The sequence below is a fragment of the Choloepus didactylus genome, chromosome 8 (genome assembly GCF_015220235.1).
Source record: "Choloepus didactylus isolate mChoDid1 chromosome 8, mChoDid1.pri, whole genome shotgun sequence".
Classification (NCBI taxonomy): Eukaryota; Metazoa; Chordata; class Mammalia; order Pilosa; family Megalonychidae; genus Choloepus; species Choloepus didactylus.
Window position 1 is genome coordinate 10,452,993 of NC_051314.1, and position 58,683 is coordinate 10,511,675.

A 58,683-nucleotide genomic window follows, 5' to 3' on the forward strand; every position below is an offset into this window, starting at 1 on the left:
AATCAGAATAAGTAAATTCATAGAGTCAGAAACTAAAATACAGGTTACCAGAGGATGGGGTGGGGGTAGAGAATGGGGGGTCAACGCTTAATTGGCACAGAGTTTCTATTTGGGTTGATGGAAAAGTTTTGATGATGGATGGTTTTGGTAATGATGTGGTAACACAACATTGTGAACATAATTAACATCACTGAATTGTATATTTGAATGTGGTTAAAAGGAGGGAAATTTTAGGTTGTATATAAGTTACTAGAAGAAAAATCAAAAAACAAAGACGAAAAACATACACCTGTACAACACAAACAGTGAACCCTGTTGTAAATGATGGTCTATAGTTAATAGCACAATTATAAAAATGTTCTTTCATGAGTTCTAACAAGTGTCCCACACTAATGCAAGGTGTTACTAACAGGGTGGGTATGGAACTCTGTATTTCATGCATGATTTTTCTGTAAGCCTACAATTTCTCCTAAAAAAGAATTAAAAAAAGACATCGTCTTGAGTGAAATAAGCCAGACAGAAGAGGACAAATATGGTATGAGCTCACTTATATGAAATAATAATTAGAGTATGTAAATTCACAGAGTCAGAAATTAGACTATAGTTTACCAGGGGCAGGAGTACCTGTGGGGAAAGGGGAGTTCATGTTTCATGGGTACAGTTTCTGTTTGGGGTGATGGAAAAGTTTTGGTAATGGACAGTGGTGATGGTGATGCAAACTTCTATGTATATCTCCTTGGCCAAAATGCATTACCCAGCCACCCCTAGATGTCAGGAAAGCTGGGAAAGTTGTAGTTGTCATTTTGAAGGGGGCATATTATCATCCTGAACAAATTATGGCTCTATTAGTAAGAATGGATAATGGGGATGCATTGGCAGCTAAAGGGGTTTGCACTTTATCTGAACACTAAAGGATGTTTAGGAGAGGAAGGGCATTGTGAGCTGAGGAAACAGCCCAACCAAAGACACGGAGGCAGAATGGTATGTTATGAGCATGTAACAGCTCATAGTAAGTTCTGTGCAAACGTCAGCCCATCACTAATACTATACTTAAGCAGAGAAAGCTGTAGAAAGGACTCATATTTAACTTAAACTGTAAATACATATTGCATTACAGAATATGGCGTGAAAGACCTCCTCATAAATGTGAGCTATTGTTATCTTAAAATCTCTGCTCGAGCTGTGTTGCCTTCCTCTTATTCATATCTAACAGGCCTGGTGCCTTCTTCTTTCTACTCTCAGCCACTCTTGCCAGCGTTTTGCCTGGTTTATTGGTCTTTTCAAAGATCCAGCTGTGCTTTTGTTGAACTTAGTTTTTTCTTTTATCAATTTCTGTTCTCATCTTTATTATTTCCTCCCTTACATTTGTCTCTTTTGGCTTTGGCTGTTTTATCCTGCCCTTGTTCTAACTTTTTGAGTTGGACCCTTAGTTCATTAATTCAGAATCTTTTACCTTTTCTAGTGTGTGCATTTAAAGCTATAAGTTCCCCCCTTGTATCCTCCTCTAACGGTGTCCTAGTTTTACCACACAGTGACTTAATTCTCTTTGGGTGCCAAATATTTTCTAATTTCCCTTATGATATCTTCTTCGAACTTTATGTTAGGTGATCCATGAATTAAAATGTCAAAACACATGAGTTGGCCTGCCGGGACCAAGTTTCAGGAAGCCGCTCGGGAACCAGGCCCTAGGCTCGGGAAGGCGGCGAGCCCTAGGTAACGTCGGCCGAGGGAGGAAGGACAAAGCCAGAGACTCGGGACTCTGCGCCCTGCGCGGACGAACGCCACCAGGTTCATTGAATACATTTTGAGTCCCAGGACTGTGGGAATTAGCCAGTGGATTGCAGGCATGTTTTGGTTATTGCTGGAAACTGAGGAAACTCAAGTCAAACAAGAATTGTTATAGAAAAAGAATGGCAGACAATACAACTAGTGCAGGGCTGAGTGATGGGGAAAGTGGCACAAGAGGAGATTAAGTTGATCATCTGAAAAACAATGAACTTGTGGATCACATTATGCTGACTTCAAGAAAATAGCATCACTGAATTTTGTTCACGGTTATGTCCTTGGCAAACAGCCTTATGCAGCCTATTACTACATTTACTCTCCAACACTGCTGAAGACATTATCCACTACATCATTTGATGGCTCTTATATGAAGCTCCACCTGAGACTTTCTTTACAGGAAGTTTACAGCTAAAATCCCAGCCTGACGAGATACTTCTTTTTTTTTTTTTAACAAAGTGAAGGTTTGTGGAAACCCTGCATTAAGCAAGGCTATTGGTGCCATTTTTCCAGTAGCATGGGCTCACTTCCTGTCTCTGCATTACATTTCAATTAAGAGAATGCAGGCGACACCACATACATGAAAGTGATGTTCTGTCTTCCAAATAGTTCATAAAAGGAGGAACTACAGTTATGAAAGTCTAGGCAAGCTGAATATGAAGTTCATATGAAAAAATAAACAAGCAAAAGCAGCTAGGAAAACTCTGAAAAAGAAAACAATGAGGGGAAACTAGTCCTACCAGATATTAAACCTGCTATGAAGCGTCAATAATCAAAGCAGTTTGTATTAATAGACAACAGACCAATGGAATATGATGGACAAGCCAGAACAAGACCCAAAATACATGTGGGAACTTTGTGTATGATAAAGGTGGCATCTCAAGTTGGTGGGATAAAAATGTTCTGTTTTTTTGTGTGTTTGTTTAAATTAAATAAACAGTATTGCAACAACTAGGTAGTCATTTGGAAAAAAAAAAAAGTAGGATCTTTTCTTCACAAAAGTGCTAGAGGAAACATGGACGAAAATTTCTATAACCTTGGGGTTGAGAAGGTCTAACCATGACTCAAAATTCAAGGGCCATGAAAAATAAATTGATAAATTTGACTATATAAAAACTTAAAACTTCTTCAAGTAAAAGAAACCATAATCAAGGACAAATGGTAAACTTGTATTACAAACAGAAGGAATTAATCACTCTACTAATCAATTTACTACATAAAGAGCTTCTAGAAATTAAGATGAAATGAAACAATAGCACAATAGAAAATATGGGCAAAGTATAAGAACAAAGAGTTCTGAAAGAAAGAGAAAAAGGGAAAAAGACAAATGCCTCAAACATGAGATGTTCACTTTCACACCTCATTCATAGGAGAAATGCAAACAGACACTATTATGAGACTCTCTTTCTCCCCTATCAGATTGGCAAAGGTTAACACCACCTTCTCTTGGAGAGGTTTGTGGAAATATATACTCTCTTGTACTGTGCCAATGGAATGCCGACCGGTAAGCTCTTCCAGAGGGCAATTTGCCAGTGTCTAACACAATTTCAAACACCTTTGACCCAGCAGTCCCACTTCTGGGAGTTTATCCTAAACAGCCACTTGCCAATGGATGAAATGATAAATGCAAAGAGTTATTACCTGCAGCTTTATTTCAGTAGGGAAATGATTAAACAGACATGGTACAACCCCACATTAGAATACTGTGTAGCTATCAAAAAGGAATATGCAAACTCTAGAACTCATTTGGAAAGATCTCAAGATATATTGTTGGGTTTTTTGTTACATTTTGTTTTGTTAGATTTAATGTTGAGTTTTGCCTTTATTGAAGTTAGTCAGCTATACAGAATTTAAACTTTCTTGGCTATTCTAAGGAAGTGCACCAGATTTGCTACTGAAAAGTGAAATAAAGGGAAGAAGAAAAATTTGGAAGATTACAGTTAAGGCAACAAACAAGACAAGCAACTAGCCATATATCATAAAGCTCTAACAAGCTGATCAAGAGGAGCCATCTGAAGTAAAGAAGGAATTATTCGTTCTTTAATTAGTAACATTTGTGTTCTACTTTGCTTTGGTACTAGTAATCTTGTTTCCAAAAAAAAAAAAGTGTCATCTATTTAATCTTAATCTCTGCTCACTTTCAAGGGAAGATTTATGTTTGATGAGCTATTTTAGTGTATATGTGTGAACATATACATAAAGGAGTGGTCACAGTTCTGTGATACATCATTTCAGGAGTTACTGTGTTCTGTATTCTTTCTGGAAGTTCTGAGTACTCCATAGGTGTTTAGTTTAAAGAACTGGAAACCTGGAACTCTGGATCTTTTCAGAATTACGATGCAAAGTTCTCCTTAGTGCTTTTCATTTGTGAGGTAAAATAGGGATTTTACTCTTACTGGTAAACAAGCTTTTCACTATTTTGTGAGAAACATCTTAATTGAGTGCTTTGAAAATACCACATCATCAAAATGTTTTTTTTCTCCTCTGATTTAAAAATAATTTCCATATGTCTTTATAGGGTTGTAAGAATTAAATGGAGATGATGTACACAAGCACATTCCTGTCACACTGTAAGCACTCAAATACTCCATTAAAAAATTGAATTCATGAAAAAAAGCAAGATACAGAAGGGTGAATATAATATGGTAGCTTTTGTAAAATAAAGGAGTTGAAAATAAAAAAAAAAAAAAAAAAAAAAACACGAGTTAAAAAAAATAGTTTTGAAATTTATTTCTCATATGATCTAATTGCAGCCAAATATTAACTCTTTGCATGAGTTGAGAATGTCTTTGTGACTTACCACATGGGAATCTGAATCTTTCATTTGGGCCTTTAATCCTTATAAACGATTCCTATTTTATATCCTCTTTCAGTCTGCTGTTAATTCAGTCTTGGGCCTCTCCTCTTCGTTTTTGTGTCTGCTGAGGAGCTCAAGACAGCCTCTTCCTTCTCGTATACCGGAATTTGATATTGTGAGCTCATCTTCAGAGGAGCTTGTCTTCTCCATGGGAATTTCCTGCTTCTGAGCTGTAAGAGTGCCCTCCAGAGCATTTTGCATCTGCTCCACCAGGTGGTCTCTTGGCATAAGAATTCTGGATGATGCATGCTGTATAAGTTTGGACCTCAAACCCACTCGAGGCACAGATTTTTCAGGGGATCCTTCTTTAGCCCTTCACTGCTTTATGCTCTACTGCAATAGACAAGCTTCCTTGTCATTTCCCTGTGCCAAGGGAAAGGTTTATTCCCTTTCATTGAGAGATCAGCCTTTAGAGGAGTCTGGGTTTGCAGAGGCTCACAGTTTCAACCTCCATCTCCCGTCAGCTGAAGTCTCCACGTGGATGCCAAAACCAAGGCTGCAGGTTACTGACTCTGATTATGCCCCCAACCTCCTCTCACCAGCTGTGGGGCCAAATCGTGTGATTCCCTCTCTGTCTTTTTCCCTTTTTGTTTCTAGCCCCCGGAGATGTCCCTTTCTTGCTTACTAACTCAGACATGCACTTACAATCATTTTGCAGGGGGAGCTCTACTTTATCATGCATCTCATGATTTTGTAGGGAAAGTTTTTTCACACTATCCTAGTCAGAGATTTTCTTGGAACTGAGTCCCCTTGATTGTGGAAGGCAGCTTAATTTGTTTTTATTTTGGTTCACTACTTGCAATTTTTAAAAATATCTGATACAATTACCATAGCATCATGCTCAAATCATACCCCCTGCCCCTCCCCACTAAGTCATTTCCAAGGTGGCCTCTATCTCTGATCCTTGCCTTGAGAAGGACTTTGGATTTGAAAGGGCTGCCTGCAACATGCAGAGGCCTGCCTGCTCATGAGCAGGATTCACCAGTGACCCTGCACCCAATCTGAATGCAATCCCCTTCCAGAGCCTTTGAGGACAGAACCTGCACCCTTTGTTTGGTATAGATCAGCTGTGGTTTTTGCCACATTAAACATGTTGGACAGTGTTCTATGCTGTTCCCATTTTGCAAAACCAGAATTCCAGGTTTTGCTACCCATTGATATGGTCTCCCTGTCAATGTTTTCTTTTTCAATAGGAAATCGTCATCTAGAATACTGATTTGTATTACTGCTATACAATAACCAGCCAGCAAAACTGTGGGGTCATAACTCTGGCCTTTTTTGGGCAAAGGAAGAGAGTGTAAGTGACCAAGTAAATTTCCCTCTCCACTGCAATAAATTGTTAGCCCTTGTGCACAGTTGCTGCTGGGCTTATTGCTCAGGATTATCAGTCAGGGATGCCAGGCCTGTCCCCTCCAAGGCCCTCTCCACTCTGCTGCCAAACCGATGTGAGGTGCCATTTGGCCAGGCCACGCCCCCATCAAACACCCGGCTCCAAAGGTTTCTTTGGGAGATGATGAAAATGTTTCAAAATTAGATTACGGTGATGGGTGCACAAATCTGTTAAATATACCAAAAACCAGTGAATTTTAAACTTTAAAATTAAAAAACCACTGAACTTTAAACTGGTAAACTTTATGGTATATAAATTATGTCTCAATAGAACTGGTTTCCTTAAGTACGTGTGAACCCTACGGGGAAAAAAATCTGCTTGGACACACGAGACCTGAGGCCACCGGGTCCCCTGCGTGAGCTTAACCTTTGACCACCCCTAACTTCTCACTGCTCCTCCCTTGCATCAAGCTGTGTCACGGCTGTGACTTTGCAGAAGCTGCCTCCCAGCTGACTCCTACGTAGCCTAAAAGGCTGAGCTCAAGCTTCGCCTTCTCCAAGAAGATTCCCGGACCCTCTGTGAGTCCCACAGTATCCTGGCTTAACTGCTCTTGAAACATGCAACTGCCAGTTCCTTTTTTTACATTTGTCTCCCTGGACTGTCTTATTCATCTCTGCATCTCTAGTACCTGACTCAGGGCCCGGCACCTCGAAGATGCCCAGTTGGTGTTTGTTAAACCCACCCCGGCTGCTTTTCTGGGCTCCTTCTTAAATATTAAGTATTTAGTTTCCATAGCCAATCAGCATGAAGTCAGTGCCAGCACATGTAGAAATGCGCGGTCAAAATCCCCTCCTTGCACTTCTCTTTAACTTTCGCTTAACCTCTCATTTAGCAATTAGTAATTTAGCCAGAACCACCTTCCTTGTCTTTCTGGAATGCTTCTCTACCAAGGCAAATTTCCCTTGCTGGGAAAAAATAGGGGACTGTGCGCACTAACTGCATGAAAGAAGGGGGAAAGGCCAATTAACATTCAGCTAAGAGAGAAAATGATTTCTCCTATCAGCAATAAAAACTGACAGCTCTATCAGAAAATGAGCCGGGGGAGCTGCAGAGCAGGGAACGACGGGGTGGGGGCGGGGAGGGGGTTGTGCGAGGCCTAATCACCCGAGATAAAGATGGCTGGGGGCAGAGACCAGAGCCAGTCATCCTTGCCTCCAAAGGGATGCCTCGGGGAGGTGGGACCCTGTTCCTCCACCTCGCCCCTCCGGTCTCATCCAGCTCCCCCCCCAGGCAAAAGACTAGTGCTGCTCTGGCTTTATACCCGAAACTTGGAGCTCTGACTCTCCTAACTGCCTCTCCCTGCGCACTCGTTTCCTCTGACCTTATCATAAAAGGAAGCCACGTGACGCCTCTTTATGGTTGCCGTGTGGTCTGGAGAGAAGAGGCTCACCGCACATGAATTCCAAGGGCTGCTGAAACTGCGGGGCCTTCTCGATCTCTCCATGTCAGGGATGTATAAACGCGCTGGGGGCAGGGCAGGGAAATCAAACTCCAACGTTATCCAACATACAAGTTTCTTCTGGGTGGCTACATAGCAAGGCGTCCTATAAATTAAAACTTATAAACCAGAGAGGATTTTATAGATCTCAAATCCTACAGCTTTTAATATCAGAGGAACTGCAGAGAAGAGGGACGGGGTGAAACACCCTCATTTTGCCTGGTAGGGAAGATATTTAGCTTTTAGAAAATATAGCTGTTAATCTTCTTTTTTAAATATAAGTAGATTTTGCTGTCAGAGGGGAGGCCAATGAGGCTCATACAGTAAGTGATGAGAAAGAGAACTCTGATGCCTAGGGAAAGAGAACTCTGGTTTGTGCCTAGTGGAAACCCAGAGAGGCAGTTTGGGGGTGTGTTTATATACAGTTCTGCACCACAGAACCCTCTCTAATATATGATAATGAAACATAAAGACATGAGCTCAGAGTCAGGGCCTGAGAACATTACCTCCTCCTGGAGGGATCTATGTGCTTGTCATGGGGTCACAGGAAACAGAAATCGTCTCACTGAGATGGTACAGGGGTTCTCATTTCTCCAGGCGGTTGTCCTCAGTGACATTAACGGGTGGGCGGTAGGGGGCCGGCAGCGGGGAGTAGAGAGAGGTCCAGACCCCGCATTGTTAGAGATGGCAGCTCTGGAGCTGTGGTTTTCCGGATCACTCCCAAATGCTTCTGAACTGGGATTTTTGATCAGGTTTCATGTCCAAAATGATCTCTCTCTCTCTCTTTCTCTGTCTCTCTTTTGAGTTCTCAGTTCAGTAGGTATCCCAAAAAACAAACTTAAGGCCTTTAAGCCCAAGAAGTGATTTGGGATAAAATCACAAATAAGTTTATGGTCGTTCATAGGTGCCATGTTCTTAATGGGTTATTAGAAGGTGCCTTTTAAGATACATAGCTAATTTTTTGAGTTGACACCAAAGAGGTGCTAGCTGCCATTACAAATAAGTCCCAAAATATCAATGGCTTAACCCAATAGACATGTGTTTCTCACCCCCATAACAGACCAGTGTGAGGGTTTTGAGTTGGTGGAAGGCTTTTCTCCACACAGGGATTCAGGGACCCACGTACCCTTCCATCTGCTGGCTCCATTATCCTCTTCATTGTCATTGCCTGCCTTAGTCAGTGGAAAGAGAGAGGGTGGAGAAAGATAACTACTTCTTAACTGCATTCACTTGGAAATGATGTACAGAACTACTACTCACATTCCACAGCAAGAACTAGTCACATTGCCTCAGCAGAGGCAATGACAACCCGGAAATGGAGTTCCTGGCTAGACACCTACTTCCTGGCCACACATCTATGAAGCTGAGGGAGGGGCATTCATTTTGATGGACAGCTGTCTTCATCTCCTCCAAATATCTCTTGGGGTCACTTTCAAATATGGCTCTCTACATAGAACTGAGAATGAAAATGTAATGTATCAAAATGTGTGGGATGCAGCTAAAGTAGAGCTAAAAGGCAAATATCTACTATTAAATGCTGACATTTGAAAAGAGGCAAGTCTCAATCAATAATGTAAGTTCCTAACTCAAGAAACTAGAAAAAGATGAAAAAAAAATAGACCCAAAGCAAGTGGAAGAAAGGAAATGATGAAATAAGAGATTGTGATCAATGGAATTAAAAACAGGAAAACAGTAGAGAAAATCAAAGAAACAAAAAAAGTTTCTTTGAAAAAAAATCAATAAAATGGATTAATCTCTAAAAATACTGACTAGGTGAAAAAAAAGGCACAAATCACCAATATCAGGACTCCTACTACAGATCCTGCTGCTATTAAAAGGATAATAAGGGAATTCTATGAATGAGTTTACACTCAGAAAGACAACATCTTAGAAGAAATGGACAAATTCCTCAAAAATCACAAACTACCAAAATTCAACCAAGGTGAAATAGGTGATTGGTATAGTCATATAACCATTAAGGAAACTGAATTCCTAATTAAAACTCCCCCATGAAAGAACTCTCCATGTCCAGATGGTTTGAATGGAGAATTCAACCAAACATTTCATGAAGAATGAAGACCAATTTTATGCAATCTCTTCCAGAAAACAGAAGAGAACTCATTTTATGAGGCCAGTATTACCAATACCAAGCCAAAGACAGTAGAAAGCAAGAAAATTGTAGATCAATATCTCATACAAATTTAGATGCAAAAATCCTCAACAAAATGTTAACAAATCCAATCCAGCAATGTCCAAAATCAATTATACACCACTATCAAATGGAATTTATTTAACCTATGAAAGACTGGTTCATATTCAAAAATCAATTAATGTGAGGTGGAGCAAGATGGCAGCATAGGGAGGTGTGGAATTTAGTTAGTCCTCTAGAGCAACTGGTAAATAGCCAGAAGCAACTAGTAAATAGTCTGGAACAACAGTTATGGGACATCCGTGACTGCTCACACATCATACACTAGCCTGGAATGGGAGAAACAGCTGAGACTGCAGCACAGAACAGTAAGTAAATCTCCCCAAAGTGCAGCGCTGGTGCCCCTCCCCCACCAGCATGGCAGGCTGAGTTGGAACACTCCCCTGTGGAAAAAAGAAGCAGTCTAGTAGGAGCAAGGAAAAGTAACTCAGCCAAACTCCAATTGCAGTTTCAATTAACAAATGTGGACTTCTGAATAAAAGCTGTGAGCACAGATAAACTTGTAGCAAGCAGGAAAGGAAACTTAAGTCTTTCCTGGCTGAGAGGAGGTGGGACTGATGGAATAAATAAATAAATAAACAAATAAATAAATAATAAATAACAAAAACAGAGGCTTTTGGAGATGGCTGAGCTCAGAATACTGGAAAATGTCCCAAGAATGGGGGCACATAAAACTGGGTACCAACTCTGGTCAACCAGTGAAACTGGGAGGCTGGGAACTGGCTCTGAAAAGGGAATTTCTTTCTTTTTTTCCTCTCAGTCTAAGTAGCTCATTAGAGAAAGCCTTAGGCATTTTCAATTGTCAGCCGTGACCCAGGCAAGGGTAGAGTTAAGAGAGTTAGAAAGACAAAGGAAGAAGTCAAGTATAGGAGATAATGCTCTAAGCTTGATGAGACTATGTGCAGATTTCTCAGTAGAAACCATGAAGGTGAGAAGGCAGTGTTATGATATATTTAAGGTACTGAAAGAGAAAAACAGCCAATCAAGAATTCTATATCTGACAAAACTGTCCTTCAAAAATGAGGGACAGTTTAAAACATTTGCAGACAAAGGGACACTGAGAGGGTTTGTGAACAAGGTACCTGCTCTACAAGAAATACTAAAAGGAGCACTGCAGGCAGACAGGAAAAGACAGGAAAGAGAGATTTGGAGAAGAGTATAGAAATGAAGACTATCAGGAAGGGGGGGGCAGGGGGAGAGAGAGAATAAAAATAAAATAAGATATGACATATAAAATCCAAAAGAGAAAACGGTAGACAGTAGGCAACACACTGACTGAAATTAGCCAGAAACAAAAGGACAAATACTATGTGGTCTCACTAATATGAACTAACATTAATGAGTGAACCTTGAAAGTTAAAGTTGAGAACACAGATTATCAGGAGATAGAAAGAAGGTAGAGATCAGGCAACTGATGCTGAAGGACTACAGAATGCTCAACAGGATTAATTGTATAGATCCAGAAAATAGGTAGCACAAAATTGTATGATGGTAGCACAATATTGTAAGTACTATGAACAAAAATGAGCATGAGTATGGGTGAAAGAGGAAGGCTAGGAGCATGTATGATATCAGAAAGAAAGAGGATAAAGACTGGGACTGTGTAACTTAGTGAAACCTAGAGTGGTCAATGATGGTGATTAAGTGTACTAATATAAGAATGTTTTTACATGAGGGAGAACAACTGAATGTCAGCATTGCAAGGTGTCGAAAACTGGATGATATAGGGGAAAAATACAATCAATGCAAACTACAGTCTATAGTTAATGGTAACATTGTAAGATGCTTCCATTAATTGTAACAAAGGCAGTATACCAAAGCTAAATGTCTATGAGAGGGGGATATAAGGGCATGGTATGGGATTCTTGGTTGTGGTGTTGTATGACGTTTTTATTGTATTTTACTTTATTTTCTTCTATCTTTTTTTTTTATTCTTCGTTTTTTTTCTCCTCTTCCTCTTTCGTTGTGGAAGAAATGGAAATGTCCTCACATAGATTGTGGTGGTAAATGCATAACTATGTGATTATACCGGGAATCATTGCTTACTTAGGATGGATTGTATGGTGTATGAATAAAACTGTTTAAAACATAAACAGAGGGATAAAAGTGCTGAACAAAATGTGGAAAGAAGATGTACCTGTTCCTGTTGGTGGGGAAGTAGAATGGTGTAGCCCATGTGGAGGGCAGTGTGGTGGTTCCACAGGAAGCTAAGTTTGGGGTCGCCATATGGTCCTGCAACCCTGTTATTGTTGTATACTTGGAGGAATTGAGAGCAGGGACACAAGTGGACATTTGCACACTGGTGTTTGTGGCAGCAATATTTACGATTTGCAATGGATGGAGGTAGCCAAAGAGTACATCGACTGATCAACCAAATGGAGAACTGTGGAGTATACATACAATGGAATACTGAATGGTGGCAAGAAGGAATGAAGTTGTGAGATATGCAACTAGGTGAATGGACCTTGAGTGAAACAAGCCAGAAATGAAAAGACAAACATTATAATGCCTTACCAATATGGGCTAACAATAACATGCAAACTCTGAGAATTGAATCTGGGAGCATGTACTATCAGAGGAAGGCTTATGTAAAGGTCCCTAGATTGTAAACTCTTACAGTGTCACATCTGTTCATAAGTTGTAACAATTATCTCTAAATTCAGAGATGCTGAGCTGTTTGTGTGTGACCTGGTCGGTCCCTGGAGTTTTTGGTGTCTATGTGGTGCCTGAGACTCAGAGCCAGAGTTAGGCAGCTGTGAGTGTTGGCATTGCCCCATGCAGCAACTGTTAAAGAGGCTAAAAAGGAGATCGAACTTTGATTGGAGATATGAAGGAAATGGACTCAGTTGAGATTGGGGTAGATCAAACTAAGGGTGGAGGATGATATTAATGTCTTTTAAAACTTTGGCTTCTGTGTGGGGCTAAAGGAAGAGATATTTATTTGGTGTAAAATCTGTATGTCCTGTAACACAGTATGTAATTTAAGTTGAATGGTCAGTTTACTCAAATATCGTAATTACATAGAACCTTGAATAGAGAGTGAGATCTGGTTGGTTTGTACAGGTTAGTGTGAAGCCCTGATACTTCCCAGAGTAATTTGGGCAGAGAATAGAAAGTATTTGAAAAGTCCCCTTGAGGGACTCAGGAAAAATGTGGAAATATTAAACTTCACCAACTGGGGAAGTCCTTATATTCTCGCAAGCACTGGGGACTACCAGTTCAGCAGGCCAAGCCCTTGATCTTGGGACTTGCCTTTATGAGGCTTGTTACTGCAAAGGAGAGGCTAAACCTACTTATATTTGTGCCTGAGAATCACCCCCAGAGAACCTCGTTTGTTGCTCAGATGTAGCCTCTTTTTCTAAGCTAACTCAGCAGGTAAATTCACTGCCTCCCGCCCCGCCCCCCACGTGTATTTTTCATCTCACACATTGTGGTTTTCATCTCTAGAAATTTGACTTGGGTCTTTTAAAATATCTTCAATGCATCTACTAAAAAAATTTGATATTTGTGTAACAGTTATTTTAGCTGTTTTAATATTCCTGTCTGCTAACTGGAACATCTGTGTCAGTTCTCAGTTGACTTTTTTAAAACTTTTGATTTTAAAATACTTTCAAACTTATGGGACAGTTAAAAAAATAATACAAATCACATACAGAGAACTCCAACCCACCTCTATCCCCAGATAGAGCCGCATTTGCTTTATCATTCTATCTATCTATTTACCAATCCATCTATATATCATTCCATCTATCAATACATTTATCTATCTGTCTATTTTTATCAATCCGTTTTCTGAATACCTGAGTGTTGGTTGTATACATCATGCTCCTTGAACACTTTATGCTGCCATGTTCATCGTGGTTATCAAGTTCAAGAAATTTAACATTGATATAATTTTTTTTTTCATATGTCCTACCAATGTCCTTCTGAGCCATTTCTCCTCCCTTGCTAGATCTCACTCAGGATCATGTGTTGATTGCATTTAATTGTCATCATCTCTTTAGTTGCTCTTTCTTCTTCCTCTTCTTTTTAACTGTGGGAATATATATACAACAAAAGCTTTCCCATCTCAACCACTCAGTCCTGGTTGCAGGCTCACCATCCTAGAACTTGCCCCCGTGGGCTGAAGGCAGCTCACAGCGTTCTCCTACAGGACGCTGTAGGAGAGCGGTCAGCCCTGGCTGCTGGGGGGAGGGCTTGCTGGCTGTAGGGCACAGAGTGCGGGGCCTGGACTGTGAGGAGGGGGACCAGCCTGGTCAGGGCTGCTCTGCGGCCACAATCAGAGCTCCATGACCGACCAGAATCAGAGCGCCACTGCGGTCAGGACGCGAACCCTGGCCTGGTGTGGGTGTGGCCCCTCTGCTGTCAGAAGTTCCCTCTACTGTTATGTGCAGCGTGGCATGGAAGTAAATATAATGTTTCATGACAAAGAAAGTAAAACACTATATAATGACAAAGAAAGTAAAATACTATATAATGAGGATTTACCAAAAAAAAAAAAAAGTCATATTTTGTCCATCACAGTCTATTCCTAATTATTGGGATTTGATCTTCTGGTCTGGGGAGCAGGGACCCCTTTTCGGGGCTGTTTTGAACTATCTCTTCCTGATTTCTCCGCTCTTTAAACTTCCTAACATTAGTGGAAACAAGAGGGAAGGAAATGAAACAACCGTTTTGTGTTCTTTTATTGCTTCCTGAGTGAAAGTGCACGGTCAGAGAAGCTGTAGCGAGGAGCTGGGATTTGCCCCTCAGTCGGTTGAGCCTGTCACCTGGGGCTGAGCTCTGCTTCCCCACCGACCTCTCAGTGAAGCAACCTTAGAAGTCATCAGAAACCAATGGAGACCTAAAATCCCACTCCTGGGCACTTACCCAGGAGAAATGAAAACCTATGTTCACACAAAAACTGGTGTGGGAATGAATGTTCATAGCTGTTTTATACGTAACCACCTCAAACCCAAAACAACCCGCATGTCCTTCAACTGGTTAATGGATAAACAAACCACTCTGTCCATACGATGGAAGCCAGCCACCTATAAAAAGAAATCACATGCAGATTCATGAACAACATGGGTGAGCCTCAAAAGCATTATGCTGAGAGAAAGCATCTGGACACGAAAGGCTACATTCTGTAGGTTGTATTTCTACAACATTCTGGAAGAAACAAAAGGACAACACACCCGGGGTTAGAGGGTAGGTGGTGGGGGACAAAAGCTGGAGGGGAATGTGGGGCAGTGACGCATCCTGCTGTATCTTGAGTAACATGGTGATTACATGATGTGAAGCACCAGTCAAAACCCAGAGAACTGTACACCAGAAGAGTGAACTTTACTGTATATAAAATTTTTAAATAAATAGTTTCAGAGGAAGAAGGACGTTTTAAAACAAATCCAATTCTATCCTTCTGGATTTGCATCAGGGAAGGGAGGTAAGGAGTGCTCCACGAGCACCATTTGGTGAGTAGCTGGTGTGTGACTATCTCGTTTAATCTGATTTTTCAAGGGCAGATGATCCCTTCTTTACAGATGAAGAAACTGAGGCTCAGAGAGGTGAAGTCATTACCTCCAAGTGAAAAGGAACACAGACGGTGGAGCAGGGATTTGAACTGGGTCATACGCTTCAAAGGGCATCAAAGGGTTATTATGGGTGAGTGGTAAGTGCCTGTAGCCCCCTGCTGTCCTCTGCCCACTACCCTGTCCCCACCAGGTCTCCTCTGCCCAGGACTCCGAAGTCGTCGTGCCCCTCCACCCCACCCATCCCACCCTTTCGTCCTGGCCCTGCCTCCAGGGCACACGTGGGGAGCGGGCTCATCCCCCTTCTCCACTGCAGGAGGCTGGCCGCGTGGTCGCTGCACTGCGGGGACCCCTTTAGTGAAAACAGAGGCTCCAGGCCCCGCCCCGTGACTTCTCGCTGGAATTTTAGGCTTCATCACACGTTTAATGCTTACTTTTAAAAATCCTTATATTCGATGTTTCTAATAAATAACATTTAATATCTATTCATGATAGTTCAAAATAAACAGTGCTAAATTCTTAACACAAGGGCTTTATATTTTTAAAAAAAGAGCAGAAAAATATCCCCTCCAGGAAACTCCACACTTCGGGCATTTCCCTGAATCCAGCCCCTGCTCCTGGCGCATCTAGAACTGTCTGCCTTGTTGATCTTCGACCCAAGACCTTTGGTGGAGCAGGAATGATGAAGTTGGTTCAAAATCTTTTGGTGGGAAACCGCCCTGGCCCTTCCTCTCCCCGCTCACCCACCCATCCCCCAGCCGCCCAGCCCCCCAACCCTGGTCTACGGCAGTGGCGAGGGGGTAGGGGTGGGGGCAGGGGGTGGTGAGTTGCTGGAGGTGAGCTGCGGTCTCCACTTAGCAGCAGAGAATCCTAATAGACCCCACCGCGTCTCCCCACCCTCCTTCTCCCAGCTCTGGTGAAAGGAGTTGTCTGAGAGAAGTGGGAGGGAGGTGATGGTGGGTTTAGAAAAGCAGCTGACAAAACACGTCGTTTTATGATTGGGGTGGTTCTGCCCAGGTGCCACCTGCTAAGCCTCCTTTCCCCACCCCTCAGCCCCAATTACAGCCTTCTGCGTTCCCTGGGGACCCTTCCCCTCCCGGGCCAATTAGCTGAGAGTGTCGTCCCCTCCCCCAGCTCCTCTGGCCTCTCCCCGCTGGCCAGTCCCTTCTCCTTTCCCATTGCAAGTGACTCTGGCAAGGGGACGGAGCCAGGCCCATGGGGACAGCCAGGCGAGGAAGGGGCTAGCAGGGGGCAGGGCGGCCCCCCAATGTCAGGTTCAGGGCCGCATCGACTTACTGCCAGCAGGCAATATATATATATCCACATTTTGGGAAAATGGATGAAAAGCTGAATCAAACAGACGTTTGATGCCAGGATGAGGGAGCTGGAGCCTGCATGATTGAGTTGCAGGCAAAGTGTGGGCTGGAGTTCCCGACAGCTGGAGGAGGAGTCTTCAGTCATCCCTGGAGCCTGAAAGGGAGAATAGAACAAGGCCTCTCTGTTTCTCCTTCGAGGGGAGCTGGCTGCTGACTTGGCCCCAGGCAGAGGGTCCGGCGTGTGCAGGGGCAGCTCCCAGCCACAGCGACCGGGATGCTGGGAGCCCGGCTCACTGGAAGAGCTCAGCCCAGTCTGGGGGTAGAGCTCAGAATCCTGATTCAGAACCATCACTCTTCCCCCTGCCTCTGCAGATGTGTGGGCTCCCCAACTCCGACTTCTGGGCCACCCCAGGATTCCAGAGAAGCTGGAGGCTTTATTTGGAAAAATAGATGATCCCTTACACATCGGTGTCCTCTCACAGTTCCCAAAGTCCCTTCATGCCCCTCCTCAGCGGTTCCCTCCTGACTGATGGGAAAGCTGAGGCTATCGCCCAGGGCAGAGCCGGGCTTTGAACACAGATCTCTCACTTCCAAGACCAGACTATAAGGCAGGGACCACCGCACCTGGAAGGGCCCTTTTGAAGACTGCTGCATCCATTTGGGGAGCTTTCCCTGGAACAGCCTAGGGGTGATCCCCAGACTTGTCTGCTTGGACGTATCTGCTGAGTCAGTGCCATTCCACCGATGCTTTTTATATTTAATCGCAATGTGTGCACGTGATCATGTTTTTGTTACGTTTGCAAAAGTAATATATTTAACCTCAATTCGCTGAGTCCCTTTCTGCTCTGACCCCCTCCTTCTTACTTCCCCTCTGGTTGGGTGGTTGGACTGGCCATGAACATTTGGCAGGAGGTCAAGTTGACTTTGGCATTATGGAATATTTTATGTGGTTCACACTATGTCCCTGGGTATGTCAGTTCCTGCCAGCTGGACACCCGAGGGGGCGAGCAAAGGAAGGAGAGCGAATCCAATGACACACTGGAAAGAGATTTAAAGTTCTGGCTGATTGACATGAAATCCTGACATCAAAGAAGAAAACAGAAAGCTCCTAACAGGCCCCGGCGAAGAAACTGTCCAGGGCCAGCCCGGTAATGAGTGTCCTCCATTCAAGGAGCATTTAAGATTCGTCCCTACGTGAGAAAACTCGATGTGCCCAGAATTTCTACAGCTCATAGATGAAAGAAACTCGAGAGAAGTTTTTATTCATTCTACAGAATTTGGCATTACAAAATCCTTGTCATGAGAAGAGGTGATCAAAGTATACAGGTGGTCAGGTGGTCCATAAAAATACTCTGCTTCTTTTCTGAATGGCCTGATGTTTGTGGTATTTGTCAAATTTTTAGAAATCTGTAAACTATGATTTCTGTTCTCATTAGAATGGGGAGTAAATATCCACAGTTATACCGAATTTTGGTTCTGTAATAGTGTTTCGTTTTCCCCTAAACTGTGTAAGCCTCTTCCCCCACAAACCTAGCTGAGCCCCAGTGACTGTAAACAGGTGGTTTTTAGAGAGGAGTCAGGCTTGGGAGCCGGGCCAGCCTGGGTGCAAATCCTGCTCTGTCCCGCCCCCACACTGGGTCCTGGCGACTCCCTGCTCTGGGCTTTGGTTCCTTCCCCGTAAAATGGGGATAATTGCATCCCTCGCATGGTGGCTGTGAGACTGGTTGTGTAAGGTGCCTGGACATCACCTTGGCCCTTAGCAGACTGCTCTTTGTCCCTTCCCCGTCTCTTCCTGATGCACAGCACAAACACAGTTTGAGGGCCCACTGCAGGCCCCACTAAGGGAGAGGGTCTTCTCCTTGCCTAAATCCTGAGCCTCCCCCCAGGCGGTGGGTCCCAGGCCCCAGAATGTCTTTTTGTAAATTAAAAGGACTATTGTGCAATCTGAGCCAATGATGCAAGAGATTGGGGTAGGGATGGGGCAAAGGGGAAGGGGGCAGCTTCCAAAATGGAAGAAGAGGGCCGTGCAATGTGGGAAATGCTCAGCAAACATTGATCAAGGCCAGGGGTTCCTCACGAAGAAGACTCAGCTGGGGGCAGGACACCCACACCCCCGGGGAAGGAAAGGCCTCCTGGGGTGCCAAGGGCCGCAGCAGAAGTTTCGCCCACAGCAGGGTCAACCCCACCCCCGGCATGGAGACTGCGATAGGAGCTGGGGACACTCAGGGGGCGTCTGTCCAGGACCAGGGAGGGGGCCCCAATGGCCTCTGTCCCGGCCACGCCCCACCTGGTCACCAGAGATGCAGGAGGGCGGGGGGTGGGGGGGAGCCTTCCCTGGGGAAAGGTCTGGAAGCCGCATTGGAGGACCCACAGGGCCAGGGAGGCCTCAGCCTGCAGACCAGAGGCTCGGGGCTGTCCTGCCGGACAAGGACTGACCTGCTCGTGAAACTGGGGAGCAAGGCCTGGGGGCGGCGCTCCAGGGGAAGAGTTCCAGCTCAGAGGAAGCTGCGCACCAGGGGCCCCAAGGGCCAGGCAGCTGGGTGAGGCTGAGAGCTTCCTGTCCCGGTGCAAACAGGCAGGAAGGAGTGGGGGCGGGGAGGGGGAAGAGAGGGAGGAGGCAGGGGAGAGCCCCAGGCCTGAGGTGGGGGCCCTGAGGGGAGGGGGTGGCCTGGGAAAGCCCTCCTCTGGGACCCAGCCCACCAAACCTATATGCACAACCCTTTCCCCGCCCTGGGGCCCCTCCCCTTTACTTCCTGACGCCCTCAGCTCCAGCCCCCTTCAGCCTCATCCCCGGTTCACCCTCTCTCCCCTCCACCCCCCATCTCCCCCCTCCACCTCCCAACCCTCCCCCACCCCCCAATCCCACTGCCCTTCTGCCTGTCCCCATAGCTCAGCTGTGGCCTGTTGTCCCTGTGCCCCCTGGGGTGGGGGGTGATGTCTGTGAACCAGGAGGCTGCGAGCTGCACCCAGGGGAAGTGAAAAAGAGGGGAGCCTGCCTTACTTTCCCCTGTGTTCTCAATGCTAAGCACCCAGGGCACCATGTAAACAGCCATGGGTGGAACTGAGGGGAGAGCTCCTTCCTGAGGCCAACTTCCCCATTGCTCCACAATTGGACTGTCAGCCAATCCTTTCCTACTTAGGGCTGAATTCTACGATTCTGACATCCACTTTCTACAAGTTTGTAACCAGAGTCGTATTTACCTATCACTGATTTGGTTAGAATCCCATGCAGTGCCCTTTTTTCCCCTGTATTAAGGGGACTCCTTACTATGGGGACTGACACATGCCACGGGATCTCCTGTACCAGTCCCCATTCATTCATTAATTCATTCGAGACATGCATATGCTTGGGCCTGAGCACCTGAGAAGATGGAGATGCCATCGCGGGGGACGGGGGAGGCAGCTGCAGCAGGTAGAGCAGGCGGGAGCCAGGAGAAGGGGCTGCAGAGGCTCACGAGCTGATGGGGGTGCAGACACCCCCAAAGTTTAACACCCAGCAAAGCAGTGCTTGTGATTCAATTCCCAGCTCTGCCCTCAATGGCTGTGTGATCTTAGAAAAGTGACTTCACTTCTCTGAGTGCCTTTGGGGCAGTTTCTGCAAGAGGGGAACAAAATAGAACCTGCCTCTGGGTGGCTGAGAGGACAGGTGCAAGCAAAGCACATGGTGCAGGACTTTTTTCCTCTCGCACTCTCATTTACCCTCAATCCCCCCCACACACCCCGACAGCAGTGATACTCCAGGAGGGGGGGGGTGCCAGAGGGGGTGTGGGGCTGTGGGTGAGGAGTGAGGGGGCCCCTGACTCATCCAGGCCCTGGGCTGGTGGCAAAGAACCTCTGACTCTGCAAAGTCAGCTGCATCCAAGTCCCGGGGGGAAGACGTCCCAGCCCCACCGCCCCACGCAGCAGCTCAGGGACGCCAGGTCCCGCTGTGCGCGTCTCGTCTTCCTGAAGGTGCTGACGCAAAGGCCGCCAGACACGGGGAGGACAGAAAGGAAAAGCAGCGGCCAGGGAGGGGAGCCAAGACTGGGTCTGGGCTCCCTGCCAGGCAGGAACGCTGTAGAGAAAATGCTTTCCCGAAGTGGGGTGCAAAAAAGCTGAAAACGCTTTCCTCTCCCCCTAGCAGGGGTGGGGGTCTCCCAGAGAGGAGGCTGCTGGGTGGGTGGAATGTGGGGTGTCCCAGAGCCCTTGGGGCTGCTGCCAGCTGCTGTGACCTGCTGGAAAAATCATGCACAGTCATCCAGAGGTCTGGCCTTTTCCCTCCCTCTTTTTCTATCTCAACGGAGTATGGACCATGGGTGGCATCAGTCAGGACGTCCCTTGGAGGTTTCTGGTCCCAGAAGATCCCGGCATCTCTTCAGTGTGGCAGGGCATTTTGCACAGACAGATTTGCAAGTCCAATGACGGCAGGATCTCACTAACTTCCAAGTGGACAGTCTTCCGGAGAACTTTTTCATAAAAGACTCAGGGTTCCGGAAACCAGCCAAAGGCTGCTGAACTCAGGGTGGCTGAAAATCTGTGCCCTGTGAAATAGAAAACAGAAAAAATTGATATTTGCTGCAATACCAGGAATTTGGGGTAAGGGGTGGGGGTGGGGGTTTCTTCTTGGACTGCTGAGTCTGGAGAGAGGAGGAGGTTGGCAGAGGAGGGTGGCCCCCCCAGTCAGGTTCCGGGGCCCTCCCGGGAGGCTGCCTCAGCCAGCCCTCTTTTGTCTTCTAGAATCTTCCTACCGGCTTCCATGACAGGTTGGGACTCTGGGCTCGTGTCCCCTCATGCTGGGTTCACACTGGATTGCAACCTAGATGTGTGGGTGTTAGGCTCTGCCCTGGATGGGGAGCTCCCAGGGAGGTTTGCTGAATGAATGAATGAGTGAGCCACACTCCCTCAGGGATCATTGGAGGGGATCCTGCTCTCCTGTAAGACTGGAAGCACCGACCCAGGTTCTTGGCTGGCTCTGGATCTCAGGCCTTCTGACGGTTGCCCCTGGGTCTCCACAGCTGGCCCAGGACCCTCTGCAGGTAAGGGGAGGGGCCTAGTCACAGTGCGAAAGAGGAAGGGTCACTGACCAGGGCAGAAAGGAGAGGGGAGGACAGGAGACCAGGAGAGGAGGGATGAGGTGGCTTAGGGGAGAGTCCCGGGCAGAAGCCCCCTCGGCTGCCTGGCCCCCACACCGCACGTCTGGAATCCTGACAGCGGCCAGGCCAGCTCAGCTCCAAGACCTGCCTCCACCCTGACAAGTTGGGGTGGGGGGCCTGGAAGGCCTCCCCTTCCCATCCTTTCCCTTCCTCATCACCTCCCACCAAGCCCCACCTGCCCCGCTCTGCTGCCTCTCCCTGGGCCTGTCGCCCTGCAGACCCCCCATCCATAACCAGCACCTCTGTCTTCTTTGCTGGACCCTCCCTGTTCTCTGTGAATCCCCCACCCCTCCCCCGCCAAGAGACCTTCACCAGTGAGAGCCTCTGTGGAGATTTAAGTTAGAGCAGCACCTTTCAATTAGCATCTTATTCAATTAGCACCTGTTACTTCAACTGCTCTGCACCAGACCCTTGAACTGGGGGGTGTTTCACCCCCATTGTACAGAGAAGGAAGCGGGCCCTGGGAGGCTGAGCAACTTACAATCTGGGGAGGCAAGCTTGGGATGCAAACCGAGGTGAGCGTTTCTAGATTCCCTCCTCCTCTCCGGCACGGCACTGGGGAGGGAGGGGGAGGGCAGGAGGGGCAGGATGGGAGGGAGGGAGGCGAGCAGGGGGGAGACCTCCGTGAAGGGCCCTCCCTGTGGGAGCCTGCCTTGGGAGGTGTTTGAGGAGCAGCTTCTCCAATGAGAGAACCAAGTCTTATTAAAACAGTTTCTCTGACCCCCCGCAACCTCGTGAGTCAGGATCTCTGAGGCTGCTGCCCCGCCCCCCCCACCTCTGTCCCTAGAGCCAGGTGAGGTGACAATGCATGGATTAGCCTTGGGAGAGCCTCTTTCCTTGATTGGCTGAAGGGAAGAGGAACCCTGCCTGGAAAGTCACTAGTTGTGGCTTTCAGGGCAACGGGACTGGCCAGGCTTCAGCCCCAGGGTCTCTGAAGTGTTCCAAGCGGAAGTGGCCTGTGGGAAGGAGGCTCCCGTGGGGGCCATGCCTGGGCCCCTGGCCATGACAGGCGGCTTCTCCGACCTGGGTGCGGCCCCCAGCTCCCTCCCCGCTGCCCAGAGACCCTGCAGCCTGGGCTCACTGTACCAGTTCCTGACCCCACTCTCCTGCCGCGAGCCAGGGCAGTGGGGCCCCAGAACAGCTGGGACAGGGTCCATGCCTGGGAGTTAGACAGATGTACGCCCAGAGGGTATGGACAGAGCAGAAAAAGCGTTAGGGGAGCGTGCCTGGGTAGCCTCAGCCTTACGCACATCCTCCTGGCCCACTCGCTCTGCTGTGCCAGGCCCCTCTCGGCCACACGTCCTGCCTGCCCCACCCCCACCCTCCCTCACCTGTCATGTGGCTGCTCAAGCCCTGACCTTGCAGGTGGCAGCCCTGGGGCTGGTCATGGCCCCCAGGGGTTGGGGGAAGAGGTGGAGAGGAAGGGTCCCAGCTGGGAACGTTTCCGTGGCCGCCACGAGGTGGCGCCATCGGCCCAGGACGGGGGTGGCCTCCGGCTCCGGCTGGGACCCCAGGCCTCCAGTCATCAGCCCCCAGTTCCGTGCTCCTCTTCCTCCAGGGAACGTTCCAGCTCTTCAGGACCGTTTTCAGGGTGGCAGGGACACGGCAGGGGGCAGGGTCCCTCGGTCCCTGCTGCTGCCTCCCCTTGCCCCAGTGGGTCGCAGCGGGAGCCTTGTCTAACTCTGGGCATATGCCCAGGTGAGCCGCCGACTCCCCTGGCGTCGGTGAGCAGGACGTTTGCCCTTTTTCCTCCATCCCTAAATCTGTAAAGTGAGGGCTACAGTTCAGTCCTGTTTGAAGAACCCATTCAATGGCAGGATGGCATTGCGGTCCAAGTAGAGTCGCGGGAGTACAAATGCTTCTTCTATGGTTGACACCTGTGTGACCTTGGCCAGTGTCACAAGCCCCTCAGACCTCAGCTCCTTGTCTGTAAAATGGGCCCCGATCACATCTGCCCAGGCAAGGCTCTGGGAGGACCAGAGTTGTCAGCACACAAGCAACCTTTACAGCAGCCCCGGGACAAAGGCAGTGCTGGAGAAACAGCAAAACACGCAGGACAGCTGGAGCCGAGAGGGAGCACCGCCCTCAGCCAGCCGTCCTCCCAGCCCAGCAGGAATCCCACAGCAGCGGCTGCAGGACGATGTCCTCGGGGGGCCTGCCCACCTCCAGGGACAGAGTGCGCCCTCCCTCCCGAGAAAGGAGGCCGGTCCACTGTGGTCAGCTCAGCCCCGTGTGACAAAGGTCTCCTTCGACCGAGCCCCAGCCCAGTTCCCAGCCTCATCTCCATGCCAGCGAGGGGCCAGGCGGTCAGGCCCGTGCCCAGGGCTGCTCCTTGGTGCACATGGGGACCCCGGGGGAAAGCCGACTGGGAGGGGGGAGCTGCCCTCTAACCCACCCTTTCCAAGGCAGAGAAGCTCAAGGGAGAGGATGGGTGATCTTGGTCCCCAGCCAGCATGAGGTTTTTTGCAGTTCTCCTCTGTCCGGCCGGCTCCTCTTGCTGCTGGAGCCTGGGGGAGGGAGGAAGTGAGTTCCCACCGCTGGGGATGGGAGGCCAGTGACCTCTTCTCAGGGCACTTCTGCTTCCTGCACAGCCGCCGTGGCGCTGCTTCAAGAGGAAGCACAGAGAAGCCCCAGCAGCTTGTGGGCCTAACGGCTGGCACACTTGGAAATCCTGTCTGTGGGATCTGTTTTCCTTCCTAGAGGAGGGTGCTTCGAGGACAGAGCTATGTACACCCACTGCCTGGCACACTGTAGGTGCCTAATAAGTGTTCATGGGACTAAAGTGAACATGGAGGCCAAGAGCTGTGGTTGGGCTTAGAAAGGTTTAATGTTCGTGTGGAGGCGACGCCTGGGGCCAGCAGGGGATGTTCGTGCTCCCCGTCTCCCCATACCACTTGCTGGCCACATGCCTCCTCCTTTAGGGCTGTCGCCTCTTCCATGAAGCCCTCCTGGGCTCTGCTTCTTCCACCCACCCCAGGAGTTCCCTTCTCCCACTGCCTTCCTTCTTGCTCTCTACACACCCTGCCGGCAAGACGGCTGGAGCTTAGCTGGGCACAGAGGCTGGGGCCACCCTCGGATGCACTTCCCCTTGACACACTTCTTACCTGGGACAACTTGGGCGACTGGCTGTAACTTCTCTGTGCCTCAGTTTTCTGATGTGTAAAAAGGAAGTGATCATAGTACCTACCTCGTAGGGTTGTAGTGAGGGTTAAATTGGTTAGGAGATTAAAAGAACCTGTGTCTGCCATTAAGCAACTGCTCTGAAGCGCCAGCTGTGTTATTACTGCATTGTGCTGGGATTGTCACTGTCCCCCACTGGACATGGGTTCCTTGAAACTGGGGTCTTTTGTCTCTGACTGCTTATGCTGAGGTCAGTGCCCAGCCCAGAGCAGGCAGTTGACAAAGTTTGAATGGGTGGATGGAATGGATATGATGGGTGGGTGGATGAATAAATGGATGATCAATGGATGGGTGGGTAGGTGATGCATGGATGGATAGATGGATGATCTTGAGTGGGTGGATGGATGGATCAATGGATGGATGATGGATGGATAGGGGGATGGGTAGTGGATGGATGGGTGGATGGATGGTAGATGGACGGGAAGATGGATGGTGGATGGATGGGAGAATGGATGGTGGATGGATGGGTGGATGGATGGTAGGTGGATGGTGGTTGGATGGTGGATGGATGGTGGATGGATGGTGGATGGATGGTGGATGGATGGATCAATGGATGGATGGATGGGTGGGTGGATGAATGGGTGGGTGGGTGACTGGAAGCAAGTAAGTGGCTGAAATGTGCTATTCTCCAGTGACTTCACCTGTAAACTTGGCTGTGGAGGCCTGGCCCAAAGGCCATGAAGCCTGGAGCTGCCCACTGGAGGTGCTGCCAGAGCCCTGGTTTTCTGTGCTCCTCTGGACTTTGGGGCCTTTTGTCCACTTTGTTTGCATCTCCTGGGGAGGGCACAAGAGAGGAAAAGTGGGTAATGTCCAAACCTGGCAAGCTGGCCAGGCAAAAGCCTTGCTGGAGAGGAGATTGAAAGTTTTGATGAAATGAGGTTTGCAAATACGCTGTGGTTTCATCTCCGTCATGCTGGTTCTCGAGGCTGAGCACAGCCAGGCTGGGGGCCCTGCCAGTACATCATGGGCCTGCCGGGCTCTCTCCCAAGATCACAGGGGAGAGAGAGACACATAAGATGAGTCAGAGGCCACCAGCATGCAAAGGGGGGACCAGGCACAGAGGCGGCCAAGCTCCCCGGGGGCCCTGGTGGGCAGAATGGGAGCAGGGGGTGCTGTGGGATGGGCCGAGGGTTTCTGCCCATCTGAGAGCAGAGTGGAGCCAGCATGGCCTGGCAGGGCCGAGGGCTGGCCCCGGGGCGGGAGAGGAGGCAGAGCTGGTGTCAGGGAGCAGAGTTCCGTGTTCCGGGCAGCCTGGCAGCTCTGCATGTCCCAACACCGAGTCGTACGGGACTCAGAGAGGCGCGGACAGATGCCTTTCAGATGCTCCCTGCGGGTATTAATATGGCGTGTATCACCACAGCAGCAAGGTGCTCAGACAACCCGCTCCCCCAAGGATCTCGGAAACAGCGTGAAGCAGATTATCCGTGTCTCACTGTGACACGTGCCATCATGCATCACGATGATGGATCAACAGTCAATACCACCAGGGCCCCCCGATGCCGGCAGGCGCCGTCTTCCCCTCATTCATCTTCCTCACCCGGTGGGCAGCCCTGCTCCAGGAGCCGTGTTCCCAGCGCTCCAGGGGCTGGTGGGAAACATTGTTCAGTTTTCATGGCTCCCGGTCCAAGCGGCCATGGGGAAAGCATTTGGGGCAAAGGGCCGGAATGGGATACTGCCTGCCATTGCTGGGGTGCTGCAGCTGGGGCACCCAGATGCACTGAGCAGGCGGCAGGGGGTGGGGAGAGAGGCTCAGACATCAGCCGGCCTAGTTTGAGCTGTGGCCTTGCCCAACTGCCCCTGGATCTTGGGCAAGTTGCTTTGCCCCTTAGGGATGTTTTTTTCTCCTTTGCAAACTTGGGATAATAATATGTCTCAAGAGTTGATGATCATTGATGGAGAAATGGATGAAGGGAGTTTGGCATGTGTTCAAGCTCAGCCAACCCCCACTCCACCCCCACCGCTTCCTCTGCGGGCTGCGGGCCTCCTTCCCCTCACCCCGGCCCCCTTCCCTCGGCCACGCCAGACACGCATGCGGACACCTGTCCCCACGCCTTCCAGCCACACTCACACTCGGCCTGGCACTGGGCTCAAGGATGCCAAGGGTGCAAGCCCCCAGTCTGGTGGGGGAGAGGGGCCCGGGTGGCCGTGATCGACTACAAGCCCTAAAAGTGAGGGCAGGGGCCGGGGCGCAGAGCCAGAAGGGGAAGCAATTCACTGTGTCTCACGGTGGGTGGGAAAGCCACAAGCAGAACCAGAGCTCTAGGAGGGTGTCGCCGGGCCTCTGTGCGGGGCCCACGGTGGCCTCCCCAGGCTACGGGCAGACAGCCCATCTCTCAGCCCCAGGAGACGTTTGGTGCTCCCTGGGGCTGGGAACATGGGGGTCCTGCCCCCCACTGCGTCACACATCAGCAACCTCCCTTATCCTCCCAACCATTTCCACGTGCACCCTCTACACGCCCAAAATAGCTCCTCTTTGATGAGCACATCATCGAGGGGCTCCTAGGATAGTTTAGAGGGAAGTTTGCATGAGTGCAATCATTTTGAGCTTCAGAAGTAAGGGGCTAAACCAAGACCTGAGTTACCCGTAGAAATTCTGGGCCCTGCTTTTCCCCATCGCCCATCATGAAGGCCCTCTGGGCTGGCCATGAGCTGCACGGGGTGAAGCCCAGGGCATGGAGTGGGGGGCCAGGGCCCCCTCCCGGCTCTTTGCTGGCTGCCTGACCTGGGGAGTCCAGATCCCCCCTCCGCCGGCCCACCCAATGGGGGCTGTTCCCCTTCTTCAAGCAGAAGGTCTGGGGGTGGTTGTGAGGGGCCGAGCCAGGCCTTGAGGAAGCAGAAGGGCAGCCAGGGAGGAGCCTCAGGGGGAGGGCAAAGGGGAGCTGTCCCCTCCTGTGAACCAAAGAGGAAGGAGGGACGCGGCCCCAGCCTGCCCCTGCCAGCATGCAGCGCTGGCCTGGGTGGTGGCAGGCCCTCGGGGGCCCCCCGCGCCCTCCCACTCGGCTCCCCACCTCCTGGCTCCTCGGCCTGCTCCTGTTCCCCTGTGCCCTGCAGCTCAGAGGTAACTGTCTGTCTTCCCTCTTCCCAAGTCCCTTCTCGCCCGCGCACATCAGAGTGGCTTTCATCCAGCCGGCCCTGTTAATTCCTGGGACCGTCTCTGGGGATTTGCTGGTTGCTGTTTGAACGTTGCAGGCTTCACAGGGGAGCCTTCGGGGACCGAGCAGATGTTTAGCTAATGCCTCTCCGAGGTGGCGTTTGAAGGGACGGGGGCGTCCTCTCCCCGCCCGGCTGGGTTAACAGCCCGCGTCCCCCCACAGGCCGGCCACCAGCGCCACTCGAACAAGGTGGGTGGGCGTTCCTGCGGCCAGGGGTCAGCGGGGAGGGACGGCTCGCCGCCCACGCTCGTCTCCCATGGCTGCTGTGGTGGGAAGAGGGGGACAGGGTGGTTCTTGGCCTTGAGTGCTGACGCTGGTGCCAGCCGGGGGGGCCGGCAGCTGGCCGCTGGAGCACTGCACCTGGGGGCACAAAATCGTCGCTGTCACCAGAGGGGGCCCCAAGCAGAACAGATGCCAAGTCACTATTTTACCCTGGGAGCTCCTGGGGCCAGTGCTGCACCCCCTTTCCTGGCCCCAGGCCACCTCAGAAGCTGGGTTGCCGGATCCGAGCCAGGCCGCGGAATGGGTGGCCTTGGGGGTGGGCTCTTCCAGCCTTGGGTGTGGACACTGGAGGCCTCGTGCTCAGTCTCTCCCTGGGCGGTGCTGAGTAAGTCCTGCCGGAGTCTCTCTGTCTGTCCCTCCGTGGCCTCAGCTCCAGGCCGACTCTCTACCCTTCCTGGGGTCTGGTGCCCAGTCACTGTTGAGGTTTCCCTTTGCAAAAGGCTTGTGTGAGGCTTCCAGAAGCTGCCCTCCCCGTCATGCTTCCTCCTCTGCCTATAAATAATAGCAATTATTATTATTTCTGTGGCTTAGCATCACTGAGCCTTCTCCCTATGCCGAGGGCCTCATGTGCACACTCTCTTTCTACCCTCCCAGGACCGCCAGGACTTACCATCCTTGGAGGCACTATTTTTGGGATGGGGAAACCGAGGCCCAGGGAAGCCAAGTGGGGAAGGAGAGGCCTGATGCAGACCCTTGGCGGCCAGAGTCCCAAGCTGGAGGCTCTTGGGCAACTCCTTGCCTTTCTTTGCAGAGACCATTCTTCACAGAAAAACGTCCCACCCTGGGGAGTCAGGAGCTCACTGGCCTGGCAACTCCCACAGGCCAGGGGCGGGGGCGGGCAGGCCCTTGGCAAGCGCGGTCTCGTTCAGCCCCATGCACCTTTCCCAGCTCCCCGAGACAGGCCTGTGCCCAGCACCAGTGCACCAGAAGTGTAGCTCTTTGGTGGTAACGCATTTGAACTCTTCTTAGTTCCTTTCGACTTCGTTTCCCCCAATTCCCATCATTTCTCTCCAGGCGGTCCCCTTCCCCTGCAGCGAGCACATCCCAGTAACTGAGGGGACGAGGTTTTGCAAGGTGCTGCTGGGAGAAGCTCTTTCGTAACAAAAGCAGATTTTTTTTTCCAGTATTGCAGCAAGCATCATACAAAAGAGAAACTCTTTACTCTTTCACAAGAGGGGAAAGCACCCATTGTGAGCTCATGGAACCCCTGGGGAAGAGCAGGCAGCCCCCACATCGTTCCCTGACCCTCCCTGCGGGGGCCTGGCTTTGTCTGTGTCGTGCCATGCCCCTCCCCCTTCAGCTTTGGTGCCACCAGCTCCACCACTGCTGGCAGCCTCTATGTGGCCACAGGATGCCCTGGGAGGCATCTGTCCATGTCCTCGCTTCCGTCCAGGGTGGCTATGTCTGTGCCGCGTCCCTGAGCCACGATACAGTGTGGGGTTGAGCGTGCAGGTCAGGCCCTCTGCCTGGATTTGCATCTGAATTCTGCCACCCTGGGCAGTGACTTGACGTTGCTATCCCTCAGTCACCCCATTGGTCAAATGGGTGCCACAGTAGTGCCCACTTCGGGCACGTGTTCTGTGCTGAACGTCAGCCGCCTGCCAGCCAAGCGGGGCTAAGTGAAACGTGAGATTCGGCCTTCCAGCCAGCAACTTGCTGAGCCTGCAGGCTCTTTGGGGTCACCCCATGCTTGCAGAGCAATGCAGCCTGCCCTGAGTGGAGTCCCAGCACCCCTCTTGCCCCCAGCCCTCCTCCTTCTGTTGCGAGCTGGGACTCTGATCTCTTGAGCCCTTTGCAAACTCTCCTTTTCTCAAAGGCCCCTGCAGCTACTGATCGCCTCGTAGGCAGCTGCTCTCCCCCAAGAAGTGAATGAGTCATCTGAGCCTGCAGCTCAGCTCTCTGGGGAGCAGCCACACAGCACTGTAACCCTGCTCCACTAGGTCAGACCTGAGTTCAAGTCCTGGCCCCTTCTCCTGACTGCTGTGTGACCTTGGACAAGTTACTTAACCTTTCTGAGCACTGGTGTCTTCAACAAACCTCAGCCCCCTTTCTCTTCCTGCCTCTCTGCTGTATTTATTTCTCAAATATCCATCGGGGAGGACTGGTTCTAGGCACTGGGAGACCCAGGGGGTAGGCAAGTCACAGCCCCCACTCAGCCTGGTGGGACCCTGGGACTGCCTGGAGGCGGGAAGCTACTGCCGCAGGTTTGCTCAGGACTCAGCTGTGGCCGCTCCCTTTGTTGTCCACATGATGTTCCGGGAGCGGAGCCCTTTCCGATCTGAGGCTTCCCACCTCCCCTCCCGCGGCTCCGGCCTCCTCAGGGTCAGCCGCTGCTTTTCATCTGTGTCTAATCCTAGTAAAGGGTGTGCCAGGCCGGCGGGGGAGCGGCACCTCCCTGCTGGAGGTGGGGCAGGGGGCGAGCTGGAAAGCCGCCCGCTGGTGGGGGCAGCAGGCTGGGATGGGGAGGAGGACAGAGAGGGGGCGCGGCAGGCCCAGCACGAGCCAAGGCAGGGGAGGGGGCTGGGAAGTTCCCTTTGACTCAGCAGAGTGGGGGGATCTGAGGCTTGCTCTTTCCTCTGCTGGTAGATCATAACGTCAGCCAGGTGGGGGTCCAGACAGCGTCCCAGCAGTCATGTTGGCATTGCTTTCTCTCTTTGGATTGTGAAATACAGGGCACATGCAGAAAGGCGCAGCACAGTATAATAAACATTGTCAAACAAATCATGCGTGACCAGGTCAAGAAAGAGAACACAGCCGGTGCCCCCGGGCCCCTCCGCCTCCCCCAAAGCGCCCTCCCCCAGGGGTACTGCCAGCCTGATTCCTGGGGAGATCCCCTTCTTGCATTTCTTTGTGGTCATCTCACTTATTAGGCATCCCTAAGTGACGTGGACAAGTTTGTCTGCTTTGGAAATTGTGTAATTGGGATGATACTGTTTGCATTTGTTGGTGACCTGCTTCTTTCACTCAATATTATGTTATTTAAGATGTGTCCAGTTGGCAGTTGGCTGTGGTTTGCCTGTTTCCAGGGATCGCAGATGCAGCCCACCACCTGCTTTTATGTGGCCCGTGAGCTAAGGATGGCTTTTACGTTTTCAAATGGTCGGGAAAAAATCAAAAGATTTCGTGACACATGAAAATTATACAAAATTCAGATTTCGGTGCCCATAAACAAAGTTTTATTGGCACACGGCCATGGTTTGGGGTTCACATATTGTCTGTGGCTGCTTTCGCGCTGCGACAGCAGACTCTCGTAGTTGCCGCAGCGATCGTATGGTCCGCAGAGCCCAAAATATTTACTGTTTGGTCCCCTCCAGAAGGTGTGTGCCAGCCCTGCTGTGGAGCCGGCCGCGGATTGGATGTGCAGCGTCTTTGCTCGGGATACACATGTCAGGGGCTTCCGGGTTGAAGCTGTGAACGCTCGTGGGCGACCGTGAGCTTCCAGGGGGCAGGGACTGGGGGGCTCCCGGCTGGTGCCTGACCCCTTGCTGCATGGAGTCATCCCACCAGGCCCTCGGCCACACTTCCCACCCTGGCTGCTGCCCCCCACCCTCCACCCCACTCTGAGCCCTGCAGCCCCCGGAGCAGCCGGCCGGGCTCCTGCCTCCGAGCCTCCACGCCTGCTGCCCCCTGGCCCGATGGTGTCCTCTCATTTTCCCACCTGGGAACATCAGGTCTCTCTGTCAAGTCCAACTGAAAGGCCACCTGTCCACGGGCCCCTTTCTGGCCCCTTCTCCCAGCCCCTGACAGAGCCGATTGCCCCCCACTCCCACCCCACCGAGGGGGTGCACCTGTGAACCTGAGTGCACAGCAGCTCGGAGCTGTGCAGAGCCTGGCTCACCTGGGGAAAGGTAAGGGTGGGGGCAGAGCCAGGGAGCAGGCACCCCACCCTGAGGGGCGGGCTGTGTGGGAAAAGCCAGGGACAGGGCAAGGAGGAAGATAGGGGCTGGGGAGTCAGGGAGGAGGTCCAAGAAGGGGGAGGGGTCTGCAGGGTCAAGGCCAGAAACAGCAGGAGCGAAGGGGGTCTTCGCTGACTTGCACGGGGAGGCAGGACAGGAGGGAAGGAGGGGTCTGGCGGATTAGGGGAGGGAGGGGAGGGAGGGGGTGGGGGCAGGAACTGACTGCGCCCTGAGGTGGCGGGATCTTTGGGGAGGTAGAGGTTTAAGAGACGTCAGGATAAAAGTGATCTGGGGAAGTCACCCGCAGGAAGGAGTCTTTGACAGCCAGAAGCATTTACATTTACATTTTAAAAGGCGACGGGAAAGGGAGAGATGAATCCCTCGGAATGAATCGCTAAGATGAGGGTTTTGGGCATCTGAGGAAGACAGGTTGGAGCTCTACAGTGTTTCTTTCACCATCTTCCTAAAACGCAAACCTGACCACGTCACTTTCCAATTTAAAAGCCTGTAGAGGCTTCACTGAGTTTCCAGGACTACCCCTGCCCTCGACCCCCACCCCTGTGCCCACTTCTGGGGTGTCCCCTTGCCCCGGCTCCCCCATCTATGAACCCCACCTGTCAACTCCACCCCAGCTCCTGAGCCCCCCAACTCCGTGCCCTGTTTCAGGCCTCCCAGCAACTTTCTTGTGCTCAGAAGCCCCTCTCCACGCCCCCCACTTCACCCCACCACCTCCTCCTCCAAAGTTCAGCTCCGTGAAGAGACAGGAGGGAAAGATCGAAAAGCGTTCCCACCTGCGATCTCAGGGCGGCAGAATTGCAGACAAGGTCAACTTTCTTTTTGATTCTTCTCTCCGGTTTCTGGAATTTCTACAATGTTTCACTTTTATAATGGTGGGGGATTGGTGGCACCTGATGAATTATAATTTAAAAAACAAAGCGCCCAGCAACCTTGTAGTCCAACCATCACTCTCCAGATGCCCCTGCTCCCACCCGCCCCCCCAGGCTGGGCCTGGCCCCCCTCTGGACTTCTGCAGCCCCAGAGGCTCCCCCTCACCCCACTTTTCAGCTCCAGCCATCAGCTAGCTCCCTTGCTGGTGACAGGCCCTGGCACTCCATGACGGGAACTCGCTTTGGGTGGGCACAGACTCGTTTGGGTGGGACCTGTTCCCCCGGCTCCATTTCGCCCTTGAGAGACAGAAAGCTGAAGCCCCATCACCGCCCTCTACCCCACCCCGACTCCCTCTTTGAGAGCACGGGTGCATTTAAGCGGAGGAAGCGAGTGTCCTTCTGACCTAGGCCGTTTCCTCGAAGGAGCTCTGAAGTTTGAGCAATAGGCTGAAAGGGAGGTGACTGCTATAAAAATGCCAGTGGACACTTGTGCGGCTGATCCTTTTCCACATCCCTGCGTCCGACGTGGGCCCCGCGCAGCTGCTGTGGCCTGCATGGCATCTGGAGGAGCGAGACCGGGCGAGGGCAGGCGGTGGAGACAGCCCAGAGGCCGGCACGTCCTCCTGCATCTCTGTAATCGGAGGCGTTGAAAGATGTGACAGCCGGTTGCATGGCACACGCAGATCCGAGGGCTCCGGGGCTAACCTCCGCCAACACCCTGTCCGCTCAGAGGTGCCTCCCCAGCCAGCTCCCGCTTCCCCCTTCACCAGCCACTCGGCCAGGTGCCATCGCGGCTGCAGCCGCGTCCTGAAGGCCTCACCTGGGCTTCGCACTCAGGGCACGGCCTGGAACTCAGGGGTGAAACCAGCAGCCCCGATCTGTGTCTTCCCAGCAGCCCTTCGGATGGACCATGAGAAAAAAAAATAAAAGGCACAGCCCTGAGACGCCAGAATTAAATTGGAGGGCAAAACACCTCGCCTAAAATGAAGAGCGTGGGAACTGCTTTCCTCTGTAGCTGGGGAGTCAGAGAGCTTTCCTTTCAAATCGACCTGAGGTTGAAGGGATGCTTTGATCCATCCGGGCTCCTCCACCCTGGAAGAGATTGCGGGGGACCAGGGGGGGAGCTGCCGCCAAGGCCACAGCCCAGCAGGGGGTGGGAGGAGCTGGGAGGAGGCCAGGGCAGCTGGAGGGAGCTGGGGAGGGAGGGGAAGAGATGAGGCTGCCAGATCCTGGGGGCTGCGGAGGTCATGCTGAAGGAAAGTCCTTGGAGCGTTTTAAGCAAGAGTACACCATATGTGTTCAAAATGTGCGTTTCTTTTCCTGGAGAGTGTCCGCTGCAGCAGTGAGAGAGGGATGCCGGCTGACCCTCTTTGGACACGTCACTCATCTGTAGAGGGCCCAGGGGACCCAGACTCCTGCTCTGGGAGCCATGGGCTCTGCTGGAGCTGGAGCGACAAGTGCCATCGACCCCTGGCCCTGCGTCTTCCCGGATACCTCTGCCTATTGGATGGTCCAAACTTAGGAAATGCCTCCGAATTGGGGGCTCCCTTTAAGAGAATGTTGTTCTTTCATTTGAGAAATCTTTCTTGGGCTTGCTTGAGGTTTTAAAGCTGTAGAATGACGGTTAGAGTGTGGCGTTAAAGAGCTCCAAGGGACCCGGCTTAAAATCCCATCTCCACCACGTCCCTGCTGTGCTGCCCGGGAAAGCCTCTTTGCCTCTCTGAGCCTCGGTTTCCTCATCTGTAAAAGGAGAGCGTGTCCCCTGGGCGTTGGCTCTTATTGTTACGTGGCGATGGCTGAGTCTCTGTGAAGCCAGCAGGAGTGGCTCAGGGATGAGGGGAGTGAGTCGTGGAGAGGGGACGGTGACCCCTCAGCCCAGGGAACCAAGGGACCTGGGTGGGGGCCATTGCGAACCGCAGGGACAGCAGGTGCGAAGGCCCAAGCACCTGGCCAGCCGCGCGTCTGTGGAGAAGTGAGTAAGGAGGGCCAGAGGGCGGCTGAACCAGGCCATGCCAGGCCGGGAGGTCACAGGCTGCACCCCCCAGCCAGGGACCTTAATTTTTTTTCAGTGGAGCCCAAGGTTACAAGAGGCTGATGGCAGCGTGACCCTGTGTGAACCCGGTTGTAGGAATAAAACTGCAGCCAGGAGGTTGGCAGACAGGGCCTCCTCAGCAAGCCTGAGATGCAACACGTTCCATTTTTTTAATTGCTTGTCTCAACTGTAAATTGATTTCAGACTCCCTCCTGGGTGTCCTCCAGCAGGGAGAGCAGGAGCAGGGTGGCGCCTGGGGCTCACTCAGGGATGGGTGGGGCGATCGACCCCAGTGCTGAGGGGAGGTGGGATTCCAGAGGTGTCGGGGAGGGGAGCAGTGTGTGGGGCAGGGGGTCCCATCCTCAGTGTCAGGCTGAGGAGAGTTGTGGGGGTGGGAGGTGAGTGGGGAGAGGACAAGAGGTGCCTGCGTTGGAGGGGCCACCTGCCCTGCCCCCCCCCATCTGGAGTGGACCCCCCACTCTCAGATCAAGGCCCCACAGTAGGGATGCCAACTCGGTGGGGGGAGGTGCTGGGGTGAAGGAGACCAGTGGGGCCGGGCACCCCCACTCACTGGGTCAGGCTCACCCTCACCCCCAGGAACTCAGCGTGGGGGTCCCTGGGCCCAGGGGCGTGGGAAGGGGCCCCACCCAGCTCTCGAGCGGCAGAATCAGGTGCCAGCAGGGGGTAGACAGTCTTTCCCAATAAGGGAGATGGAAGCAAATGGGATGGGGGGCAGAGGGGGGCTCTGGGGAGGTGGGCTCCCCGCACCCCCCACTCAGAGCCCCTGCACACACCACACTCCGAGTTGGGGAAGCCTTGAGCTGGCAATGAGTCTGCACCCAGGGCATTCCCCATACCCCAGTGACCAGGCAAGGACAGGACCCGAGGGGGTGAACAGGACTTGAGTCAGGAAAGGTGGGGGGCTGGCCCATAGGGGTCTTGTCATGCCTTGAAGCCACCAGGGTGGGTGTGCCCTGGGCTGGGGGTCTGTCACCCACCCTGGCAGAGGGGACAGGCTGGCATCTGTCTTTCACACTCACAGGAGGACTCACGCCTTTCCTGGATCCCTCTTGCCCCCCGGGTGGACGTGCTGTGTCCCTGGTCCTATCGAACTCCACAGAGACCCTGTAAGTGGGCAGCAGGGCAGACCCCAAGTCTCAGAGAAGCCTTTGAGTGGGGGTGATGGGGACCAGGATCAGATCCTGGGCCTGTTGCCCCAACACTGGACTTTTCCTCGGATTCTGGCCTCAGGCTTCCTCTCAGCCCCTGGAGCTGCCGTATGCTGGGCAGGGAGGGATGGGGGCTGCCCCCCACCGAGAGCGCCGTCCCCTGCAGGGTGGAGCAGGGCTGGGCTAAGCGGGGGTCATCTGTGCTGCCCAATCGGGAACCGTCTGTGAGGGCAGGGGCGTGGGGCGGGAGGGGACGGGGAGGATTCAGAGTTCCAGAAACTGCCAAGCTCTCAGGCACGTGGTCCCCCAGGCACCTTGTGTCCGCGGTTTCCTGATTAATCCTGCCCCTGTGGCCTCACCCATCAGGGGTGCCCCTGCCCTCCCTGCTCCGAGCCAGGCCCAGGATCTAGAAAAACTCCCCCCTGTATCCGACCTGCCTGCCTGGGTCCCCACTCCGTACCTCCTCGCCGGCCAGCCCGATGCTGCCTGGGGCCCTGGGAGCCTCTTTGGCGCGGTCGCCGCGGAGCCCTCGGCAGCCACTCCAGGCCTAGCTCCTGGTGGCCTCCTGTAACCGCGCGAATTTCCTTCTGGAAATGCTTCCCCCCTGGTGCCCCAGCGTCCGCTCCCGGCTGAACCCACACGGGGGACCCACAGGACCCCGGAGAATATCTGAAAAGCAGCAGCGTGTGGTTCTGGGGCCCTTGTGACCCCTTGGCGTGGGAGATTTCTCCACCACTCAAGGAAAGCTCGGGCAGGGCCAGGCTGCTCTCGGCCTGTGACAAATCTAAGGCCTGTGGTCAGTTAAGTCACAAAAGAGTCCTGGTTCTGTTGTTCAGATCTCCGGTCCCCTGCTGTGAGCCGCCAGACTCCAAACTCAACGAACACCAAACTCATTCCCAGCTCCATCCGGGCCGGGGGTAGTGGGAGGGAGAGTGGGAGGGTGCGGTCGCAGTTGATTCGTCTGGGGGGGGGGGGTGGCGGCCGGTTGCTAAATCCTAGGCTCTCAGGATTGCTCGGAGGGTACCGGCGACGGGGGCTCTTTCCCGGAGGCGAGGGCGAGGCGGGGGACTTGGCCAGGTCCCCGGCGGAGGCGTGCAAAGGTGTGGAGGGCGGCGAGAAAGGAACAGGCGGGACACGGTTCTTTTAGGGTGAAGAAACCAAGAGAGAGAGCGTTTATTAGGGGAGAGTACAAGCTTATATTGGGCGTTTAGAGGGCGGGGTAGCTGTAGAGGTTAAAGGCTTGGATTGGTTCTGAGAGGGCGCGGAGGTTGATTGAAAAGGGGCGAGAGTTGCTCCGGTAACGGTGTCTGGCAACAATGTATGCTCACTGGTGGTGATGGGAGTTGCACTGGCAACGGGGAGTGTCCGGGCAAGATAAGGGGGTGGGGAAAAGGCGGTTCCCTCCGGCAAGCCTCCCCTAACACTGGTATTTTGGGTGAGGAAATGGGGCCTGCCTCCGGCCTCACTTTCCCAGGCCCGGGGGGCTGTGAAGGGCGCTGTTCACCCGTACCCACTACCCTCCCCAGGGGTGGCCGATCCCCTGGCCCAGGCCCGCCAAGTCGAAGCACGTAATCAGTGTCCCGCAGGAGGGGGTGCACGAGGTTCCCTTCTCTCATTCCCCCTCGGATCCCCTGTCAGATCGGGGCTGGGCGGGGGCTTGAGCCTCTCAGGGTGGCCTCCCTTGGAGCAATTCAGGGGTCCCTCAGGGCCCCAAACTCGAGGCATACATGCCCATGGGCTCCTGGGGCCTCCCTCCTCCCTCCCCAGCCTCGGGAACCTGGAAGTCCACCCCAGTCCTCCTCCTGGGGCCGTTTGCCCTCAAGGAAGCCCCCTGAGCAGAAACCATGACACCCTCTGGCCGGCTCCCTCTGCTTGCCCCCAGGCTGACCGCCTCCTTTGGCTGAACAAGGGACAAAGCCTGATGTGGCCCAGCCGGTCATGAGCTGCTCTGCCCTGCTCAGGGGACACACCCCAGGCTCTGAGAGGGTCCCACTGAACCCCGCTAGGCGGAGGTGGGAAACACCCCCAGGGCAGATGAGGCAACCCTGCAGCTCTCTCCCAGCCCCCTCTTCACCCACAGTCTCCAACCCCCTGACCTCTGTGTGACTTTGGGGCCCTCCACCCACGTGTTGGTCTTCGCCTTTGAAAATCTGCACCTTCTCCCTCGGTCTGACACCCCTGTCTTTGGCATCTGATGTCTCTCAGGTCTTGGAGCCCCATGAACCCTCCCTAGTGTAAATCCTTCACGCTAGGCCCGTGCTTGCACTCTGACTGCTGTTTCCCGCCCTGTGCCGGCCTTTCCTTCCCCTGCACAGGTCAGACAAGCCTGGGTGTGAACCCCAACTCCACCACTTTTTTTGTGGGGCTTTTTGCCTGCACAGTGGGGTTGCAATGGCTGCCCCACAGGCTCCACATGGTGTTTAATTGCCATAAGGCAGGTGTGGGGCCAGCCAGAGGCTTTTCTATACTTTGCTTCCCATCCACCCTTGGGCCCTTTCTAGCCCTACCCTATGTGCCCTTGTTGACTGACCTTCAGAAGGGGCTCCCCCCAGGCCCCCAGCTCACCCCCACCATGGCTGGCCCTCCCGTACCTCCCCAGGCTCCTCTCCACCCAACTCCCAGGCCCCCTCTGCCCACATCAGCTTCCCCTTAGACTGGGAATGTTGCCCAGGAAGGGACCCCTCCAGGCCTTGGAAGAGGCCTGTGACCCAACTGGTGCCCCCTTAAATGTTTGTTGAATATGCAAATAAATGATAGCTGAAAATAATCTGCATTTAGAAATTGCTATGAACCCATCTGCAGTGGTTACATGGGGACAGGTGCAGTCAGCAGCCAGGTGAGGCATCAGGCACTGGAGCTCCCCAAACTCACTCCAAAAGGGGCCTCTTGGAGCCACAGGTCCAGGATAGGGGTTGTGGCTGCTATAGTCCATGCTCTGGGGTGCTGACACCCCAATAAAAGGAAGGGGGCTGTGGCAGCAACTAGCCACATCATCTGCCCAGACCCCAAACGCCTTGGCTGCGAGGGCAGGCCTCCCGCCCTCCTCGCTTGGGGCCTGGTGGCTCCAGGTTGGCTGTCATCGTTGATTGAGCTGCTCGGCCAATGCCTCCTGGCTTCCCCTTTTGGAGGTTCCAGCCCCAGGTCCTCCCCTGGCCGTGGCAGACTTGAGCTGGGGCCAGGCGTTTCAACGGTCCTGCCCCTCTGGCCTTAAAATAACGAATCCCGGAAGAACAACAGACATCTATTTTTACGGATTGCTCCAGAAGAGTTAAAATGGGCTTAATAGCAATATCAGATTCCATCATTTTCTAGAAGAATACCTAAAATGGGGGGACTCTTTAGAAAAGAGCTGGATGAGTGTCTTCCTGCCAGAATGAACAGGAAGGCGGCTTTGTGGAGCTGCCAGGGCATCCACCCTCCGGAAGCTGCTGAGGCTTTTAGGAAGATCCGGAGGCCCCCAAAAAGTCAGAGGCTCCCAGCTGCTTTCCCGGCCGAGTGACCCTGGTCGGGTCCGGGCCTCCCACAAAGAAACGCTGTCCCTGATCACCCCAGGGGCCCCGCAGGATTCCTTGAGAACCAAACGGGAGGGCGTGGAGGAAAGTTGGCAAACAGGCTCCCAAACCAGGTCTCAGGGACAAAGCCCAGGTTGGCCAGGTGAGGAGCTGCGGGAAGGCATCGTGGGCGGAGGGGAGCCCGGGAGCAGAGGGGGCGTCCTGAGTGTGCAGGGAGACCCCCGGGCGGGGCAAGCAGCATCTCAGCACCCACACTTTTTCCCACCCCTCTTGCCTCCTGTCCTTCCAGCCCACCTGGAGGGTTTTGGGACGTGGAACAGCCTTCCCCACCTCTGCAACCCCATCCTGCCCTGCCACGCCTCAGACAAACCCCAGCCCTGAATCAGTGCCTCTTGTTTTTATTACGAAAAGAATATGGTGTTAAACAAAACTCCATGCAGTTGTGTCCAGCGATGTAAAGTACGTGACATGTCCTTCTGCCCCGTCCACCAGAGGTGAGTCTGGAGAGGGGCCCTGGGCGCCCGCTCCGTGGAGTCACCATCATCTAACCCCACCCACGACCACCCACCGTGATCTCCACACACGGAACCGCTAATGCCTTAGCTCTTTAGGGGAAGGAGGCGTCCCTCCAGGGGCTCAGCAGGCAGCTCAGAGCAACAGCCCAATCCTCGAGGGACTCGGTAGCGTGGAGGGCCACAGCCCTCCCTGTCCCTGCGTCTCCTGGGGACAGGGACACCCTTACAGGGGCTTCTGCTAGGGGCTGAACAAAATGAGCTCTCCGGATGAGACCAGCCTGGCCTCCTGCCAGCCCTGTGGGTGACTTGTCACAGGCAGGAGGCCCACACCTCACTTTCCCCCCAAAATAAAACTTGTGACTCCTCTGAGCATCTCAAATGCCCAATATTCTCCTGATGAACAACTCGGCCTGCATGTTCTTGGCTGCTCACTGCCGACCTGCATTTAGAGCTTGGCTGCTGGAGAGGGAAGGGGCTGGAGACCCGAATGTCAAAGGCCAGCTGGGGCTTCCACAGGCTGAGGTCTGGGGAGGGGACAGTGGCTGCCGAGCTGGGCCCAGAATCCAATTAGAATCTCTGGGGCATGCCGAGGCGGCTGCTTTGGGGGTTTGCAAACTTTTCCATAGTCCCTCTGATGGGTGGGAGGCAGGGTGGCTCCTGCGAGCAGCCTTTGGGAGGGTCAGTGACCATCACCAATGAAATGGCCGTGTGCAGAGCACGTCTGAGTGGCTGGAAACCATGCTCTCAGGAGCATTGGCTATTATATGAAAACTTGACAGATACCGCTCCAAGCTCAGAGTCAGGGAAGGGTGTGTCTCTGCTAAGTTGGTGCCTCCTTCCATGGGACAGAGGAAGTCATGGGCAAACCTGCTTCCCTCCTTGCATCTACTGCCGGGCAGCTCATGGGTATCTTTATTTCGTTTCCTTGCCTCCTTCCTCTTCCCTTCTCTCCTCCCCCAGTTTTGGTCTTCTCATGCCTGTGTTTTATCCAGCATGGTCTCTTGGCCTTTGGGAAAGAGAGGGGTTGGGAGATTGGCTCTGGCATCTCCCAGACCTGATCTGGATTGCAGCTCCAGCCCACACTTGCTAAGGGATCAGGAGCACATGGCAGGACCTCCCTGACCCTCAGTCTCTTCTTCTCTGTAAAATGGGTCTCTTCCCAGTCCCTGCCTTGGGTGTGTTGGGAGATACAGTGTTGTGCACACAAAGCCCCTGGCACCACAGCTGGCACCCAGTGAGTGTGCAGGCATGCAAGCTGCGGCCCTCACAGGGAAGCACAACTGGGGAGGCCTCTGAAAGTGACTTGCCTGCCACTCTGTCCCTTTCCTTCCCCTGCAGGAGGACGGTTGTTGGTGACCCACACTGGCCCCCCCATTATAGTCTCCCTGGCCAAAAAGGCTGTTTCCTTCGGCTGCAGCATCAGCTACCGGCTTACCCCAGAATTCAGGGATTTCAGTATCCGCTACTTTCACGTGAACCTCCAGGGCCAGCCTAGCCCTGAGAAGGATGTTTGCTCCCTGCCCAGCCTGGGCGCACTGAACAAGACCCACATCTTGGACTGCCTGGTCACACCCCAGCTGCCGGATGCATCTGCCACCGGCACCTACTACTGCGCCGTCCACTGGCAGCACTTGAATGTGACTGGCGGCGGCACCTTCATCCTGGTCAGAGGTGAGGTTTCTGTGGTGGCTCCTTCCCACTCATAGGGCCCAGAGGTTTCCACCAGCAGAGTTTCCAGCTCAGGATCTGAAGTGGGGAACGGTTTGCCTCGCCCCCAGCTTTGGCAAGCAGAACAGAGCAGCCATGGGAAGCCCCCGGTCGCAGGGATGTGCCGAGGTGTCTGCCTTGGCGTGGAAAGGACAGAAGCGTGGAGGCACGAGGCCCACGATGGGATCTGCCACTGGCACCCTTTGGCAGGTCCCAGTGTCTCATCGGCACTCATGGGGGTTTGGGTGTGTGCAGAATCAGGTGTGTGCATGTGTGTGTGTTTGTGGGGGCCACGGGGGTGCAAGCATCTGGCTCATTCTCAAACGAATGATGACCCCCAAAGTTGAGAATGAACCCCTCACCAAAGCCCCGTGTCGGTTTCCTAGGGCTGCCACAACAGAACCACAAGCAGTTCTGGGAGGCAGAAGTTGCAGAGAGCTCCCTCTGAGGTCTGTAGGGTGCTGGCGGTAGCTTGCTGGCAATCCCTGGCCTTCTTTGGCTTGTGGCATAACTCAATCTGCCTCCTTCAAATGGCTGAGTCCTCTCTCTGTGTCTCCCTCCCACTGACTGTGTCAAATCTAAGGAACCCATTGCATTAGATCAGGACCCACCCTAACCCAGTTTGGCCTCCCCTTAACTGGTAGCACCTTTGAAGACCCTATTTACAAACAGGATCACATTCACAAGACCGGGGTTGGGACCGAAACATATCTTTTTGGGAGACACAGTTCAAGCCATAACATCATGATGCTCTGACCTGATGGGAAGCAGCTGGAGGCTCCTTCAGAATCCCTGTTTGAACCCTGGTCCTGCTGCTTCCCGAGGGGTGACCCTGGGCCTGGTCTTCACAGCCACCCTCTGCCAGTCACGGCCTTCCGCGGGGATGAAGTGAGATTGTGCATGGAAGGGATGGTGCCTGGAGCAGGAAGTGCTTGATACAGCAGACGCTGATGTCCCTGGTGTGTGGTTGGAAGGATGGATGGATAGATGGATGGATGGATAGATGGATGGATGGAAGGACAGATGGATAGACAGATGAATGGTGGGATGGTGGATGCATGATGGGTAGGTGGATGGATGGATGGATGGATGGGTAGGTGGATGGACGGATGGATGGATGGTGGGATGGTGGATGGATGATGGGTGAATGGATGGATGGATGGATAGATGGATGGATGGATGGATGGGTGGATGGATGGATGGGTAGGTGGATGGATGGATGGATGGATAGATGGATGGACAGATGGATGGATGGAAGGATGGATGGATAGACAGATGAATGGTGGGATGGTGGATGGATGATGGGTGGATGGGTGGATAGATGGATGGATGGATGGATGGGTAGGTGGATGGATGGATGGATGGATGGATGGTGGGATGGTGGATGGATGATGGGTGGAGAGCAGGGGAAGATGGAGGGCTGTGCCCTTCACTTACCCCTGGTGCAAACCAGCCTCCTGCCCCATCTCCTTACCATGTCTCCCCACAAAGTAGATAATCATTATCGCCATCTCACAAATGGGAACAAGGAGGCCCTGAGAGGGGAAATGACTCCCCCAGGGGCCTATAGGCAGTTCACCAAGGAAGGTAGGTGAGGGCACTAAAGGAGCAAAAGATGCCATCCCTGCCCTTACAGAAAACAAACAAGGAGGCTCAGCCAACATGGGTGTGAAAGGAGGACCTGAGTAGAGGCTGGGCCGTGGGGGTCCTAGAGGGCAGGGGTCCCTGCAGGGGAGGATTGTAAGCAGGGTCCGGGGTAAAGGAGAATGGCAGGATTGGGAGGCCTGGGGTTGGTGGGGGTGGGCTGTGCCCTGGGTGCTCCTGGGGAACTAACCCCTCAGCTTCCTCCCCTCCCCCTAGATGCCGGGTACCGAGAGCCCCCAGTGGGCCCCAAACAGCAACTGCTCTTTGGCTTCACGGGCCTCCTAGCGTTCCTGAGTGTGCTGGGCACGGCTCTGCTGATCTGGAAGAAGGTAGGGGAGACGGAGCGCCCACCACACAGCACAGCGACACCACCTCTCTTCTGCACACATGGCCCCCTGGGGGCTGCCCACCTACCCCTCAGGCATCTGGGTGGGCCCAGTGAGTGGCATCCACTCCTCTACAGGTGGGCCACCCCCGCTCGCCTGATCCTCGCACCTGGGGCTGAGGGCGTCTCCTCCCACCACAGCCCACGGTCTCTGGGCCGGTGCCACTACCTGGCTCCACTGGGTCCCTTGTGATCTCATCGCAGAAAATCGGGCTCTGCAGAAAATCAGCCTCTAAGAGTCTGAACGAAGCCGCCCTCCTGCTTAGCATTTCTAGCCCCCAAATTAAGAACCTGTGTCCTGGGTTTTCTTTCCTGGAAAGAAGGAAGTGTGGCCTGGGAGCCTCTAGGCCGCCAAGCACCATCTGCCCACTTGACCACTCCAGAAAGTGAGGCTCAGAGAGGCTGTGACCTGCCCCAGGTCACGCCGCCAGCAAGCGGCCCTTCAGGGCTGGTACACGGGTGGAGTGGGCAGTTCAGTTCCGCCTTTTGCCCGACCCACTCCTGCCCATGCTGTGGACGGCGTCTACCCAGGCAGGGGTGGGGGGTCTCCCCGCTGGTGCTCCCCAAACTGCACCATCACCCACCTGCAGATTCCTGCCCAACGCCCAGACTCCCAGCCAGGCAGGGGAGTCATGAGGACAGACCCAGGCGCTGTTGCCCACAGCCTCTGAGCCCAGCTCGCGGACGGGCACATGAAAGGAGCAGCTCCGAGGGGCCGGGCTCTGGGGTGCACAGACGGCCAGTCAGGGCTGCGGACTGGGGCCTGCCCCCTCCGTCCTGGCTGCCCGAGGGCTGCGCTCTCAGCAGCTCATGCCCGCCCTCTGGGAACAAGAGCTTTGCGGCTCCCAGGCTTGGGCCTGGGGACGAGCTCAGTCAGCGAAGGCCCTGGGTTTCAGGGGAGGGCACCGGGACCACCCGGGGTCTCCCTGGACCAGGGAAGGCTCAGCCCTGGCACCCAAAGGGCCAGAGCCACCTTCACGCCCAGAGAAGTCGCCCCCCTTAGATGGGAATCCAGGCATTCGTGCATTCATACATTCATGTATTCAACACGTATTTATTGAGCACCCACTGTGTTTCAGGCCTTTTTCTAGGCCCTGGAGGAACAGCAATGACCAAACTGAACCCAGAGAAATCCCTGCCCTCGTTGAATTCATGTTCTAGTTGCAGGGAGACAGACTATAAACAAGGAAACAAGTCAATAGGTAATATACGAGATGTAATGATTGTAGGAGGTGTGGGAAACAGCAAAGCAGGAAGGGTGGTGAGTGAGGGAGTAAGGGGCTTTCTGTTTTATAAGGTGGCAGGGAGGGTCCCACTGACGTGACACTGTAAAGGGATGGAGGGAGAGAGGGAGAGAGAGAGCCAGGCAGACGTCAGGGAAAAGCATGTCCAGCAAGGAACAGCAGGTACAGATGCTCAGAGGTAGGAGCATGCTCAGAGTGTTCCAGGAAATGCCAGGTGGGGAGAAAGCTGCCACTGGGCTAAAAGCAGCCCCAGCTGGATTAGAATTTGGGAGGTGGGCCCCGTGGAGTCGGATGGCTGCCGGTGGCCCATCCCCTCCTGGACCAATGAGTTCTTGACCGTGAGCTGAGTATGGGCCAGTGTGTATGGAGGCCCAGCTGGACAGTAGGACAGGTGGCCACTGAGGGCCGAGCGGGTCACGGATAGGCCAAGGGAAGACCCGAAGTGGTGAGGTGCAGCCCAAGCCCCCAAGGATGACAGGTGGGCAGCTTGGGGGCAGCAGGGAGGGACTGTCAGCAAGCCGGAGACAGGGCAGCGCCTGTGTGGTGTGAAGGCCTGGCGGAGAGGGTGCCCGGCTGGGCCCCGTGGGTGCCAAGAACGGAAGACGGTTGGAAAGAGCTCGCCACCCAGGGTGAGGGGCTGCCTGGAGGGGCCAGGGAATGTGGGGTGACTGTTGGAGCCAGCGAAAAGGATGACCCTCAGGCATGAGACACGCACACAGGCAGGCCCTGACCTTTGTCCTTGTCCCATTCCCGAGAGTCCCCGTGGCTGGCTCCTTCTTGTCTTTTTGGACTCAGCTCCAGCATCCCCTCCTGGGCCCCTGGGCCCCTGGCTGGCCTCCTGTGCCTCTGCCCACCCCCATCCATCTGCCTGGGTCTCCTACTCCCCTCCATGTCCCCCCAGCACGTGACGACTGAGAACAACCTCATTTGCCCCCTTGCTCCCCCCTGCAACGTGCTGAGGCCAGCCCTCTAGCACAGGGCCTGGTGCAGGGTACCCCCTCAATAAATGTTTGCTGTGGGGCTGTACAATTATCAGAGCCCTTTCAGGCCCATTAGTAAATTCCCTCATGCCTTCCACAGATACTAACTGAGCACCTACTATGTGCCGGGCCCTGTCCTGTAGACTGGGCCTGCAGAGGGAGCACAACAGACAAAATCTCACCGTCTGGTGGGGAGGCTGACTCTTAAACAGTCAGTCAAGACGTTTCGAAAAGGAAGAAGCAGTCAGTGTGAGCCTTAAGAGCACAGATTCGGGGCTGGGGTTTAAATCCTGGCTCTGCCACTTAGGTGGGCAGGATGCTTACCTCCTCTGTGCCTCAGTTTCCCCATCTGTAAAATGGGGGTGACAAGTAGAGGACCTGCATCTTGGGGTTGCTGGGAGGAGCAGAGGGGCTAGTGCAGGCACTTAGCAGAGCCCCAGGGCAGCTGGCACCATCTAGAAGCCAGAGGTGACCACGCTTCCGAAACAGGCTCCCATGTGGCTCGAGGGGTCGAGGCCGGCCTCCGGGGCAGGGGCCTCCCAGTGCTCCTGCCGATCCCCAGCATCTGACCCAACATAGCACATGCCCTTCCCTCAGTCCCAGGACCCCACGCCCTCCTGGTTTTCATCCCACCCCATAGCAGCCCTTTGCCAGGTCACCCTCCTCTTCGTGGCCTCTAAACACTGGCACGTCCCAGGCCTTCCTCAGAACTCTTCCCTGCTCTGTCTACACTCCCCTGCTCGCCCTGCTCCTGGAGCTTTAAATCCCCTCCATCCACTGAAGGCACTACCTGAACCCTCTCCGAGCTCCAGACACTGCATGTGCTGTTCTGGGTGCTGTTCTCTCTGCCTGGGACCCACTCAGACTCCAGGAGCTCGGGATCCCCTCCCCGTCTTCAGGAGACAAGGGCAGCCTGAGAAGTCCACCACAGCCCCCAGAGATGCAGGGCCCTTCCCCAGGACCCCACAGCAGCACAGGCCTCCCCGGGTGACCCCCCAGTCTCACTAGGAGCACCCCCAGAACAGGCTCCTTAACCACCACGCAACCCTCAGCGCCCGGCCCAGGCCCAGCTCATAGGAGGGCTGTTGTGTGTTGCTGACCGGTCCCCGTTTTTCTGGCCCCCAGGGCTCCAGAGCTGGGCCAAGGTCTGCCTCCCGCTGCTCCCCACAGGCTCGCGCCCTCCCTCAGCGGCCACCAGGACAGCTGCCTCAGCGAGGGAGAGGCACTGGGACCCGTCCTCACAGGAGGAGGCCCCGAGGTGACCCAGGGTGGCCTTTGGCTTTGACAGACCTCCCAAGAAGCAGATGCTGCAGGGGAAGCAGTCTTGGATTTGAGACCAGGGCATTGGGGATCAGTCCAAGCACAGCCATTTACTACTTGGGCAAGCCTCAGTTTCCCCCTCTGTTAAATGGGCAATTCCATGCACACCTCCTCAGGTTATTATGAAAATTAAATGAAAATAGAAAAATACCCCAGTGGTCTTTGTAAACTAAAGTACCACAGATGTCAGCACCTATCTAACTGGGTCTATGAGACCTACACATTCAAACAAAACAGAGGAGTGGAAACTCCGGGTACTGTTGGATCAGACCCGGGTTCAAATCCTGCCTTGGCTGCTTCCTGGCTGGGCGCCCTCAGGCAAGTCACCTGCCCTCTCTGAGCCTCCACTTCCTCATGTGTAGACCAGACACAGGGAGACTTATCTCACAGGTTTGCTGAGGGGTGCGGGAGGTGGGGCAGGTAAGGAGCTCAGTGCTGCACCTGGCACACGGTGAGACTCCAGGGTGAGCCGTTGCTGTTCAGTGGCTGGGGGTGGCGCCAGCTTCTGCCTGAGAGTTAAGTAGCTCTTGAGAGCTGATCCCTGAGTAAATGGGCTGGGGATTGGCAGGCAGCCAGGGTTTTTAATTAGCTCCTGCCCGAGATGAGGCTGCTTTTGCTCCACTGCTGGCAACATGGTGCCTGGCAGCAGTGGGGAGCCCAGGCCACCTCCCTCTGCTTCAGAAAGGAGCTGGCAGCACCCGCCTGCCACCCGAGCCCCTCGCCTTCCCTGCAGGCCACCCCACCCTTGCCTCCACGACCACCACTGCAGCGTGGCACAGCAGCCAGCGTGAGCTTTCTGAAACTGGGATCTGCTTCCGGTGCCTCCTGCTTTAAAGCCCTCAGATGCTTCCCACATGGCCCTCGGCAGCTGTCCTCGCCCGTCCCAGGCAGGTCCACCCCTCTCTGGCCACGTTGACCTTCAAGTCCCTCAGGACCCATGGCCTCTGCCTGGAACTCTTTCCTCCCATCTTGCAGAACGAGTTCCTTCCCAGTAGTCAGGTCTCAGCTTGAACATCCCTTCCTGCCGGGTCAGGGGTTCCCTCGTGTGCCAGGGGCTCTGTGCCCGCCCGCCAGCACACGTGCCACATGTTAGTAAAACTGCTAGTTTCATCATCCGTCTCCCCGCCGGACCCTTAAACTCCGGGAGAGCAGGAGACGTGCCCACCCATGCTGCCCGGCTAACAGGAGATGCCTGACAGGGGGTGTTGGTGGCTAAGGGTCTCCGGAGTGCTGTCAGGGAGCCAAGCACTTACCCACTCGCCCCCTCGCTGGGTCCTACGGCAATCTCACAGGGCTGGTTACTGCTGAAGGAACTGAGGCCGCGGCCGAGCCGGTGAGGGGCAGAGCAGGGCTGGACGCCCGGCTGGCTGGCGCCAGCTCAGGGCACACCCACAGCCATCAGCTCTGCAGCCTGCGGCCCTGCCAAGCTGGCACCATGCCCTGCTGCTCCCTCTGCCCCTGAGCAAGGCGCTCGGTCCAGGCCTCGTGCTGGTGTTTCACATTTCCCAAGTCAGGCAGAGGAGAGGTTTGATGCAGGACTTGGAGGCATCTGCCACATGTCCCTGGAGAGGATGGGTGGGTGGGGGTGGGGGGTGCTGAGTGATTTATCTCTGCGTGGCCTAAGGACAATCTGTCACCCTTTCCCCTGGTGGGGACCATGAGGGGAGGGAGCCTCCCTGTCCCCAGCCCTGACTCCTCCCCCCACAGAAAGGAATGCAGCTTCCAGGGAAGCACCCTGCCCAGAAGTGCCCGGAACCCAGAGCCACCAGCCACCCTGAGCACCCTCCAGCTGAATCCGTCTACACAGTGAGTCCCAGGGCCTCTCTCGGGCCTGTGGGTGAGCCCTGACACTCGCCTGAGACCCCGGCTCTGTCACCTGCCAGCTGTGTGAGCGCTCAGAGCCTCAGTCTCCCCATCTGTAAAACGGGGACGATAATTCCACTATTGGGATTGCCAAGAAGGTGACATGAGATGACAAGTGTGTGGCCCCTGACCCCGGGTGTACACAGAAAAGTGACTTTCCACCCTGCCCCCTGCCTTGGTCCCCCTCCCACTTCTGAACTTGGGGTCATGAAGGCACGAGCTGGAGGGAGTCGCAAAGTTCCTTCATCTGACCCAGTGACACTGACCACTCAACAACTCCTTCCCGTTTTTATTGCACAAACAACATCGCAGTAACAACAACAAAGAGACACAAAAAGAGGAAAAGGTCAGGCACCGTCCCACGGCCTGCTCACATCAGTGATTTTCAATTCTTCCCACGCGTGCCCCCCTCCCACTGGCGGACACTGTTTTAGGTTGTTACAATCACAGCAGAGACAAGGGCCGGGACCCTGTTTGTCCCACCCCCTGGTGTGTCACTGCAGCATCTGCCTAACTCCCTGGGGGAGTGGCCGTCCAGCCCCGCTCCGGGCTGTGTGTGTCCACTCGCACTGCCCAGGGACCGGGGCCGGGGAGGGGAGCGTGTCCTTTGGCAGATAATTTTATCTCAGAGAGAAACCAAATGCCAGCCTGCGCCAGCTGGGTCTCAGATCCGTGGGATGGGAGCAGGGGGGCTGGGATCCCCGCTGGACCCCTGGGAGGTGTGCCCTCCGGCCTAGGATTCTGCCTGTACCTGCAGACCCACCCCCCACCTGGACTCACCTGCAAACCCTTCACACAGGAAGCCCTTCCCCCACTGCCCCCAGCCCCACAGGGAGGGCACGTAGAAGACGGCACGTTTATAGGTCGTGTCCACCTCCCAGATGGCCTCCAGCCCCTCATCCCAGGGAATCCCCACCGGCCGCTGCCCCCTGGACTCCCCATCTCTCTTCTCCCCCAGCAACTCACCATGGTGTTTTTCCTAAGAGGAACTCTGGTGCCAGCGACTACATACAAGCATTCCCTCCACCTCTCTTCCCCCGCCCCGTTTGTATCTCAGAAAGAAGAAAATAGCCATTATCCTAATTCCATCTTCCCAGATAAATACCAGAATCCTACTAACATCCACTTTTGTACCTTCCAGTGTTTCTTCTATAAATACACAGAAAGAGACACAACATACACACATCCTCACACGTACTATTTTCTTCACTTGGAGTAGTACAGCTATTTTTTCATGTTACACTATAGCATGAACATTTTCCCATGGGAATAAATATCCTTCTGTGAGATTGTTTTGAATGGAAGAGACTTACTTTTGAAGGAACATCTTTCTCGCCTGTGTTTAGAACCTCCTGAGGCTCAGGGGGCTTCTCGGGAGGGTGGAGAAGGAGCCAACTGCCCTGCAGGGTGGATGGGAAAGGCTTTGGGATCTGGAAGGAGAGGGCAGGGAAGGTCTCGGGACTTTGCTGGCCCCTGAGGCCAGGGGCTGACCGGGCAGATGAGGGTGACATCACCACCGCCATCTGCTGTGGGCAGGGTCCCAGGAGAGAACCTTACCCCCATCGTCTCAGCAATCCTTGTGACAGGGCTTTGGGGTACAGGAGTTGTCCCCATTTTAGTTTCATTTTCTAATTATTGCTGGTATACGGAAATACAATTGGTTTTTGTATATTGACCTCACAGAAGATGAACTTGCTAACTTCACTCATTCATTCGAAGCATTTTGCCATAAATTCCTTAGGATTTTCTACAAAACCAATCACATCATCTATGAACAATGGTGGTTTCATTTCTTTATTTCAATCCCAATGCTTTTTATTTCTTCTTCTTTATCCCCTTGCTTTATTGCCCTGCCTAAGACTGCCAGGATGTTGGTGAATAGGAGGCCTGATGGCATCCTTGTCTCGTTCCCAATGTCCAGGGAAGGCTCTTTTGTATGTTCCTCCTCTACTTTTTCTGGATGGATATTAGATCACTGATTTTCAATCTTTATTCTTTCCTAATTTAGACATTAGGCTATAAAATTTCCCTATAAATGAAGCTTTAGCTGCTTCTCACAAGATTGGTATGTCATATTTTCATTTACTTTCAGTTTTGTGTTCTACTGAGATTTCTTCCTTGACCCAGGGTTATTTAAATGTGTTTCACCTAATTTTCAATGTTTAATTAGTTTCTAGTGATCTGTTTTTTTTTTTCATTCGTCTTATTCCCCTGCGATCAGAAAATTTGCTCTGTATGATGTGACTCCTTTGAAATCTGTTGAGCATTGCTTTCTGGCCCAGCTTGTAGTCCATGTACACGTGAAAAGAACTTGTACAGGGGATGGTTGGGTGACGCTCTCTATATGTCAATTAGATGATTTTGTTGATCATGTTGTTCAATGTCCCATGTCCCTATTGGTTTTTATCTGGTCTTTTTATCGGTTGCTAAGAGAAGTAACTTAAAATCGTCGTATGATTGTGGATTTGTCTATTTCTCCAGCAAATTGTGTCAATTTTTGCTTTTTTTTCTCATGTGGAAAGATGTTCATGATATATTGTAACATGGAAAAAACTGACCTACTAAGAACATGGATTTGGAGTGGGCTCTTTTGCTCACTGATTCTGCTGCCTAAACTTTCTGATTCTTGGTTCCATAATCTGTAAACTGGCTGATAATGGAATATTGCATTTTCAGCCAAAAATGTGCTATGATTTCCTCCATATTAAAATCCTTACCTTGAGCCCATGTCTCCCTCCAGTCACCCTGACCTTTCTCCCCAGCTCCTTCCAGAGTTGTCAAACTCTCTGTCTTCAATTTCTCTCTCCCCTTTCCTCTCTGACCTGCTAAGACAGGCTTTCACCCCACCTCTACAATGGAATTTTCCTTCTCAAGGTCGCTGACGACTTCCACGCTGTGAAATCCAACAGTTGGTTCTCAGTTCCTCATCTTGCTTGATGAATCAGGCCCCTCCTCGATGCACTTTCTTCGTCTGCTTCTGGGACACCCCACTCTTTCCTGACTTTCTGAGTCCCTGCCTTGCCTCCCTGGTCTCTTTTCCTGGCTCCTCCCCAGCCCCCGGCTTCTGAACATTGGTGTAAAACCCTGGCGCCAACTCTGGGACCCTTTCTCTCTCATCTGTACTCTCTGCCTGGGCCATCTCGTCCTGCCTCAAGGCTTTTAAGATCATCTGTACCCCAGCAGCTTCCAAACTTACTTCTCCAGCGCAGACATCTCTGGACACTGGATTCAACTCCAGGGGGGTGTCTAATCAAATGCTCTCAAACCAAACCCCAAGTCTTTACCCATCAAAGTGCCTCTTCCCGCTGTCCCCCTCGTCGTAGTAAATGATTGCTCGGTCCTTCCAGGTTGCTCGGGCCTAAAACCTTGAAGTGGTCCTTGCCTTCTGTCTCACTCCCCATAGCTGATCCACTAGCAGACCTTGTCTCAAAGCATATCCAGTGTCCAACACTGCTCACCCCCCAGTGCCAACGCCTGGTGGGAGCCACCACTGTTTCTCACCTGGGGTCCTACATTTGGTACCTTGTCAGGTGGCATATTTTTAGCCTCACCAGCTCCCCACCCCCCATGGTCTGTTCTCCACTTGGCTGCAGCCAGAGGGACCCTGTTAAAGCACAGACAGTTCATGTCCCTGGTTAGTCTAGGACCTCCAAGAAGCAGACACCAAGCTGGGTTTAAAAGAGCAGTAATTTTACCAGAGAAACCAACTGTGAGAGAAAATGGGGAGGGAAACACTGGGAGAATGGTCAGGCTGTGACTGTTCTCTCCCCATCCCACCTCCAGAGCACAGCAAAACAATCTCTCTGTGCAGGCACCCAACCAAAGGGAGTGGTGTTTCTGTGGTCATTGAGAATGGGCATGACTGGGAGTGACTTCAGCTATGGCCTCTGCCTGCCTGGAGGAAGTTGTTGGCACTGACTTCAGCCCTCTTGCAGGGCTGGTGACCATTCCAGGTCATCTGACTGCAATCTGGTGCCAGCTTCGTTGCCCCTGGGCAGTGGGGAGTCAACGGGCCCCAGAAGGTATGGGCCCCAGGCCCAGCCCAGCTCCAGCCCAGCCCCAGGCCCAGCCCAGCCCCAGGCCCAGCCCCAGCCCGAGGCCCAGCCCAGCCCCAGCCCCAGGCCCAGCCCCAGGCCCAGCCCAGCCCCAGGCCCAGCCCCAGGCCCAGCCCCAGCCCCAGCTCCAGCCCCAGCCCAGCTCCTTCCCATAGTCAGAGGCCCCGCATTCCTGCAGCAGGCCCACAGGCTGAGTGAGGCAGCTCCCCCCACCACTGCCAAGGAGGGCTGGGATAGTTTGGTTTAGCGCCTTAGAAGGTGTCCTGTTGACAAGGCTCACCCTCCATTTCACAGCCTAGAGATGCAGGTCACACCCTGAATACAAATGCGGCTCCGCAGGTCAGGGCTTGTCAAAGGCTTCACTCAGCAGCTGCTAATTGGCGGTAACACCACAACCTCCCTGCCCTGTCCCCCTGGGCCCACAGCCCTGCAGCTGCTCCTGCCAGGCCCGCAGCTCGAGGCCCACCCACCCATGAGGCCAATTGCAGCTCCATCCCAAGGGCCCGTGTGACCTTAGGCAAAGTGTGGTGGGTGGGCGGGCAGCCAGCTAGAGCTGGACACAAGGGAGAGGAGAACCTCGTGAGAACCCCAGCTCCCCCTCCGAGACGCCAGCCGAAGAGGCCATTTCCCTGCCACTCTCGGGTCCAGAAATTTCCAGCCCTGAGTCCGTCAGATCTGGGGGGTCCAGGCTGGGCCCGCAGCGGGGAGCAGGGGGCAGAGGTCTGCTGAGGAGCAGAAGCCCGTTTCCTGTGCCAGGCTTGCTGGGGATGATCCGAGCGGTGGTGAAAATGGGACAGGCCAGAGCAGGCCTTGGAAGTTCCCTTTCCCTGGAAATGGGGCTCCTCCTTGGGCGGCCCTGCCCCCTTGCCTGCCCAGAGGCATGTCTAGCAGCCTCTCCCAAGGCCCACCTGCTTTAGGGCTCGGAAGACCCCTAGAACTGGTCCCCAGGGCTGCCTCACCAGCCCCTATCTGACACCCTTGAAATGAGGGTCTTCCAAGCGCCAAATGGAATATTACTCAGGTTTTCATGCCCAGCTGCCTCTCGGCACCTCCCTCCCTCCTGCCCCTCCCCCACCCCACCCTCCTCCTCCTCTCCCCTCCCTTCCCCCCTCCCCTGCCTCTGAGCGCACCACCTGTCTCCCCAGCCTGCCTCAGCAACCCTTGCTTGCCTGTTGCCAGGGAAACCGCCTCCTTGGCAACAAGCCGGCACCCAAATGACACGCACACGTGGGAAGGAAAGGTTCCTGCCTCTTGCCTAGGAAGTCTGCTGGAGGGCTGTGTTCCACCAACCCCAGAGAATGGGGTCTGCCCCTCACATGGGACCCCAGAAAGAGTCCAGGCTGTAACCGCAGAGGGGAAAGAGGCACCAGCCTCTCTAGAGGATCGTTCAACAGCTGCTTATTAAGCACCTACTATTTGCCAGACCCTGTGCTGGGCTATTAATGCACAATGTCTCATCTAATCCTGCACTGGGCCTACAGGGTAGAAAGGATTATTCCCATTTTACAGATGAGGGGACTGAGGCACAAAGAGGTTGATGGGGTTGCCCAAGGCTGACAAATGTGAGAGCCGGGATGTGAACCCAGCCTTGTCCGACTTCAAAACCCCAGCTCTTTTATCCTATCCATGGCCTCTGGGCAGGCCGCTTGGAGCTGGGGCAAGAATGAGTGTGAGCCTGGGACACACCCAAGTGGGCAAGGAGCCGCTTCTCACAGCCCCGTCAGTGCTCTTTGTGCCAAGCTCAGGCGTGGGTGCAGGGACGCAGAGATAAACCTGGCATGGCGTCCACCCTCAAGGAGCTCCCAATCTGGTGGAGGAGGCTGCTGGGGAGCAGTGCTTCTCCCCAGAGAGGCCAGAGGCTCAGATCCCCCCAGCCCCACTGGGGCTCACCTGCCCTGGGGGGAGGGCAGGCTGTGGTCAGAAAGCAGGTGATGGGAACTCGAGACTACCCAGGAGAAGCATTTGGGTACTGCCCAGAGCCCAGGGGGCCCCAGAAGGGTGGCTGAGGTGGATGAGAGGAAGGTGACTGTGGGTGGGAGATAGCCAAGGCCACAGCTGCACTCGGGACTCCCCAGCCTGGCACAAGCCCGATAGGATAGAAGAAGGGTGACCCCGATGGGTGCCAAATGTGGCTGGGGAGAGGGTTCAGGGGCCCTGGAGGATGTGGATGGGTGGGGGGGGGGACCCCCCAGGGGCAGGGGCTTTGAACCAGGGGAGGGTGAGGGAGATGGCAGTGGGGGTCTTGCTGAGCAGGTCACAGCTGGGAGCCTTGGGACAGGCAGGGACATTGGGAGCAGGCCCGGGCCCTTCCTCTGACCAGCCAGGTGGAGGCCCAGACAGAGCCACCGGGGCCGAGCCCAGGAGGCTGCCTCAGTTTCCCAGGTGGCCACAACAGAGCACTGTGACCTGGGTGGCTGAAAGCAACAGTGAGAGAGGCTGGAGGGCTGAGTTCACAGTGCTGGTGGAACGTGCTCCCTCGGGGTCTTCAGGGAAGAATTATCCCTGCTCTCTCGTGGCCTCTGGCAGTGGCCTGCTGGCCATCCCTGGCCTTCTCCCCTCCATCTGTGTCCAATTCTCTCCTTCTCATAAGGACACCAGTCATGTTGGGTCAGGGCCCAGCCTAATCCAGTTTGGCCCCATCTTAGCAAATAACATCTTCAAAGACGCTGTTTCCAAGTAACGTCACATCCACGGGACTGGGGCTCAGAACACGAACATGAACATGTCTTTTGGGGGACACAAGTGACCCCAGAGCAGAAGTGTTGAATGGTGAGGGAGGCAGCAGGGAGCCCAGAGAGGAAGGGGTGCTGGGCAAGCAGGAAAGGGGGCAAGGGGAACGGCAAGTGCAAAGGTCGGTGGTGTGGCCATGCCTGGTGTGACCTGGCAAGGCGGGTGTCCCTCCCGGGCTGCAGCCCGCAGGCCCCTGCCCTTCCCTGCCCTTCCCTGCCCTTCTGTGACCTCCCTGACCTTCCGGCCCTGTCCCCTGCAGGCCCTGCAGCGCCGACAGACCGAGGTCTATGCCTACATCGAGAGTGAAGAAGGCGCCTCGCCCACCGCGCAGAGCCCTCCTGCCCAGGTAGGCAGCAGTGGGGCAGTGAGCCCAAGCCTGGGGATCACCAAAACCTGGCCCCTCTGACCCTCAGTCTCTTCATCTGTGAAATGGAGGTTACACAGGGCCATGGGAGCCTCCTTCTGGAGAACTGCATCCTCTCTCTCCAAGGCACCTGGCCCAGTGGCTAAGAGCACACAGGTTTGAATCCCTGCTTCACCTCACCACTGTGCAGCCCTGGGCCCAAGTCTCCTCGGTGTAAACTGAGGAGCCTGGCAGTTCTCAGTTCATAGTTTACTGTGAGGATTGGATATTACACTGGGAGAGGTGCCTGGGACCCAGGAGGTGTCTGTGCGATGCGAGTGTGTAACTGGCACCGAGCACAGTGCAGTGTCCACACTGGCTAGTCAGGGGGTTCGTTGGGCCCCTCACTGCCCCCAGGCTGGGTGCTGGCGTTAAGTCGGGGAGCTGGAGTCTGCTCTGGAGCCAGGCTCAGGGAGGGGCAGTTGCCATTATTATCTGATGGGCAGGGACAGGGGCTCCCTCAGGTGTATCACTTAATCAGACTTTCGCTCATAAGCCTCGGTGTTCTCATCTGTAAGTGGGTGAGTGGTGTTTTCCTGCAGTACCATGCACTCTGAATCCAAATGAGTCAAGTGATGAAATAACGTCTTTGCCAGTGCCTTGAACACTATCAAGTACAGGAGGTTCTTTAGATGTGCAGGAGCCCACACGTGATGGGGGGACCCACGGGCACCTCGGAACGGGCTGGCAGGGAGTGAGGGGGGCTGATGCACAGGGCCCCTCACGTGTTGTTGACTCTCCCAGTCTCAAAGTCCTGTCTATACTCAGCCCTGAACTGCAACCCCGATGGAAATGGGGGCTTCCCCACCCTGGGACCACCGAGGATGTGGGGCCTGCTGGCCATCCCCGGCCTTCTCCCCTCTGTGTGTGTCCACTTCTCTCCCTTCTTACAAGGACACAGCTTGTGCTGCGTTAGGGCTCAGCCTAAGCCAGTTTGGCCTCAACTTAACAAATAAGATGGGTGTTGGGCAGGAGGGAGAGGCATGTCCCTGCCCCCCCGGAGCCTCCAGTCTGCAGAAGCAGGGGCACTGACCGTGCACGCACACAAAGACGTCTGCAGCCCTCTGGGGGGTGGGGGGCTCCAGGCAGGGATTGGGGGGGCCTTGGGGGAGGCTTGGCTGAGCCCTTCAGGGTGAGTAGGGGGCAGCCAGGGAATGGGGGAGTGGGGCGAGCATCTCACACAGAGGGGAGGGCACCGGGGAGGCCCGTGTGGCTGGAAGGCCGAGAGCTGGGGTGGCCCAAGGGCCTTGGGGACAGAGGGCAGCTCTCCCTGTCAAAGCTCCACACGAAGCCATATGCTTGTTTGCCTCTGACTAAAACTAAATCAGCGCAGTTTCATTCTTTCCTCCTGAGAGTTTGTTTCTTTTTTCCAGGAGGAACCTCCTAGATCTGAGGATGAAGGTGAATTTAACCTGGTCTATGAAAATCTCTAGGGCGAGCTCCACCTGCCCCAGGTGTTGCCCTGGACCTGCCCCTGCCAGCAAAGGACTTGATGGGCACTGGCGTTGGGGCCCAGCACCTCGCCCCCAGGCTCTGGCCCTCACACCTTGGCCTGCCCCGTCCCTTCTGCACCCCACCCAGCCCTGCCCACCGAGGGGCCCACAGCCCAGGCTGCTCCCCCACCCCTCCCAGGCAGGCCCTTCCTCCCGTGGGCCAGCGGGCAAAGTGCCCCTCACTCCTCCAGGGCCGACAGGCCCCGTGCTGAGCCCTTCCCTCCCTCTCAGGCCCAGGAGCCAAGGCAGCCGGAATCTGTTACCTGTCAGGTGCATCCCTCCCCCAAGCAGACTGTGAGCACCCAGGAGGGACCAGGAAGGGACCCCAAGGTCAGGGCTATGTGCAGGAGCCTCAAGGGGGTGCTGGAATAAAGGAGTGGCCGTGCAGACGTCTCCCACCCGCAGGGTGCCCACATGAGGTGTAGGAAGGGGCTGGTGTGGGGTTATAGGGCACAGGCAAGAACGGTGGCCGTGCAGGGGCTGGGCTGGGCTCAGGGGCAGATCTGGAGGCCAAAGAGGTCGCTCTGGAGCAGGGCAGGAACGGGCACACAGAACGAGACCCTGGGCATCTTTCTCGGTGGCGGGAGGGCTGGTTAAACA

General features: G+C 53.9%; 1 protein-coding gene and 2 long non-coding RNA genes across 4 annotated transcripts; 2 read left to right on the forward strand and 1 right to left on the reverse strand.

The window, feature by feature from the left end:
* The first annotated feature begins 6,437 nt into the window (after positions 1–6,437).
* LOC119543378 lies at positions 6,438–15,694 on the forward strand. The gene is made up of 3 exons (XR_005218568.1): positions 6,438–6,547; positions 15,176–15,326; positions 15,503–15,694. It is a non-coding gene; the product is annotated as an uncharacterized LOC119543378 (long non-coding RNA).
* LOC119543376 lies at positions 15,590–19,060 on the reverse strand. Its single transcript, XR_005218566.1, has 3 exons — positions 18,939–19,060; positions 16,483–16,656; positions 15,590–15,849 (listed from the first exon to the last, which is right to left on the reverse strand). It is a non-coding gene; the product is annotated as an uncharacterized LOC119543376 (long non-coding RNA).
* Positions 19,061–27,726: 8,666 nt separating this feature from the next.
* Positions 27,727–58,470, forward strand: NFAM1 (NFAT activating protein with ITAM motif 1). Of its 2 annotated transcripts, XM_037846728.1 has the most exons (6): positions 27,727–27,872; positions 41,598–41,930; positions 43,827–43,939; positions 49,247–49,345; positions 56,447–56,533; positions 57,964–58,470. In XM_037846728.1, exons 1-6 carry the CDS (start codon positions 27,755–27,757, stop codon positions 58,021–58,023), a joined length of 810 nt encoding a protein of 269 aa, XP_037702656.1. In that variant the 5' UTR covers positions 27,727–27,754; the 3' UTR covers positions 58,024–58,470. The 2 variants fall into 2 exon arrangements, with proteins under 2 accessions (XP_037702656.1, XP_037702657.1); XM_037846729.1 differs by lacking the exon at positions 49,247–49,345.
* Positions 58,471–58,683: the final 213 nt, after the last annotated feature.

Excerpts from the sequence above, each read along its gene's own strand:
- NFAM1 (XM_037846728.1), top strand. The coding sequence starts at position 27,755 with ATGCAGCGCTGGCCTGGGTGGTGGCAGGCCCTCGGGGGCCCCCCGCGC. Across the intron at positions 43,940-49,246 it reads CTCTGCTGATCTGGAAGAAG|AAAGGAATGCAGCTTCCAGG; the intron begins GTAGGGGAGACG and ends CTCCCCCCACAG. Across the intron at positions 56,534-57,963 it reads CGCAGAGCCCTCCTGCCCAG|GAGGAACCTCCTAGATCTGA; the intron begins GTAGGCAGCAGT and ends TCTTTTTTCCAG.